This window comes from Panthera uncia, chromosome D4, assembly GCF_023721935.1.
Source record: "Panthera uncia isolate 11264 chromosome D4, Puncia_PCG_1.0, whole genome shotgun sequence".
NCBI lineage: Eukaryota > Metazoa > Chordata > Mammalia > Carnivora > Felidae > Panthera > Panthera uncia.
The window spans coordinates 37,072,174-37,136,404 of NC_064807.1; the positions used below are offsets into that span (position 1 = coordinate 37,072,174).

Sequence of the window (64,231 nt, forward strand, 5' to 3'; positions counted from 1 at the left end):
TTTTCTCTATCACATAGAAGGTGAATCAAGATTGCATGGTAAATCACTGCTTATTCAATCTATTTCATGCAAGTATAAACAAGAACACCAGAAACAGCTAAGACACTATTGCCAGACTATATTTCTAGTGCTCTTGAAAATTATTTCACATAGTATGCTAAACATATCAAATCCCATAGGAAATAGGAAATAACGAGACAACTGTCCAGATAGCTTAGTTTCAAATCTTGTCAAAATGCAAAAGAGTTAATAAATGATAGGCTTGGTTCTCAGAAGAGCACTACCTATACAGACATAGTCTGACCAGGTTCTATTTCCCGATGCCACAGGTAACCCTCTTGTTGAGGGATCACCAGGCTGGGGTCAAGTATAATCTGACGTACTCTCAGAGGATTTGCAAGGGCCTCGTTGGCCCACATCTCAAAAACATTATATTCTTCAATGAAATATTTCCAAAAAGATATGTAAAGTTTAAATTAATTAAAAGTGACAGAGAATAGATTGACAAGGCATGTTTGTTTCCTTGTTTTTATTGCTTTGATTATATATTTGTTTGTCTTATAGTAATTTAAATTCATAGGTTAATATTCTGAAAATACCTATATATATATATATATATATATATATATACACACACATGTTTTCTTTAAAGGTGTAGATAGATAGATAGATATAATCACACAATAAATTTTTATTTATTGCTCATTGTGGAATTAGAATTGTGCTGGGGACTGAAAGACATAGTGAGCAAGACCTAGTCCCTAACCCAGGGATGTTTTATTCTAGAATGAGAAATTGGCAAGTAGACAGACGACTAAGTGCTATAATGGATTTAATAAGGATAACTAGGGAATATTTTAAAAAATATTTACTTCAACTTAGTTTGGGAATGAGACTAGTCAGGATAGACTTTGTACCCTAAGTAATGCTGGAAAGACTTAACCGAGGGGAATAGAGACAAAGTTGACAGGGAGAGAGTTCTAGATGATATAAATTGTTCATAGTGTGTTCAGTACAGAGCACTGAGCAAACGTGGATGCTGAAAGTATTTCAATATGGCTGAAGTATAAATATTGAGAGGGTAATTTGGCTAAAGATAAAACTGAAGACCTAAGAAGGCCATGACTTGTTCTTGTCAAGTTTGAACTTCATCTTGAGAACAAAGTTGAACCATCTCAACAATGTTCAGTGATGGGCATTAATGTGTCTATTGTATAAAAAGGAATCTGACATTCAAAAATCAAATGTGATTCTCAAGGTAGTCTATCAGTCTGACTTCTGGCAGGAACGAGATGGCATACTCCAACAAAGTAACTGAGGAGAGTTGAATGAAGGTGCTATTTATAAAGGTGAGTTGAAGGTGTAGGGAAATCAAAAAAGTGCAGGTCTAAGTAGGAAGTGTTTACTATCTCTAGGCTGCAAGGGACATGGGGACAAAGAATTATCAGAACCCACAGAGAAAAGATACATGAAGAGTGTCATCTGACACTTGGTAAAGAGAAATCTCTTATCCACTGTGACCAGCAGGAAAGGAGCACGGGAAATGAAAACCTTGGATCCACTTTGCATTGCTTGAACCCAACTGGATGCCAGAGGATATGGGAACCCTTTGGTTCAGTCTTAAGACATAAAACATAGTGGAGAAAAGGAAGGAAGAGGACATAAAGAGATAAAGTACAAGCAGAGGGGCGCCTGGGTGGCGCAGTCAGTTAAGCATCCGACTTCAGCCAGGTCACGATCTTGCGGTCTGTGAGTTCGAGCCCCGCGTCAGGCTCTGGGCTGATGGCTCGGAGCCTGGAGCCTGTTTCCGATTCTGTGTCTCCCTCTCTCTCTGCCCCTCCCCCGTTCATGCTCTGTCTCTCTCTGTCCCAAAAATAAATAAAAAACGTTTAAAAAAAAATTAAAAAAAAAAAAAGTACAAGCAGAAAATCATTAACAGAGCTCAAACTTAAGCTTGGTCCTCTGTCTCCAATTCCATATATATTATATATATAATATATATAATAGTTAAATTATCAAGAGCAAAAGTTATCTTTACAGGCCACTGTTTCTTTTCCACTTTTCCATTTCTATATAATGAAGAAAATCCATGAACAAGATATTCAAAGACTGAAATTATTTACAAAAAATACTTGAAATTAATGGAAAATTAAGAACTATGCCATAGAATTTGGGTAGTAGCATGTGCCATTATGCTCCCACAAAGAATGCAGTAGTCTCGATGTTGTAAGTAATAATACGAAAGAATGAATTTATGTTCATTTTAAATGGAAATGACTATTAAAATGCCTTGAATTTCATGACAAAATTTCTAAGGTAAACGAAATATATGTCATTTCAAATTCACTTACTTTAATAGTAAACTAATTTACCAATGTAAAGGAACTTAAGGAATGAATAAAATTTGCTTTATTATCTCCCTTTAAAATACTAAAGTATGCTTTTCTACTTTCAATAAATTTAATTTTATCATTTTTACTAGGGCATAAACTAGCTTGTTAACACATTCACTTCACCCACCTTCCTTAGGCCTCACTTTCTTCCTTTGGAAAGTGAGGGAGTTAATTAAATGATCACTGAGATTCACTCCAACTCTGAAATCCTGTGATTCCTGCATAACAAAAACAGTCATTTAAGTTAAATATGCTCTACCAGTAATACAGAAGTAAAGAGTCCTGGGTTCTGGCTCCTCCCTTTAGATGTTATCAAAACTGAAAACACTAAGTCTCAGTCTATTTGCATGTAAAAAAGAGACAATAATAGATTAAACTCTTCATAGGATTATTGGGAGAATTAAATTGAAAAATGCATGTGAAGTGAGTCTAAAAGATAGTTAATATTTCTATTAAGAGAACTAACAAATACCACTGCTGCTCAAAGAATTTGAAAGATCGCAGTAAACATTCCGTACCCTACTTCTGTAGTCCCTTCATGATAACATTTTTTTTTTTAATCTCACTGAACGTTGCTTCTAGTCCCTCAGGGACTATGACTGTTGAAGGAATTACATGTGTTTTATGGTTTGATCAGAGCTATCATGTTCAGTAGAGCAAGAATGAAGAGTATAAACACACAAATGCTACTGAGGAAAAAATGGCAGACTGACAAGAGCCGCTGGCTTCCTGTCTAATCCCCCCATTCCAGTGAAGTCTTCAAAATGTGATGAAAGTTTACAAATGGGAAAAGTTAGCGCAAACCTGTTAAGAATCTCCAAGGAGGCAACATTTATTTGGATTTCATCCCAGGAGAGGCCTATCCAGAGTGGAAGAGTGGTGGGCAACACTCGGAAGCTTACCCTGAAAAAAATATTTTTGGCCGCGCTTTTTTCTTTTATGCACATTTTCTCTGTGAGGATCATCACCTGTCCCTTGCAACAGAAAAGGCTGAAAACACCTGTGGTAACCACGCTGTAATGACAGATGGGGGCGTAATCTTGGGTGACAATTCCTGCTGGGTGGTGAGTAAATAAGGGGTACAAGTATGTCTAATGGCCCTCAAGACTCCCTCCTCCACTTCTACTCATACAAACCCAGGTCTTAGTAAACTCTTAAAAATGGGCATTATCTAGGGCTAGCGTCCCTGAAGACCTAGCTTGTTGGAAAACAACCACCTCTGATTATACCGTCAGACACTCCACTCAGAAGGTCCATTCTCTCCCACTTTTCACCCTCCAGGCTCTGGCAAAGCTAAGACCTCAACTTAGCCCTTTGGGAGGACAATACTATGTCACTGATACCCATAGAGAATTATGAGCTCTCAGGGGAATATGAAAAGACTTCTGACACCTACAGAGTGCAATATTACAAAAGAATATAATCACCCTGGGAAAACATATACAAAATAAAGCCAAATTCTCCTTCCAAATGGAAGAATCACAATGACACTAAATGTTCTCAAAGGTAAGAGAGAATGATAACATGACTGATGCATAAGCGTTCCAAAGAAGACAGTTGGAAATTCAGGGAATCCAAATACATTCATTTTATAAAGCATTGAAAAAGAGTGTTTAATAATGGAATGAGCTGGAAGATGAGATAGAGAAATTTCCCAGAAAGTATCAGGAAAGGATAAAAATATTATAATGTCAAGTCAAGACACAGGTGGGTAGAAACAGAAGTGTCAAAATCTGTACGAAAGAGGAAAATAAACTAGGGGCGCCTGGGTGGCGCAGTCGGTTAAGCGTCCGACTTCAGCCAGGTCACGATCTCGCGGTCCGTGAGTTCGAGCCCCGCGTCAGGCTCTGGGCTGATGGCTCAGAGCCTGGAGCCTGTTTCCGATTCTGTGTCTCCCTCTCTCTCTGCCCCTCCCCCGTTCATGCTCTGTCTCTCTCTGTCCCAAAAAAAATAAATAAAAAACGTTGAAAAAAAATTAAAAAAAAAAAAAAAAGAAAGAGGAAAATAAACTAAAGAAGAGGAAGAAATATCTAAAAAAAGATATTAACTCAGAAACTCCCAAAATTAAGCAAAGTAGAGAAAGTAACATCTGAAAAGATGGGGAAAAAAAATACATATTTAAAAATTGCCAAGCAGAGGGCAAACCTTGCTCACTGGCTCAGTTGGTAAAGAGTATGATTCTTCATCTTCAGGTCATGAGTTCAAGCCCCTGTTGGTCATGGAGCCTACTTAAAACTTTTTAAAAAAATTTTAAAAAAAGCTTAAAAAATTTGTTTAAAATTGCCAAACAGGATATATAATATGAAACCTAAACAAAGATAGTGAGATTTCAAGAAATCCAAAATACAGAGAAACTTCCAAATATTTTGAGAGAAAGAAAAGGTAAAAGAATCAAATCCACACCATATTTCTCAACACAATACCTTCAAAAGATGAGCAATAAACTTACAACTGACTCATTCACAGAAACTAGAAGCCAAGCATAATGGAATTACATATGCAAAATGCTGGAAGAAAATGAAAATCTCTGATTTCATATCATAGGTAATGAAACGTAAAAATGAAGTCTAAAATAGGCATAGAATTGAATATAAGGCAATAAGACCAAAATATGTGAGAAGGAAACAAATTAAATTATTGCAGGGGTGCCTAGGTGGCTCAGTCTATTAAGTGTCCCACTTCAGCTCAGGTCACGATCTCGCTGTTTGTGAGTTGGAGCCCCGCATCGGGCTCTGTGCTGTCAGCTCAGAGCCTGTAGCCTGTTTCAGATTCTTTGTCTCCTTCTCTCTCTGCCCCTCTCCCACTCACACTCTGTCTCTCTCTCTCTTTCTTTCTCTCTCTCTCAAACATAAATAAACATTAAACAATTATTGTATAGTTTCTTGCATAGTTTGAAAAGTGGTTTTAAAAAATCAGAAAAGATACAGAAGACTTAATATTTGCCAACATAATTGACATTTATCAGATATTCCACAACAAAGTGCAGATTAAAAATTCTCTTCAAGTTCATGTGGAAATTTACTGGAAATCAAAATGTATCCAGGGTCATAAATCAGGCCTAAATGAATTTTATAAGACCGAAAGCATGCAGAGCATGTCTTATGACCACAAGGATAGGTGAAAATATTTGGATTTAGATTAATTGGAGAAAATGAAAAATACAACTTTAAAAAATGACAAAAAAATAGAAAATCTGAGTAGTACGATAGGTTTTTTAAAAAACTCAATTTATAATTAAAGCTCTTCCACAAGAAAAATCTAACCCTCAAGTTGCTTCACCAGTGAATTTTAATATATCCCAGCAACTTTCTTTTAAATTTTTTTTAACGTTTATTTATTTTTGAGACAGAGAGAGACAGAGCATGAATGGGGGGAGGGTCAGAGAGAGAAGGAGACACAGAATCGGAAGCAGGCTCCAGGCTCCGAGCTGTCAGCACAGAGCCCGACGCAGGGCTCGAACTTGTGAACCACAAGATCATGACCTGAGCCGAAGTCAGACATTTAACCGACTGAGCCACCCAGGCGCCCCCCAGCAACTTTCTTAAGACAGCAGAAAGAGAGGGGTCACTATGAAGCCCATTTTATGAGGCCACTATAATACTGGAAAAAAGACCCAACAAGGATATTAAAATAAAAGAAAATAATAGGTAACCCTCTCTTGTGAACATTTATGCAAAAATGCCAAACAAATATTAGCAGAAGGAATTCACTGGTATATAATAAGTAAATACATGATTAGTTTCTCTCATAAAAGCAAAGTTGATTTAGCTTTAGAAAACGAATCAGGGTAGTTCACATTAACAGAATAAATGTGAAAAACCATATGATAATCTTAAGAGATTTAAATAGATTCAATTTCCTTTTATGGTCTTAACAATCTCAGTCAGTAATTAAAAAGGATTCCCCTAATATGATGAAGGATACCTATTAAAAAATTTACAAGTAACATTTTAATTATTAGTTAAACAGGTGAATGTTTCCACCTGCATGCAAGAACAAGACAAAGATGCCTAGTGTCATCACTTGTAGTCAACACTGTATTGGAGGAGCTTATCAATGCACTAAGGCTGGAAGAATAAATAAAAGGTAAGGAGTTTGATAAAAGAACTAAAATTGACTTTGTACATGGATGACTTGACTGCATTCACAGAAAATATGAAGAGTCCACACACACACACACACACACACACACACACACAAACCCATTTAGAATTAATAAGCACATTTCATAGAGGGGGGCTGAATTCAATGTCAATCTATATAAAAAATAAATTGCATTTCTATATACTGAAGACAAAACATGAAAAAGGAATTTTAAAATGTCACTTAAAAGCCCATCATTACATATAAAATATTTATCAAGACAAATAATGAAAAAAAGACAAATAATGAAAGATACATAAGGTTATTAAATGAATAATCACAAACACAGAAAAATTGAAGACCTAAATAAGTGGAAGGTGTATAGCAAGTGATAAGTTCCATACAACGCTTGTATCAGTCTAAATTTGTACATTCTCTAATTAGGAAGATATATACAATGAAATATTACACAGCCATAAAAAAGAATGAGATCATGCCATTTGAGACAACATGAAGGGACCTAGAGTATATTATGCTAAATGAAATAAAACAGACTGAGAAAGACAAATACTGTATTATTTTACTCATAAGCAGAATCTAAAAAAAGAGAGAGAGAGAGAAGAAGGAGGAGCAGGAGGAGGAGAAGAAGAAGAAACAAAAAGCACAATCAGGTCTATAAAAACAGAGAACAAACTGATGGTTGTCAGAATGGAAGCAGGTGGGGTGCAGCCAAAATGGATGAAGGGGAGTGACAGACATAGGCTTCCAGTTATGGAATGAATGAGTCACCAGAATAAAAAGCATAACATAAGGAATATAATTCATGACATTTTAATGGCGATATATCAGAACAGAGTGTACATAGCTATACTTGTGGTGAACACAGTGTAATGTATAAACCAGTTGAATCACTAGGCTGTACACCTGAAACTAATGCAACATTGTATGTCGGCTCGACTCAAATAATAAATGAATAAATAAAAAGAAATAAATTTGTACATTCTCCTAGGAAAACAGTTTAGCAATAACTATTAACGCTGTATATGCACATAATCTGTAACTGATCAATTGCACTTTGTAGTATATACCCAAGAGAAATGTACAGTAATGTGCATCAAATATAATATGCAAAATGTTCATTCATAGTACTGTATTTGTAATAGCCTCAAACTGAAAACAATACACATGCCCATTTAATCTAATAAATTGTGGAATGTATTTGTATATAATTATTTATTAAATATAGAAATAACCAAGAATGCAACTTCTGCTACACAAAGCAACATGGATAAATCTCAAAGACGTTTGCTCAGTGAAAGGGTTCAGAATAATCTATCTGGAGAGGCATATTAACTGGACGGAGGCATGCATGAGCCTTCAAGGTCTGCTGGAAATGTTCTAGAGATGCCTCTAGGTAGTTACATAGGTGAGTTCCTATGCTTTCAATTCTTGACTATTCACTACATGAGAACAGAGACCAGATCTTAATATCCTATTGTCGTATCCTTGGTATCTAACTTGTTGCCTGACAATGTAGTATATAAACAACAATAAACATACAAGGTGATTGTGAGGAATAAATGTTATAACACTGCTTATGAATATATAACTTAGTACAGTTCAGGGAAATGGCACGTTTTTAAAAATACATACTATTTTCCTAGCCAACACCAGCTAATTGTAAGCTTAACATGCGGGATTTACAGCACACTTCTTCTTTCATTCTATAGCAGAATTCTCTGTGAGAAGTGCACTGCGGTAAGTATTTATAATCCCTTTTAATAATATGAATTCCTTGTAAAGTATAATTCAAAGGTATAACAGAATTGCTGTGTTAGTGGTCAAATAGCAAAAGCTTGAACAATGATGAGCTTTTCATTAAAGGTGAGCCAGATGATCGATTTTAATCATTGCAATGCAATAATATATGGGGTATAACTGTTGATTTTTCATCTTTCTAAAAAATAAATATGGTTAAACAACAATAGTTCAAATATATAATAGAAAATACTTCCAAAGAGTTTAGGAGTGGTGACAGTCAAATTGGATTAGATAATTCAATCCTTTCAAATGAATTTGTGAGTAAGAGACTGATGTTCTCAAGCCATTACTAAGATTCTATCTGTTTTCTATTATAATTACTTCTAGGCATAAACTATGGTCTCTTTGCATGGATCTAGGGCAAGGGAACATTACATCTACAAGAGATAGGACAATTAACATTAAAAGTAAAACCAAGGAATAGGGAGAGGCTCTTATATTTCCCAATCAGAAGTAAATGGCATGATTCCAATATGAGCCTTACGTTGTAATTCACAGGGACGGACACAAAATTACTAGCATTGATTTGTGATTAACCTGCTGCTCACATGAGCAACTCTGTGCAGTATGTTTCTCCGGTGAGTAGAATCAGGAATATATTCATTTTATGACAGGGGATAATTATTTTCCTTGGGAATGGCTGCAGACGTCAGCTAATCAAACATAAATTCAAATGGCTAATAAAAGAGTTGAGAGGTTTATATTTGTGCTATAGGAAAAAGAGCCATTCTCATGGGTTTAGCCATCTCTGAACATGACTCTGTGCTGCTGGGTCACTTTTTAACACCATACAATGACTGCTCTTTAAAAACAAAATTTTAAGTGGACTTTAAACAATATGTAGCACAGAGATCGTATGACAACCACAATAGCTTGCCTAGATTATCCACATAATTTCACGATAACTCTCCAGTTTACATTGAGAAAGTTGTCGTGTGTGTGTGTGTGTGTGTGTGTGTGTATCTTCCAAAGAAACTTATTTATATATGTTCTATAAGAATGTAGACATGATCCTCCTGTTTTGACATATTTCCACATATTTTCCTTCTATTGAGATTTTCTACAAGTACACATTTATTTATTTTACTAATAAACCAAAGATAAACTAAGCCAAAAACTAATCTAGGAAAGTTATTGCTACTGCCCAAAGAAAGGAAATAGTATGTGTTTCCACAAGACAACGAATTGCTACATTTTGAAAAAAGAATTTTCACATTACATAAATATATTGGAGTTTCCTCATTTGCAATGGTCAGCGTATCTTACCTGTAGTAGAACCTTATGAAGACAATAAATACCTTAAAAGAATTTTCAAAAGGTATATAGTCTCTCTAGCCAGCTACAATTCAAAGGCGGAAGGAGTAGGAACCTTCTTAGCAGATGGGATGGTGTAATGTGTCTGGGGCTGGGGATTTGCATGAATATGAATTACAAATAGCACAGATAATATGGTGTTCAAGAGCTGTTACAAATCTTGAATGTCAAAGTCATTTAGCTGACATTTGGAGGGACATAATTACCTTAAGAACATGAAAATGGGTTGGTCTAAATTGCATGGGCAGAGAATCACAGGACACACAATGCCACTGCTTTGGCAATAATTGTGACAAGTGGGCATGGCCATGGAAGCCAAGAATGGCACACATTAATGCAGTGACATTTTTTCAATGCATGCTGCCCTTTCAGAAATATGCATATGAGGACTAAATAACCTCTGACCCATTATAAAATAACAAGAGACAAAAAAAAAAAATCTACCATAAGCCCTATCCCTAGCAGTCCAAAGAAAATAGTTCATTCATATTTTATACACACAGCTTTACATATTTCAAACATTTAAACCGTATGTAACATTACTAGACTTCAAAGTTCCATCATTTGTGATAGGTTTACTTGTAAGTCACTAATGGCATCTGGATTATTTGCATTGAAAAGACTGACAGTGCCTGATTAAAGAATATGGTGCCGTTGAAAAAAATAATTTCCTATATTAACATAAATTATCAATCAAAAATTAAATATGTAGTTCTAAAGGAAAAGTGCTTTCCATCAGTTTCTCATTTATTCAAGCATATTTAAAAAAAAAAAATGTTTGAAGTGTGAGGCACTGGGAGATCCTAAGCAGGTGTACCAGACGTAGCACACCCAATAATGTCAGTTCATGGTTCCCCAGAGGAGGTAATTTACTACAGATGGAAGGGACCCACAAGAGAGTGGTTTACTCTCTAATTTTTGCCATGCGTGCTAGAACTCCAGTATCAACTACGATATCAGAGGAATCCGAGGACACTGCAAGAAAGTAATGCTTCATTAACATTTCATCAGAAAATTCACATATCATTTCTGAAGTACTGATTAAAATTCAACACTAGTGATGTAATGAACATTTTAGCATCTACCCACTAAAAAGATATTTGTGAACTCTAATTAATATTTCATTTTAGAAAGTGAATGAAACACTTGATTTCTTTAACAGATCAATATCCCAGGCTGTAATAATACTTGGAGCCCAGCAAGTAGACGTCAACTTCTGCTTCTGTTTACCTCCGTTCTGATGCCAACCCTGATGAACCCCAGCCTCATTGATCACCAATTCCTCTTATCTTCAGTGACACTCGTGGTCTATTCCACACCATTTAACACTTATTCACACCTGTATTGTTTGCTAATCTTGCATATACATCAGTATTTCCTCCTTTGTGGAGTTATATAAGTTATTGATGGAATAATTAATATTATATTAAGGATGTAATAGTTACTGATAGAATGTGTTGATAGGTTAGAAAAACACTGACTGCTTTGTGGTAATGAAAACGACAAAAGCCAAGCCCATTGAGTGCTACAGGCATGTGGGATAAAAAGACAAATAACTGGGGCGCCTGGGTGGCGCAGTCGGTTAAGCGTCCGACTTCAGCTAGGTCACGATCTCGCGGTCCGTGAGTTCGAGCCCCGCGTCGGGCTCTGGGCTGACGGCTCGGAGCCTGGAGCCTGTTTCCGATTCTGTGTCTCCCTCTCTCTCTGCCCCTCCCCCGTTCATGCTTTGTCTCTCTCTGTCCCAAAAATAAATAAAAAACAAAAAACAAAAAAAAAAGACAAATAACATGTAGTCCCTTTTGCAATGAAGGTCTCGGGCTTTGAAAAAGTTAAAAAGCAGATAGTTGGATACACAGAAGCCAGAGTGATTGACAGATTTGATGATAATTACTACAACAGAAAAATATTGTTATAGCAAGCATTGTGGAAGACCCAAGGAGATTCCTGCTCATGAAAGGAATGAAACCATTCCTGCTAAAGAAGCCTATTTGTTAATCATCAAATATTTCAAGATCAAATTTCAAGAATAATTCAAGATCCCACAAAATTAAGTTGACGTAACATTTGAAGGAATGATGTAAATAAAACCAATATTAGTTTAATATTTAATTTGAGTTGGCAAATTAAATTTATTATAATGACAAATAATAAATTCATTATAAGGTATTTATTCGTAAGGTATTCTGGCCTAAAGAAGTTGATTCTGAAATACAATCATCAGAATCAAAGCTGTTTCATTCAGTCAATGAACGAACACCGTGGTCATAGTTATTTTCCCCAAAAATCTTCACAAGCACAAATGTTAAATATTTTTATATTATTCTAATCCATTCATTCAACAAATGGTTATTCAGGGCATACTATGTTCAGGACACCATTCTAGACGCAGGTGATACAGCAGGGAACAGGCAGATGAGAATCTTGTTCTCAGGGATCTTGCAGTGGCTCGTATGATTTCACCATAATTAATTCTTGAATTCACCACTTTTGAACACCTAGTTATTATTTATCCTAGAATACAAAAGTGCAATGGAAGCCTTATTTAAATATGTCATCATATGCTTGATTATTACCTAATGATACAGTCCTTGAAATGTCATGTCATAAATAAGCATGTCCAGTTTATATTTTTGATACATAACACAAATTTCTTTAAAGAAGAATTTCACAAGTATCCACATGCCCACTTGCTGTGTATAAATGTGGACAGCATTACACACTCAAGGATATAAAGGACGTTTTTAAAAGTTGTTGCCAATTTAACTGTAAAAAAAAAAATCTAAAATTGTTAATCAATTTAATTGATTATAAGATTGCATACATTTTCTTAAATTCATTGGTAATATGTGTTTCTATTAATTTTTTTAATGTTTATTTATTTTGGGGAGACAGAGAGACAGAGTGGGAGAGGGGCAGAGAGAGAGGGAGACACAGAATCCAAAGCAGGCTCCAGGTTCTGAGCTGTCAGCACAGAGCCGAACGCAGGGCTCGAACCCATGAAGCGTGGGATCACGACCTGGACCTAAGTCGGACGCTCAACCGACTGAGACACCCAGATGTCCCATGTGTTTCTATTCTTTAAACGTCCTGTGCAAAACATTTATGATACCTTTAATAGATTTATAAGTGAATTTTGTAGTTTAGTTTGTAATTTTCATAAGTATTTTCCTTTTCATAAAAAGTCTGTGTGCTAGAAAATAGTTTCCTGCTTATGTCAATTATTTATCTCTTTTTTTACAGAGATTTATATTTTTACACTAACTACTTTAAACCATTTAATCTACTTATCGTACTGATACAATGTATAAGAGAAATATCTAACTTGATTTCCTTCCCTATAAGTTCCCACCAACAGAGCACCAGCATCATAAACTTATCTCTTTATTTCCAGTAGGTATATAAATTTTTCCTACTTCATGTCTCACTGTATTACATAGAACTTCTAAAACAATGTTCATAATAATAGTGATAGGAATCATGCTGGACACATCTTGATTTTAATAAAAATGACCACAGCCTTCTTTCCCCTTTTCACTGCAATATTAGCTGTTGACTTAAATATGCACCTTACATAAAGTTAAGGAAATATTATTTTGTTATTTGGACATCAAGATTTCATTCTTATCAGTAACAAGAACTAAATTTTCTTAAATGTCTTTTAAGCATTTACTAAACTCCATGATGTCTCTTACTTTTACTTATTAAAGAATCTATTGTTAATTTTCTTACAATTAACTTTCCATTTGTATTTCCAAATAAATTCTGGATTAAAATTTATTATCTTTTCACAAACTACTGGAATTTATTTACTGGTATTTTATTTTGAATTTTTGTACCTACATTCCTACCTGAGATCAGTCTATAATTTTGTTTTTATATGCTATCTTTGCAAGGTTTGGGGATGAATAGATTTTAGAGCTTCATGCAATACATTTGAAAGAATTCAATGTTTCTCTATGTCTAGTACAATTTAGAATCCTAATGATTTTCATTGGTCTTAAATCACTGTTTGAACTTAAGTACATCTTGCTATTTATAGATGAGAAATTTTATCAATAGTAGAAAGGTGTTTGAAAATATTTGGTGGATTAGTGAAAATCTACACAATCTGCTTCTAGGACAGAACACAACTGGGACTAGGAATATCCTAACTTTTCTTACACGTTTTTAATAATCGTAAAGGTTAAGTTTATCAGGGTGCCCAAATCTCTCATCAAATACTAAGAAGCACGTTTGGATTCCAACGAAACTCCCATGCTGAAAGAATTGCTGTTATTTAAAAATAGGTGCAATATTGTCTTGTATGGTGCGGAGCGTAGTCTCAGGTAAGCAACAACCATAAATACAGTTATGTAATTATATAACATTTTTGTTTACATTGAGTCAGAAGGTTTCTCTCTTTCTTCTTTGAAAAGGTATCTCGTTAATGCAGAACCAAACAGACACCAAATAAGACCTAGTAAATGCCCAGCACAGATTTTCTATCTGCCTTTCCATACCAACGTAATATTTGGTTTTTGTTTCATTTACTTACTCACTTATTTATTTACAGCCCTGTACTCAATAGTGTCACATTTCCAGTCTGAAGTTACATGGAATGGGTCTATTTTTCTTAAAAAGTAATAGTTTTATCATAACTAATGTGATCTGTTCATCTTTCGGTTGTTCCTTCACATTAATTATTCCCCAGAAGTTAATTGCTGTGAATGTATAATTAATGAACTAATATGAAGGCGAGGAGTTGGTTAAGTAGTTGGCAAAATGTCTTTAAAATCAATAATCTGTTTCTCCAACTATTTGCACTTATTTCAAGGTGCTACTTTCTTATTAATGCCTTTAAATCTCAGATAACTACACATGAAAAGGGCTGTGACTGGGTGCCTGACTGAGGCATGACAAACTTAATTAGAAAAGAGAAAATACGGTGCTGTTGGACTTGTGAGAACAGAACATTTTCACAGTTTAAACTGGCGAAGGACTTTCAGTCTTGTGAGGGAAACACAATATTTTATTCTTTCTCCTGCAGGTCATGGGTTACGCGCATATATGCATGCGTACATAACTGACGTCATTGGGCTCAATGAACAATGCCAAGTTATCAAAACATCCATGAGAACTTCATTTGTGCAATTCACTCAGATATTTCCTTTTGCATATATCCCCTTGGCATTTCCCTCAATTTTAAAAAAGTAGAATGGTTTTAATTTTCCTACTTTGGCATTTCTCCGATTTGACTTGGCCAATGCAATTAAGTCCTTTCATGTCTTTGGCACCTCAGCCATATTAAATGGCTTCCATGGATTCCATGATTCTGAGATCTGATCCCTATCTAACATGCCATAATTTGTAGATGATAAAAGATATTGGCATTGCAGTTCACATTAACGACCTGAAGGTAAATTCAGGTTTGTTTGTTTTTTTTTTTTTTTTATTTACTTGCATTTATTCATAGCTAATTTATTTAAATCATCTAATCCTTGAGTATCTTCAGATGGAAAATAATGACATTAATAAACTCAAGCTCATAAGATTGTGGGAAAAATTGAAAAGATACGTTTGCAAATGCTTTCATATTACCTATCATATGCTGTGTGCTCAGTGACTTATTATTATAATGATTCCTAGCCTTCCGTCACATTGCAGGGGATGCTTTTAATCAAGTACTACTATCTGAGAGGGCATTGTATCCTATAAAGTATCTTTTTTTTTGAAAACAGAAGCTACATATATATCATCTGTATCATTATTTTTTAGTTACATTTTATTCAACCGTCATAAAATTCCTTATGTACACAATTTCCATAATCATTTACCAACTCTGTATTTTACTCTCTACATCTTTATTGTGGGACTACTAGAATGTTACAGGCATAGTGTGGCTGATTTTGAGTAAGCCCTTTTGATAGTCTCATTTCATCATGCAAAACCTAAAATAATGAGTGCTGGATTAATGTTAAGTAGTTTTTCAGCAGCTGAATGATTATTCAATGAGTCATTACAACCAAGCAAAGTCCACATGGAAGAATAATTCTTTAACTATTAAAATTGTGTCAAAGTTTTGAAAAAAAAGAGAAAGTAGACATGGGAACTAAGTGTACAAGTGACATAGAACTGAATATAAATCTAGAAAATAATAACTTCAAAGGGATCTTATCAGGCCATAAAAACTGGCCAAATTAAACAAGAGAAATATAACAGGAACAATCAAACACCAAAAGCAGAATTGGAAGGTAAAAGAAATTTGAGCAAAGAGATTTCTCTTACCAACTACATATGTAAAGAATTGAGGTTTGGATGATAAGGCTGCTACAAGAACAACACAATCTTAGGATTTACTTTAATTAAAGACTAGGATACAGGGGCACTTGGGTGGCTCAGTCGGTTAAGCATCTGACTCTTGATTTTGGCTCAGGTCATGATCTCACGGTTCATGAGTCAAGCCTTACGTCCCGCTCTGCACTGACAGCATGGAGCCTGCTTGGGATTCTCTCTCTCTCTCTCTCTCTCTCTCTCTTTCTCTCTCTCTCTACCCCACCCCTGCTCAGTCTCTCTCCCTCTCCCTCTTTATCTTCCTCTCTCAAATTAAATAAATAATCTTTAAAAACAAATAAAAGCATTTTTAACTAGAAGAAATCTAATAATTTCAATCAATCAGTCAATCAATCAATACGAATAGGATACAAAAAATGGTGACAGAAGTCCCAAGTAATTCTATGGTGAGGTGAAATCCTGGATACAACCCTGGGTACCACAATTTAAACAGTACATTGACCTGAGGGAGAATGTTGGATAGATATCAAAAGAAACAAGCATAGTCTTGGAAATTGAATAGTTAAAAAAAAACTATGTATGTAGGTATATATAATCATGTAATAATCATGGAGAAGAAAGAATGCAGGGGTTAGGTGAGGGCAAGTGACAGCTATAATGCCATCTCAGTTCAAACTGGTCTCATCCTTTGTGATGCTGTACATGACCATGGAGCAGTTGTTACTAAGAGACTATTTCTATGGATGAACTCTAAACACTGTACCTAGGATAAGGGAGGAAAAGAATCCTGCTTCATTGCCTGTATCTGATTAGCTCAAGCACTGGTTGGATAACTAAAAAAACCCAGTTTTTTTTTAAGAATGCCTCCAGCATTGGGGCGCCTGGGTGGCTCAGTCGGTTAAGCGTCCGACTTTGGCTCAGGTCACGATCTCGCGGTCCGTGAGTTCGAGCCCCGCATCGGGCTCTGGGCTGACAGCTCAGAGCCTGCAGCCTGCTTCGGATTCTGTGTCTCCCTCTCTCTCTGCCCCTCCCCCGTTCATGCTTTGTCTCTCTCTGTCTCAAAAATAAATAAAGGTTAAAAAAATTAAAAAAAAAAAGAATGCCTCCAGCATATTTTTAAGAACATTGTCACATATTATGTTTTTGTCCCTTTGTGAAGCCCCATCAGAGAAATGTCTTCACTACTATTGACAGAAAAACTCTGATCCTTCATCGGAGGAACATTTCTTTATTGGACAATAAAAAGTCTGTAACTAATCATATCCCCGTTTTCCCTTCTATCGCTTGCAAATTCAGAATTCACTCAATCCCTCACTTATTTCCTCAATATCAATTTATTATAAATGCCCAGTACGGTTCAGAAACTGTTCTGTTGTAGGTACTGGAAATGCAGCAGTGAAAATGACAGGCAAGGAACATTCTCTTGCAACGTCCATTGTTTGTGGACATGGAAAGCAGAAAGATGAAACAAGTAAAGAGACATACGAGAAAAATAATTTCAGTAGAGAGAATGTTCTGAAGGAAATTAAATAAGTTGGCATGATGGAGAGAATCTGGCATTTTATTTATTTATTGTTTTATTTATTTATTTTGAGAGACAGAGAGAGAGAGCAGGGGAGGGGCAGAGAGGGGGAGAGAGAAAGAATCCCAAGCAGGCTCCACAGCGTGGGTGCAGAGCCCCATGAGAGGCTCCCATTCACCAACCAGGAGCTCATGACCTGAGACGAAATCAAGAGTTGGACGCTTAATGAACTGAGCCACCCAGACATCCTGAGAATCTGGCATTTTCGGTAAGAATCGATCCCTGATTAATTCAGGGCAACTGCCAAAGCCCTGGGATCAGATTGCCTGAACAAAGCAAACCGCAAGAATGAAAGCCCCAGGGAGGGCAACAATGTAAATAAACCCCCAGTGGATAAAGGGAGGCGAAGGAGGAGACTGCAGAAGTGGCTGGAATTAGTATGTAACCAGGTGAGTCAGAGACATGGGCAGGAAGAGGCAGTGCCCACATGGTAGGTAAAAAGACATAATTAGGATTTGATTCCATGTGTTAGGAGGAATCATTTAAGATTCTTAAACAGGGGATAGCATGATCTCTCTTTTTAAAAAAAAAAATTAATGTTTATTCATTTTGAGAGACAGAGACAGAATGCGAGTGGGTTGGGGCAGAGAGAGAGGGAGACACAGAGTCCGAAGCAGGCGCCAGGCTCTGAGCTGTCAGCACAGAGCTTGACGCGGGGCTCGAACTCACGAGCTGAGAGATCATGACCTGAGCCGAAGTTGGACGCTCAACTGACTGAGCCACCCAGGCGTCCCGTGTGATCTCTCTTTTGCCTTTAAAATAATCAATCACCCTATAATGCTGTCAACTTTTTAGAAATCTCTGAGACACAGGGGCGCCTGGGTGGCTCAGTCGGTTAAGTGTCCAACTTCCACTCAGGTCACAATCTCAATGTCTGTGAGTTCGAGCCCCGTGTCCGGCTCTGTGCTGACCACTCAGAGCCTGGAGCCTTCTTGGGATTCTGTGTCTCCCTCTCTCTGCCCCTCCCCCACTCGCACTCTGCCTCTCTCTCTCTCTCTCAAAAATAAATAAACATTAAAAAAAAAAGAAATTTCTGATATACACATATAAGCATATGCATTCTTAATTTCTCCATCTTGATCTTCTATTCTGATGTCTACTCTTTAGTCTTGTTAGTTTGTTGTTTAAATCATTTCTTTCTATATATATAATATATATACATATATACATTTATGTATCGATATGTTTATACACACACATACACACACACTAAATACATGTCACTGCTGGCAACCTCATTTTCTTAGCTCAGAATGATGACTCAAACTCGTGTGGCTTTCCGTTCATTGCCACACATTGGGTATGGGAAGAATTAGGATCCTGTGATCTAAGTCCTACCTCCCTGGACATACCATGCTACCCTGCCACCCTCATTGTTTCTCTGCCAGGGAGCATCCCACCCCCCACCTACCTCATTCCCTTACCTAATATAGCTTCTCCATAGGTCTCTTAAAGATACCTTCCCTTTCCTCTATTGACAGTAAATCAAATGCAATTGCTTTAATTGGCTATGACTTTCTGAAACACAGTCTGTTTCAGGTTATTCTTACTCTTCAGGCAAAGATTCCCAAAGCCTGGCTTACTCAAATTTGAATAAATAGAGAAATAAAGATCAAATAAAAACTATTACCTTGGTAGCATTATTGTATCTTTTACAAAGAATTTGTTTGAAAATATGGTTTTGTTCTAAAAATCAGGTGAAAATTGTGGCAGCAAGTCATGGACCAATCAGAAATACTGCCTTCTGGGGTGCCTGGGTGGCGCAGTCGGTTAAGCGTCCGACTTCAGCCAGGTCACGATCTCGCGGTCCGTGAGTTCGAGCCCCGCGTCAGGCTCTGGGCTGATGGCTCGGAGCCTGGAGCCTGTTTCCGATTCTGTGTCTCCCTCTCTCTCTGCCCCTCCCCCGTTCATGCTCTGTCTCTCTCTGTCCCAAAAATAAAAAATAAATAAATAAAAAACGTTGGAAAAAAAAAAAAAAAGAAATACTGCCTTCTGGATTTTATTCCTATCAAATTCATTTTTATTATAAACGTCATTTAGTTAAGAAAATATGTAAAATATTAAGTAAAAATATATATTGGCAAATTAGTGAAGAAAGTATAAAAAAATACAGACCGCTTTTAGGACCAAGGAGCAGAAGGAATAAATCTATTCACACGTAAAGTAGTGAATGGAAAATCCTGATGTTTCTGAGTTTTAGAGAAGATTCACTGTGAATTTGCAAGTTCTGCCTTCAGTCTCTGATTATATGACCATATAACCAGTATCTGTGGCTCTTTGAATATCCCAGGGGCCTTCTGTAAATGGATCAACCAGAGCATCCCATTCTAAATCAATTCTTTTTAACAATGATTAGGTGAAACTAAAAGTAATTTTCAAAATAGTTACTAGCAGTAAGAGAGATTCACTGATCGGTCGGACAGATATGAAGAACAGAGTCCTGTAGCACCTGGCTTTGACCCAGTGCTTGTTGGATGCTGAGAAGGTATGAAGGGTCCTGAGAGAGGACGTAAATGGGACTGGGCTCTGGGATGTATTTGCCCATCGATGGAGAAGTGTTTCAGTGCCTCGGCAACAACAACTCTACAGGTGCGTAGCAGCTGTTAGCCCCGTGTGTCACCTCACAAGTACCATGCTGTGAGCTAGGGAAGTTGGGTCAAGTAAATTCAAGGGTTCCTGCTTTCTGTAGTGAAAACAGAAAAATGAAATTAATTACCTATGTTCCCGAGGATATATGAAGGCTATAATTTTAAATTCGGTGTGAGCAGCATTTTAACAGTTTTATATTAAATGCCAGCTCTTCACAAAGACCTTCCTGATCTCCTCATTAAAAATGAAATAAGCTTTCCAAGCCTCCAGTTAGCTTCTCTCCCATCCTTGCATCTGTCTCCTTCATAATTCAGAGCACAACTTGCAATGTTTTTATTGTTTTTTTAAAATTTTGTTAATGTTTATTTTTGAGAGAGAGAGAGAGAGCTAGGGAGGGGCAGACACACACACACACACACACACACACACACACACACACACAGAATCCCAAACAGTCTCCAGGCTCTGATCTGTCAGCACAGAGCCTGACGCAGGACTCAAACTCATGAACTGGAAGATCATGACCTCAGAGGAAGTCGGACGCTCAACTGACTGAGCCACCCAAGCGCCCCTTAACTTGCAATGTTTTTAATTAATGCATCTCTTTGTTTAACTGTCAGAGCTTGGGACTTATTTTTTACTTGATCTGTGTGCGCACGTGCATGTGTGCATGCATGTGTGTGTGTGTGTGTGTGTGTGTGTGTGTGTGTGTATTTGCAAGGGTTCTTTTACTAGAATACAAGCTTCTTGAGACAAGGGCCACTTTTGCAGTGTAAAAATCGGCATTCCCTTTGTTTTCACAGCGCCTGGCACATAGATGGTCAATAATTTGTTGAATAAAATGATGATCCTAGATCATTAACCAAAATTAATCACTCCATACTCCATATTTCTTTTTCTTTGGTCATTCACATCCATTTATCAATTAATATTTTGTGCCACTTCGGAACGATTTGAGCTCCTGGGGAAGAGCAGGCACACCTGATTTCTTTGTGTGCCGTTCCATTACCCAGTGACAAGCCCATAGACAGTTTCTAAACGTTACCTGAACGGAGAACAGAAGACAGAGAAAGCTGCCTTTAGTACTTTCCTGAAACAAAGAAATGATTATTTGGCCGGCCACTGACATACTTAACTACTCGGAGACTGGATCTCAGTCTCCAAACGCTGGGCTTATTCCAGGATCATATGAGTTACAATGAAAAAAGAAGAAAGGAATGAAAACTATTTCAATGCCTGAAAGCACACTGACTGGAAAGTCGTATGAAAACTCCAGCAACAAGTACGGACACACCACAAACATTGCTGGCCAAGTTTAAGTACTTCTGTATTCCGAGACAAAGAAATAATACCATGACCTAATTCTTTTGTCTCTCCCAACATCTGGAAAGCTGGGGAATCGATCAGCCTAAGTAACTTACAAATTAAGCTTGAATCGGCTGCACCTCAGAGAACCAAAAAGGAAACTTGGCTTCCTCCTTTAAGGCTTTAGTGAGACACGTAGAAGGCTGATGTTACATTTTTTTTCGCAATTTGACAACAATGGAGCATCCACGACAATGAATGTGATGAATCGGTGACAGTCCTCCATGGAGGTGAATGGGGGCAGGGAGAGGGGTCCGGCGCTTTGCCCACTGCTGTGACCACATGCTGGTCCAGGTCAAGTGCTGTACTCACTGCTTTGCACTTCAGTTGAGGACAAATGAGAATAGCAGTTTTATTCATATCAAATTATCCACCTTCTTTGTTGGACAATAATGTGGAAGGGTAAACAGCAATACCTTTTCTGCCTTTTGCTTTAAAAAAAATCACTCTGTTCTTCATTGTATGTATGGCATTGTAGACGCAGTGTGTGCATTGAAGACTCTAAGTTAGGGTTGCCAGATTCAAAAAATAAAGTTATGGGATTTCTGGGTAAATTTTCATATCAACACACCACATTTTTTAGCATAAGTATGCCCCATGCAACATATTTACACTAAAAAATATATATATTATTTGAAATTCAAATTTATCTAAGAGCCCTGTGTTTCACCCAGCAAACTTACCCTAAGTTCAAATTCCAATTTCTCAACTGACAACCTTTTGACAGATATTTATGACCTCTCTGATCCTTACTTACCTGGAAAATTAGACTGAGCAAATTTACCTTGCCTGGTTTTTGAGATGCTTTGTTGGGACTCTGTTGTGTTTGTTGGCGGGGATCCCAGGGCAGAAGGAAACTTAAATATACCTTTCCCTGTAAAGGCATATAATTAGCCAAGATAAGGTGAAGCACGTATTGTGCAGTGTCCAGATCTCACTCTCTTCACACAAAAAGAGTTTATGCCTTCTGCCTGTGGTACCACGTTGGATTCCATGTAGGCTGTGTGGTCCTCACTGCCTGGATCTTATAGCCCTGCCATTTCAGCATGGAGCCTCCTTCCATAAGCACAAACAAGAAAGACGTAGGGATTGTGCCAGTAATTCAATGCCTCGGCCTGGAAGTGATATGCTTCACTTCCACACGCAATCTATAGACAAAACTCCTCACACAGGCCTACTTAGCTGTAAGGGAACCCCTTAATCTAATCCCCATGCCTGGGGAAAAAGGTAACAAGGGTGGGTGAGCACTACAAGCCTTCACCACAATATTTATCCCAGTATTGGTAGAAGATGGACAAGAGCAGTGGAAAGAATGCCCTGAGGCAGAGTCCCAAGTCCCTGAAGGGGAATGATAGAGACGGGAGCTGGAGACAAGGACAGTGATCAATAAACTACAAATCGAACCTCTAGATGCTCAATATTCTGATCTTGTGGCTTCCAAGACCTTAGGGATGACAGATCAGGAGCCACAGGTACAGATCCTGTTTCCTTCCACGTCTGCCCCAAGGTAACCCCTAAACTGATTATAAGTCATTCGCTTTAGGGGAACAGCACCCCCTGAAGGAGAGAAGCTGTCAGGAGGATTCCTGTGCAAAACTTGTAGGATCAAAAACTCCCCTCCCAAACTGTGGGAGGAGTTTCTCCAAAGGATTAGAAGCAGCCTGCTTTAGAGATGACCCCACTGGATGTCCCAGCTCCTCCCAACCCAAAGAGACACAATACTATCCAATCCCCGAACAATGAGGGCTACGTCCACCCTGCAGAACTTCCACCCTCTCCCACGCAGAGAGTGCTTTGGCTTTAATAAGTTGCTTTGCACTTGTTTCTTTCCTTCTGGCTAGCCTCATTCGAGTGCGAATGGCCTTGTAAATCTTCAGGAAGGAATCCAGGGACCACGACTTCTATTCAGGCAATGTAGACTCTCTCACTGGTAACAGTGTTGAAAGCAATAATAGAATCTGTAAGTTAGATGAACACTCAGTGATCTAAGCTCCTTGTCCAAGATGTCACCCGCGCTTCATCTAACCTTTGTTTGAGTGCCTCCAGTGACAAGCAGGCTCACGGCTCATTATTAAAGATTTTCTTCTTTGTTGCACTTATTGAACGAAAATCTGTTTCCTTATAATTCCTAAAATTGGCTCCACTCTGTGGATATCACTGGTAATGTTTGCATTCTATTACAAATAAAAACAGTTCTAGAAAATAAGGTACAAATTGAGAAGGCATCATGATTTTAAGAATGAAGAATAGGGGCACCTGGGTGGCTCAGTCGGTTGAGGGTCCACCTTTGGCTGAGGTCATGATCTCCAAGTTCCTGAGTTCGAACCCCCACATCAGGCTCTCTGCTGACAGCGCAGAGCCCGCTTAGGATCTTCTGTTCCCCTCTCTCTCTGCCCCTCCTCCACTCATGCCTCTCTCTCAAAAATAAATAAACATTAAAAAAAATAATAAGGGGCTCCTGGCTGGCTCAGTCAGTTGAGGGTCCGACTTCATCTCAGGTCATGATCTCAAAGCTGGTGAATTTGAGCCCCTCATGGGCTCACTGCTGTCAGTGTGGAGCCTGCTTCATTCAGATCTCTGTCTTCCACCCCCCACCCCTCCCCCGCACACTCTCTCTCTCTCAAAAATAAATATTATTTTTTTATTTAAAAAAAATTTTTTTTAATGTTTATTTATTTTTGAGACAGAGAGAGAGAGACAAAGCATGAACGGGGGAGGGTCAGAGAGAGAGGGAGACACAGAATCTGAAGCAGGCTCCAGGCTCCGAGCTGTCAGCACGGAGCCCGACGCGGGGCTCGAACTCACGGACCATGAGATCATGACCTGAGCCGAAGTCGGACGCTTAACCGACTGAGCCACCCAGGAGCCCCATTATTTTTTTAATTGGAAAAAAAAAATTAAAAATAAACAAGTAACTGAAAAAATAATAGCTTTAAAGGCTAAAAATGCTTCAGAAAAAATCACAGTGTATAATCAGTTAAGTAGAGTTTTCTTTTTAATTTTTAGAAGTTAACCTTCCCGAGGTGATAGAGGAACAGAGGTGGGGGCGGGGAGGTGGATATTTAATGCCTTTCCTTTTGCTGTTTGTTCAGGTTGCTGTGTGTGTGTCCCGCTTTTATTTCGAAAAAATAATTTTTATGTAGAAAATTTCTTTTTTTTGATTTTTTTAATGTTTTAATGTGTATTTATTTATTTTGAGAGAGAGAGCGCAGGGAGGAGCAGAGAGAGAGAGAGAGAATCCCAAGCTTGGTGGCTCCTAACCGTGACATCATGACCTGAGCCCATATCAAGAATCCCTGAGGCTTAGCCGACTGAGCCACCCAGGTGTCCCAATGTGGAAAATTTCTAGCCGGGGGAAAAAAAAAAAAAAATCTTACTAGTTTTGACCAATTTTAGGCTAAATTTGTTAATCTATTAGCCAGATGAAAGTATTTAGTTTACCACATTATGTTTCAAAAATAATAGTAAACTGCAATGACAGCTGTGTCTAATGTTTTAAGGACCCTTTTTTTCAAATGCAGGGATTAAGATAATGATCAGAATATTTAATATATACTTCCATGAATAGAGAATATAAATTATTTTGTAACTAGACTACTATGCTTCATTTATTCAAAAGAAAACTTTTGTTTGCTTCCATTTGATCTTTCCTACTGATTAGTATCTGGGCTTAATTTTCCTTCTCATCAAGTTCCTGTTTTTCTCGTTTAAACCTTTCATGCAAGTTGGAGGAAAATCATTGAGCACTTCAGAAAGAATACAGAGCTCTATTTTTATTGACCTACTTCTCATTTTGCATAAGATAATAATCTACTGGTAGAGCTCATTTCAAAATACAGGAAAACATTTAATAATGATCACTGACAGGAGACTCAAATAGCACTCGGATCACCATCCCACCGGTAGGCAAGGAGTTTGATATTAAATGGCTACAGTTTTATAAGCTTTTATAGTCTTATAAGCTCATAAATAAAAAACACGTCCTATCAACCAGTTTCTTAGTCCCTTAGACTGCTTTTTATAATTCCCTCTGTGCCTCCTTCATCCCCGTATCCTGTCACAATTGTCCTGTTTATTTCAAACTATATAATAACACAAATACAATCAGCTGTAATGTTATGGAAATATTGCTGGAAATGGGACTAAGAAAACACGTTCAATCCCAGATTGCTTATTTACTGGCATCCAAACCGAAGCAAATCATTTTAGTTTTATGAACTTCTATGGGTAAGAATATGTAGTTTATAGAGTTACATGAGGATCAAATGTAAAATGGGTTATAAATTTGTACCCAGGATTGCAAAGTACTGTTTGAATATGAGTTTCTCATCCCGACTGATGTCCACAGAAACGAAAGGGCTAATAATGAATGGTTAAGCTAGACATATCTTTACTAACATCCCAGACCAAGAGTTAAATTATGGGGGAACCTAGGTGGCTCAGTCAGTTGAGTGACGAACTCTTGATTTCGGTTCAGCTCATCTCTCAGTTGGTGGGATCAAGACCGGCTGCCAGTGCGGAGCCTGCTTGGGATCCTTTCTCTCCCTTCTCTCTCTGCCCCTCCCCTGCCTGTGCTCTCTCTCTCTCTCTCTCTCTCTCTCTCTCTCTCTCTCAAAATAAATAAACTTAAAAAAAGAATTAAATGATGGAATAACAAAAGGCAAATATAAAAATGGAAATTAATGATCCCTTGTAAGATCTAGAATATGAAATAAGCAGTGTTAATAGGTCATTTCCAGATAAAGACTAAAGGCCTTTCCCTATACAGTCTCTATAAGCACTTTTCTTAGAATCAACTTAGAAATTTTTTAAATTTTTAAAAATTTGAGAAGTCATCATTGGCATCAACAAAACATTCTTGTAAATCTCAAGAATTTCTAGATATTGGAAACCATACATGTGAATAAACAGGCGTGATATTTACAGTAAGCAATCTACCACAATCCGCCTCACTTTCTCTGTGGGACCCATAAGAACACCAACACGTTTGGGTTTTTTCTTCTACTTTTCTCGATTGTGCGCATTTCTGCCTGAGGATTACGATTGCCTACCCACTCCTTCACACCGAACATTCCAGGAGAACAACCAAGTGCAGAAATTCTTTTGAGTTGGCGATAGCAATCATAACTCTGCCGTGACTCTAATTGGTAAGGACAGCGTGGTAGAGCACTCCCCACACAGAGGCTTTAACTGATAAAACTCACTCAGTTTTAGACACAAGTCATTTTAACCGCCTGCTTAATCCAAATTTAAGTGATGTTTCTCAACCATACAAAGTCCGCGGGGTGGCAAGAATTGACAATGCGTTCTCCAGGGTACAACGTGTGTCTCAGCCCCATCACTGTACAGAGGACCCTCACCATCTTGACTCAGTCCTCCAAAGTCACCCTGCAGAACCTTAAACACCCTTCCCCTGAAGCCCTCTAGTCTGTCCCCAGTACTCCAGCGTGGCCAACTTTTTCATTCCCTCCCCTTGTGGTGTTAACTTCTGAGGTCCAGCCTCTGTGGTGGATTATCAGAGGGAGTATGGAAGGGAAAGAGGGTATTTTTCATTCTGGAGACGTAGAAAGGGCAGGGGAGTCTCCACCATTGTCTGACATGACATAAGGGAAGCTGCAGGCAAAGTACAAGCTAGCACACCCCCCACCCCAAGATGGGATATGTACGACATTCCTCACGTACTCCTGGCCTGATAGAGTCTTCATCAGTTTACCGATATCTTAGTAAATTATGAGAAAAAAGCAATCATATCAATTAGTCTAATGTCTAGAAACCTATAGACTCAGTTTCCTGGAGCCCCAACATCACCTTCCCCTCCATAGTGATATGGGGAACAAAGACAAATAACAGGTAAAATTAAATTTCTTTATAACCTGAATCCCATTGACAGATACTTGAGGCAAATATAGAGTGTAACATTTGTCCAGGGACCCCCTACTATCCCAATGTTAATGCCTTACTGGAGGAAAAAAGCCTTAGCTTGACAATAGCAAGGCCTCAGGTATCTTAGGAGTCCTCTTTAGTATATCAAAGTCCTTCTGGAGGCCACCCTTTTGACTTTACCGCCCCCCACAACTCCATAGTATATAACCAGTCACTCTTCACAACCCCAGTGCAGCTCTTTCTACCCCCCTGGGTCCTGTCCCCGTGCTTTAATAAAATTTTGCACCAAAGATGCCTCAAGAATTCTTTCTTGGCTGTCAGCTCTGAATCCCCACCATTTCAAAACCTCACCATCAAAATTATCTAAAAATTGAAGGAATATCTTTAATGTGAGTATTAAGCAAATATTAGCTGTCTCTTTCAAATTTTTTATAGTAAAAAACAAAATAACAGAAACCTGTCTTCTTATCTAAATTTGATTTACATCATTAAAGTCCCCTCAGACCATGTAAGTTTCAGGGTAAGAAAAGTGTGTGTGTGTGTGTGTGTGTGTGTGTGTGTGTGTGTAGAAAGGGAGAAAAGGAGGAGTGATAACCCTTCAAAACATATCGAAACCACTTATAAGAAGCAATAATCACACATGCACACAAATCCCTCGATGTTGACAATGCTTTTCATGTATCTCTCTGAATCCCCTAATTTTAACTTTTTACATGTTTCATTTTCCCATCCTATAAATAGGAAAAGTATAATGTTAATTCAATGAAAAAATTTATTTCAAATGCAGATAAGCTAGTTTGATCCTCCTCACTTCATTACTGTATATGGATTTCATCCTATTTCCTTAGTAAATTGGACACTGATTATGATAAACCTTTCCACAGCTCACTTCTGCCTCTGCATATTTCAAAGTTGAAGTTTAATTTTTAAGGGTATGACTTTAAAAAAAATAATTTAACCTCTTACAGGATTTCAAAGACTTTTTTTCAAAAGAGGGTTGTCTTTTGGCCAACAGGCAGTAAACAGCCCGTCCCTAAAGGCAGTGAACTCCCACTCCAAATTCTTCCTTGTTACCTACTCATGAGTAAACTACTTTCACTTTATCAGTAAAGTCTGAGCTGCTCCCTCTCTGTTTGAATGTTTGTCTGACAGTTCCCAAAGCTGATAGTTTTTTCTAGCCTCAGAATTATCTGATGTCCTTTAGCAGAAGGGATGTTTCTACAAAAGTCCCGTAATAAATAAATAAATAAATAACCAATTGTCCTTCAAATGGGCAATAGGGAGGAAGAGTTGAATCCAAAACTTTGGATGTCTCCTTTGGGTAGCAGAATTTAATTTCTGGTAGCACTGACTTTATTGCATTTTATTGAAGATACTTCTAAAAATCAATGCCCTAGTCTGGTCAGTGTTCCCAAGAGAACAACCACCACCTTTTGCATATCTTTTAATGCTTGTCACTGCATTATTTGTGAATGGGGACCAGGAGTATTCTGAAGTAGGAAAGTGATTTTTGCCACCACTGAGAAGTCTCATCCATCTCCGGGCTTCCTAGTTTGGTAGGGGTAACTAAGAGATGATAATTGATTTCTCACAGTAGATAATGTCCCTGGTTTCTCTAACCCATGTAATCCACCACCCCCCCAATTTTACAGACTGGACCAGCATTTGAATTTCCATTTTTTAGTCAACATCCATTTGTCCAATGGGTCACTGAGTTCCTCACTTCTCCCTGGGCTGCTTCTTCAGTGGGGACGGTTATCACAGAGCCATTAATGTAGCGTGCTACCAGACGATGTTACAAGTATGTGATATCCATTCTATTTAAGTAACAGCAATATAAGCAGAGAATATTATCTTGGCACGACAGCAGCACTACAATCCCCAGGCATCAGTACTGTTTTCTTCAGACTCTGCCCAGAAAAAGAATGCCAGCCATGCATCAATCCATAATGATCTTACTGTTTGCCAAATTTCCACTTCTCATGAGTAATTATCAGGTATTTCAGCAAATGTATTTTGGGGACCGTAATTCTCTCAGCTAGATGTAAGCTCATTGATGAAGAGGGCCAGTCCCTACTTTTCTTTTATGGTTGAGACATTGGCTGGTATATGAAGAATTTTACCCATGAGATAAATCCACCTATTTAGAAATTCTGTCAGACAACTTCTAATGAGTAGCATGAGCATAAGTCAAAGAAAAAAAATGATCAAACATTTCAAAAATATGAATCAGCAGCTTAATAAATATGTATTTATAATTGTTATGCTGGCTATTTTGGAGCCTTAAAAATACTTCATGGCTGGTCAGTGTAATGGAGACCACTAGCTATGGGTATTTCCTCTTTTTCATTGGCATATAGCTTGACTATATTCCCCAACCTTCTTTGTGCTACTGGGCCACTGACTAATGACTAATTTCTAACAGGATTTTGCAGGAAGCGGTGAGGCTTCTTTCAGGTCTTGCCCATAAAAAACATCTCCCATATAATAGTCCATATTCCTTCCCTTTTCACTATATTGATGCCAATATCCATGGTGATCTTTGAAGCCATTGTGTTGAAGACAGAAGACTCACACCTGGAAGGAATAGAAGTTCTCTCACTTAAAGGGGAACCGCTGGGATTAGGACCATCCATTTCACACTTCGCATGAGGAGGAAACTATGATAGACTACTGAGTGTCTGAAATTTGTCTGTAACTGTAACTGGAATTAGAAAAAATATATTGCACAAGTAATCACATTGAAAGAAGAGAAAGAAGAAATGTCACCTCTAGCCTCACCCTCATCCACGGTGCCAGATTTGTATATCACAGATGTTACGGTGCTCTGTTATGTAAGATATATCTCGGAAAAAGCCTCAATGTCCATTTTACATGTGCATCAAATTACATGCAGAGACTCATTTCCAGAGCAGTCACTTCCACTAATTATATATGTATACATATATTTATATCCTGTATATTATATTATATATAGATATTATGTAACAGACATCTATATGTGAAACTATTACAAATAGCACGCTGTGTGTGTATACATACATATATATCTCTCAAAATTATAACATACATATACATTAGATTTTTGAAGTAGTGAGCAAGAAAAAAATGGTTCAGTGTTCATTATGTATACACTGACATCTTTTTCACTATGTGCCTTCTTAAATATTTCTTTCACTAGTAAAATGTATCACTATCCCTTTGCCTTCTATTATGAATAATATAATAGAAGTTAGAGCAGAAACAAGTGTCAACAATGTTGATTTAGATTATATAAGCTTGATATTTTGCTCTTTCCCACATAATTTCAAAATATGGTTAAAAAGTAATAAATGAGCCAATGTGTGCTCTCGCTCGCTTGCTCTAGCGTACGTGCATGCTCTCTCTCTACATATATATGTGTGTGTGTGTGTGTTCTTACACAACATTACATAGATGTACAGTTAATTAACTACTTTATAAGCACTTGACGTATCATGACTAGACTGCCCATCATTTTCAAAGCCTCAGCCTTGGTTCAGCCCCTTGCACACAGTAGACGTTGAATAAGAGGAAGGTGACTATTTTGACCACAGAAGAAATAGGTTTAGAAATGTCAAGACCACAGAGACTGTATATTTTACCAATGTTGTCGTGCAGACATAATCTTTGGAAACGAGCATTCTAATCGTAACTACAGAACAAACGCGCTACGTAATTTGATTCCAGACATAAGTACATCTGCTTGCTTTGACTTTGATGCCTCACATGTGTATTTAGAAATTTTTCTGCAGGGAAATCTTATAATATCATTGGCTGAAACAAGAAGAATGTAAATCATCAGTAAAAAGAAATTCTTTAATTGCTTTAAAACTTTTTTTTTTTTTTTTACTGTTTATTTATTTTTGAGAGAGAGAGAGAGATAATGGGAGAGGGGCAGAAAGAGAGGGAGACACAGAATCCGAAGCAGGCTCCAGGCTCTGAGCTGTGAGCACACAGCCCGATGCGGGGCTCGAACTCACCAACTGTGAGATCGTGACCTGAGCCGAAGGCGGACGTTTAACCGACTGAGTCACCCAGGCGCCCCTAATTGCTTTAAAATTAACTTAGCCAGAAAGAATTTCACTAGACAGAAATCAAATTATTGCTAACTGTCCCATACCAGTATTTGCAATGTCGTGTAAAGATCTGAAAACTCTAATAAGAAATTAATGGCAAGTCTCGTCAGAGACTTCAACTTCAACCTGAGACCTCAACTTCAAATATTCTGCCCTAAAACAGAAACGTGAAACTCTGCTTAGTGACACAAAAACACAGGCCTAACATTCTTCCCCGTTGCTTTCACTGAATTTAAGCTTCTCCATGAGGTAAAAGCACATGACTGGTTCAACAGACGACTTTGAGTTGCCTTAATGCCTTTGGAATTCTAGCCATTAATCTAAGCTTAGTACAAGTAAGCACATAATTTAATAACATGTGAACCAATTGGACAATGAATATGTTCAGTGTCATTTGCCACAAATGATCACTAAAGACATTAATATTCATTAATAAGTCTTCTGACAAAATTAAGATGCTCCTGAAACTTTTTTTTTCTCCTCAATTTGACCTTAATTCCTGGTCCTTATCATTTAGATTTCTGGTAACTCCTTTTATAAATGATGTTGATAAGTCTTGAAAGGACAAAATAGGAAGTAGGGATCGGTTCCTTTTCCCCAAGAGGTGATTTTCACATCCGGTTTGAATGTATCTCACACACCAACGGTGATTCCTGACAAGTCTTCTTATGCTGCCAACATGTGTCTATTGCATATGTGTTTTAAAATTCATTTCTGAACTATGCTGTGAATAACTTTGCCGGATTATGGCATGCTAACCAGTCCACAGTGTTCAGTGAAAGAGGAAAGGCGTGAGTACATTTTTCTTTTTACACTTTGCACCAGCCTCCCACATTAGAACACACGAGAAAGCTAAGAAATGATGCCAGCGTATGTGGTACAATATACTACTTGTCATCTACTTCCAGGTTTTTACAAATAGTAGACACTGCCATTTCAGCTTTTCGCCTCTCTTCAGTGTTTAAAATCCTTGCTCCACAGGACTCCTCGTAGAACTGATTGGATATTTAGTAATAATAAAGACACGGCATACAATGCATTCTAGGCTACGAAGTTAGTTATGAATATGGTTTTAATTTCAGTATTTTTCATCTACTTTAAGATTTCTTTTATTCATTTACTTATTACACTACTATTTTTTTTTTTTAATTTTTAACTTTTATTTATTTTTGAGACAGAGAGAGACAGGGCATGAACGGCAGGTAGGGGCAGAGAAAGGTAGACACAGAATCGGAAACAGGCTCCAGGCTCTGAGCTGTCAGCACAGAGCCCGACCGAGGGCCCGAACTCACAGACCGCGAGATCATGACCTGAGCCGAAGTCGGATGCTCAGCAGACTGAGCCACCCAGGTGCCCCATACTACTATTGATTGACAGTCTGCATTCTGCTGGCTATTTTTATTTGAGTTTTTCACCCCAACAATATCTCTTTATTACATATGACTTACAGATGAGGGACTGAGACTCAGAGAAATGAAGGCACTTGTCTACCAAGGCGAAGCTGGTATATTTTATGACTCAAAATACAGCACTTTTTCCATTCTCCGGTTTTCTTTTTTTAGAATGTGAGCAGTACTTGCAAAGCACAGTCTTGGAAACAAACTAAGTTGAGTTCAAAACCTGAAACTGAAAATTACATGAATTTTAAAGAATTTTTAATCTCCATAAACTTCTGTGTCTTCATCTGCAACACAGGCATAAAAGTAATATTTTAATAATATTTTTGAAGAAGGGTATATAGTGTATGTATAACATTTAGGAAATTATAGATGTTCATTAATAGTAACTAATAAAAATACTGGAGGTAGGTTGTATTTTTTCTTTTAGTGGGAATACTGATGAATCTTTAGACTGGGAGTAAATAAGTCAGATATCCAGCCCAACTTCACTGAAAACAAACAAACAAAAATGGCTAGGGATGCCTGGCCTGGCTGGCTTAGTCGATTGAGTGTCCCACTCCTGATTTCGGCTCAGGTCATGATCCCAGAGTCCTGGGATCGAGCCCCATATCTGACTCCGATTCTCTCTCTCTCCCTCTCACCCTATCCCCTACTTGTACACTCTCTCTCTAAAATAATTTTTTTTAATGCTTATATATTTTAGAGAGACAGAGAGACAGAGAGAGAGACAGAGCATGAGTGGGGGAGGGGCAGAGAGAGAGGGAGACACAGTATCGGAAACAGGCTCCAGGCTCTGAGCTGTCAGCACAGAGCTCGACACGGGGCTGGAACTCACGGACAGCGAGATCGTGACCTGAGCTGAAGTCGGACGCCTAACTGACTGAGCCACCCAGGCGCCCCAAAAAAAAAAAAAAAGAAAAAAAAAATTAATGGCTATGTGATTGTCTAATGATTTCTCAGGTCAGTATTGAAAAAGAAAGACAAAAACTTGCCTTATGATGAGTGAGAGAAACAATAAGTGAAAAATTAATATGGAACAAAAATTATAGTCAGTGTTTAGTACTTTAAAGACTAAATCTTAAAAAGGAAGTAATAAATGATGGGGTTAGGAGCTGACAGGTGGGATCATCAGGCAAGGCCACTCTGAAGAAATAACATTGGAATAGAAACCTGAATGAAGTGAAATAGAAAGTTGCACAAAGACTTGGGGACAAGGCCAATGGGGTAATAAGTTGGCCATTGAACAAAGGAGTAACGAGAAGGATGCTAGCACGTTGTAAGAGATAGGAGGGGCCTGATCATATAGGCTCCTGTAAGCATTTGGATTTTATTCTATGTGTATTTGGAAGACATTGAAGGGTTTTGTTGAGAGCAGTGGTGATCGGGTATCAGTAGTAAAAGTTCTTTCACACTGCTAAGTGGAGAATAAAATCTTCCGTGGAGAATACATTCCTGTGTGGTTAAGCATGGAAGGTGAAGAGATAAATGAGGTCATGGCCACAGGGCAGGTGTGAGCTAAGGAAGGCTTCAAATTAGACCCTGTCGGTCCAACTGATGAGCGCAGTCTCTGTGAAACAAAGAAGAAAAAACAATGACTTTGGCGTGTTGGTTTTTTCCTAAGCAATGGGATGAACAGTGATTCCGTTTACTGAGATGTGAAAGACAGAGGAACACATTTTATAAATGTCTGATGAATCTCCTAGGCGTCTAAATGGACTTAGCGAGTAGGCAGTTAGATATAGAAGTCAGGACCTCTGGGGAGACAGTGTTATTAGAGCTACTGACTTGAGATTCTCTAGCCCATAGATGAATCCCACGTGGTAGGATGAGATCACCCTTAGCAGTGATCTCCAGGGTGGGATTCTCACAATCTCCTAAGGGGTCCAGAAAGAAAATATCAGAACATCATTTTACATTTATTCTTATATTTAATTAGTATTAGGTGATTTGATACAGATGCCCCCACATTGTGCCTATCAGTCAGTTATGTATCACACTGCACTCAGGGTACCCTGAGGTAACTGTAAAAATTATATAACAAAGAGGTGTAATGGGCAAAGCCTCATTTTTTTTTTCTTTCACTCTAATATAACACACTGTGGTATATACTTATATCTGCACACATGAATATATATATATGAATATGGATGAATAACTTATGATATATGAATATGGATGAATAATTTAAAACTGTGTTTTAAATAGTTTTTTAAAATACATATTTTATTTTGTAATAATTTTAGATATACAGAAAAGTTACACAGATGTTAACATCCATGCCTTTAGTACCTTTGTCAAAATGAAGGAACCCACCAATGTTACATTACTACTACCTTTATTCCAGAGAGAAAAATGGTAATCTACTTTGATCCAGTAAGAGGTCGGACTAAAAAAAGCAAAACAACCAAAAAGACTATCTAAATATCATTTTATATGCGTTATTTTTCACAATTAAATTTGCCCTGAATGGATATGAAACCTTGAGATAACGATTAATGATTGTGTGAAGCCATTAACACTATGGCAACATTTTAAAATTTAAAATTAGTGTGCCATTGGCACAAGGAAAGAAGAAGCCATTCAGCGGTCATCTTCTAAACAACAGAAGTAGTAGTGAGCCTGTGATGCTTGGCCACGTAGATGACACTACCCCAGTGGAGGTAAAGGAACTGTAGTACCCAACTCTCAACACCAGCGGGCGCCATGAAAGCCAATGCCATGTAACTCGGGGAAGTTGTATCTGATGGCTTTTCTACTTCAGTTATTCCCTATAGAAATTATAAGAATGGCAACATCTGTTTTCAAGACCAAACACAACTCAAAGCTACCATCAGATACAAGTACTAGTCTAGCCCTTGTATCACTAAGGAAATGTAAGTAATCTCATTCATCTTCTAAAGATGTAAGTCAAAGGAAAAAAAAAAAAAAAAAAGAACACCTAAATCTCTACAACGCAAACAAAAGCTCTCTAGTTTCTCTGACTTGTGTTCCAAATTAGTGCCTCTGACCTTTTCTTAAAACTTTAAGCATCACAAGGAAATCAGTGGGAAGGGAATCATGTGCTAACAAAGTACTTAAAGGGCAGAAAAACGCACTGAAGTGAAAGGGGATTAGTAAAGGGTGGGGAAGAGGACCAGCCCCTCCCAGTTTGGGTGAGCAGATTTGGGATTAGTTATCAAGCAGAAACTCACATGCAATTAACAGCTCTGACATCAGGGGACGAGCAAATATAAACCACTCAGCTCTGAGAGGGGTTCATCAGAGAACCCGCTCAGGAGTTTAAGGTACTGGAGGGAAGCTCTATGGGGAGCAGGTGGATGCCCGCCAAAACTCCATTAGGATGGGAGATTTTAAGTCACGGAAATTAACTACCAGGAAATCTGCTTCCAATCCTTTCAGCTTCATGGCTAAATGTAATTAATGGCCATGACCTGCTAACGAATGCTTTGGATAAGAGACATCTACGATAAGTATTTTTTTTCATAAATAGAAATTTAAAATAAAGAAAACTAAATGCTAGGGCAGGGGATTTAATTATGTAGTTATTATCCATGTCAAGTTTTTCCAGGTAAATTACTATTTTTACCTTTTGCGAGAAATGTCATTTCACAGATATGAAAAGCATTTTGTGGGCGGCTGGGGAGGGCTCCTGCCTGTTTATAACAGCACAAAAAGAAAACTTGCACTAATGCCATTTTGCTTTCTCCTTTTCAGCCTGATTTTTATGTGTTTCAGTCTCTACACAAAGGGCTGCAAACCAGAGATCTGTTCTCCACTCTTGCTTCCAGCAGAATGAAAGCCCATAAATTCCTCTCTCTGGGATACATCGTCTTGCCCCTGCTGTGTTCTCAACAGACCTGGGCTCAATTCCCAAGACAGTGTGCCACCGTTGAGGCTCTGAGAAATGGTGTGTGTTGCCCAGACCTGTCCCCACTGTCTGGGCCTGGGACTGACCGCTGTGGCTCCTTGTCAGGGCGGGGCAGGTGTGAGGCAGTGACTGCAGACTCACGACCCCACAGCCCCCATTACCCGCATGATGGCAGAGATGATCGGGAGGCTTGGCCCACGAGGTTCTTCAACAGGACATGCCGATGCAATGGCAATTTCTCAGGACACAACTGTGGGACTTGCCGTCCTGGATGGAAAGGAGCTGCTTGTGACCAGAGAGTTCTCATAGGTAAGTGGGGATCTGCATGTATATACAGTTCTTCATGAGACTCTATGCATTTAATAGGAACCTAAATCATTTGAGCTGGAAGCACATCTGAAAATCATACAACTCACTCTTCCCTCTTCACACTTGAGGAAACTGAGGCTCAGAGAGGCTAATAAGTGTATTTAAAGAGTTGAGGTTAAGGCTCAGATCCTCTGACCGACAAGACCTCCTTCCAAAACATTTATGGAGCAACTGCTCCATGCAGGGAACCATGGTAGGTGTTCGTGACTAGACCCTTCAGTGACTTCTCAAGGTAGTGATGTTAATTGTAGTAAGCGAGGTTCAGAAAGGTCAAATCCTTACAGCTGGTACTTGAAAAACCTGGAATTTGCCGGTGAGGTCAGTCTAGCTCTAAACCATGATCTACTTCTACTACACTTGCTAACCGACAAAGAAATTTCCCCTTGTGATGATCAAGTTCAGCCATTTCAGGTGACGAGCCTGGCCTTCACTCTACTAAATGGCAATACATAATAAAGCTTTAAATAGTAAATCCAGCGATACATAGTTGTTTTCCACGTGCCAAACATTGGGCCAAGGGTCTAACAGAATGTTTATTGAGTCTTTTTTATGAGCCACGCTCTGATATAATTGCTTTTTATGTGTGTATTCTTTAACCTTTACAACTCTATAAAGCAGGTATTATTTTTATATACACCCTTTCAGATGAGAAGGTGAGACTTAGAAACACGTGTACAGAGTCACAGAGTAAGTCCCTGGTATTAACCACTATGCCATGTTTTTCACGAGGCTTATGATTTTGAAAAGATAGAAAGTTCCAGAAAAATACACCAATGATGAGCAGAAATAAATACGAGATCACAGAATCATAAAGTCCACAGTCATAATAACGAAAACTAATGAAAACCCTAGAGTAAGTTGGCGGGCAGGGGAGGGGCGGGGGCAGAAAATAGGCCTAAAGAAGAGATTCCGGTGAGGGGAATTTTAAAGGAGTATAAACTTATTTAAGCATATATGCAAATTATCATTAATGGGTACATGGGATGCAGTGCTACGATGACGCCCACGTGGCACATTTTCACGTTTGAATGTTGTATCCTTGAAGTCAGGAGAAATCTTCTGGACTTGAGTGCAGAAGAAAAGAACCGCTTTGTCCAGGCCCTGCATCTGGCCAAGCGGACAATGCACCCTCAGTTTGTCATCGCCACCAGGAGATCAGAAGAAATATTGGGGCCAGATGGCAACACGCCACAATTTGAGAACATTTCCATTTACAACTACTTTGTTTGGACACACTACTATTCGGTCAAAAAGACTTTCCTTGGGCCGGGACAGGAAAGCTTTGGTGAAGTGGATTTCTCTCATGAGGGACCGGCTTTTCTCACATGGCACAGGTACCACCTTCTGCAGTTGGAGAGAGACATGCAGGTATGTGTGACACGTTGCACTTTTCAGGTCCCCAACAGACAAGGTGGATCGTTTGGAAGCCGTTTTCATCCACTACGTTCTGAGCGATCGAAACACGTGATGGCAAAGCAATTTCATGATATTGATCTGTCTTTGACATTCTAAATTTCTCCCTATTAGTAAATTACTTACTCATTAATTAGTCTTCATCTTTTGTGAAGGGAAAAGAAAGTAATATCAATGGTGAGGGAGCCAGTTGAGACATCTCTAGGTGTGATGTAAAGTGATGGACATATGCTGCAGCATAATTGAAAAAATGATCTTCATATAGCTTGCAACAAAAGAATCTCAGTTGATGGGCCGGCCTTCCCAAATGTAAATCGATACCCCCTCCTCCTGGTTTGGATAAAAAAAAAAAAAGTGTGCATACAGTTCTCAGTCTACCAAGTCCCAAATATACACCTTGTTATGCCAGCAAATGATTCTGAGTTTATGGCACAAAGTATAAATTATGAAAAACAATATCCTTTATATTGTCATGTGTTGATTGAACTCTGTTTTGTTTCCATGCCTCCTACCTCAGAAACCTACTAAAAGTATCACACCATTCAGGTCTCATTTTTACTTAAAAGGCATCAACTTTTGGGGCATATAGTAGACCTCAGCCCAAACATAAGTATTTCCTGCTTATCTTTTAAGCGGAGAACCTCAAACCACATTAAAGTATGTTAACATAGATACTTTTTTATCATTTATTTTACCAATTGCTTTTCTTGAGAAGAGTAATTTTAAAATGAAATTTGAGGGGCGCCTGGATGGCTCAGTTGGTTAAGTGTCTGCCTCTTGGTTTTGGCTTAGGTCATGATCTCAGCGTTCATGAGTTCAAGCCCCACATCAGGCTCTGTGCTGTCAGCACAGAGATTGCTTGAGATTCTCTCTCTCTCTCACCTCCCCCCCCCACACACACACTTGCTCACTCTCTCTCTCACACAAAATAAATAAATAAACATAAAAAAATAAAATGAAATTTTAAATTATTAGATCTCAACTAAGAAATCCACAAAATGAACGTGTTTTCTAGGTAAATGGATTCCTTCCCTCAAATTAAAATATAAAAGTTAATCTAAAAATATCTGAGGGTAAAAAAGGTGTTTAGATTCATTTATTGATTTGCAGTATGCTTGTGTCCAGCACTATCACAAGAAAATAAATGGTGAGGCGAGAGAGAATTAATGCACTAAAATACAGAATAAAACATTGGTATAAAAGTAGTCCATCCATATTCAGTTTGAGAGTGATTAAGTTAATTCATCTGATACTCTGAACTTCATATTTTATAGCTCTTATTACAAGTAAGACATTTAGTAGATTACGAGTAGATAAATCTGTCATTTGTAATCAACTCCAGATCTCCATGCCTCCAAGTCATTTTCTCATGGGCACACCAAAATGAAAGGGCAGGTGGAAAGTATCTAAAAGCTTCGATTTTGCCTGTGTAAACTTCAACCTCTATGCCTTATATTTTTAAAACCCAACAGCACAAGGGATCCAACGAATTACAGTCTAAATGTAATGCACTGTTGAAATGCCACATGAATATTCTCCAACTCCCAAATGTCAATTCTGAACCACAAACTGACTCTTAATGATCCCTTGGAAGCTGTCACTAATTTTTGTGAACCAGAACAATGGCTTCTAAACAAGGACTCTAAACCCCTGGAGATCAATAAAGGAGGATGCTTTGGAAAGCTTTTGGTCCTCTAAAATACCCTGGGGACCAGGAAATGCTTCCTAAAGGGTTTAAAGTGAAAAAGCAGAAATGTACTAAATGCTTAGGAGGTGAGGCACAATGATGGCAATCTCTACACTTAAATCTCACTCCCTAAATATAACTCCCCAACGGTCTAAAGGAATGAGAACAAATACAATAAAAATATGTTTTAAGGAACTCAATAAAATAAGCATGTGATCTTGAGTCCATTACTTTTTCTTTTAAGGTTTTTGTTTGTTTGTTTTGTATTATTTTGTTTTTTGAGAGAGAGAGAGATCTCCACGTTGTCACCGCAGAGCTGAAGTGGGGCTTGATCTTACAAACCGTGAAATCATGGCCTGAGCCAAGATCAAGAGTAGGACACTTAAACCACTGAGCCACCTAGGCATCCCCTGAGTCCAGTACTTTTAAAATTGTTGAGATCAGCTCTGAAAGGAAACTATGTCCCTGGTCTAAAGAACTGTGTGCACAAAGAAATACTCTGCTTCATTTCACATTTCCCGTTGGTATTAGTTTTTAAGCAGAAACCCAAGTCTTAAGCGGGGGTCTTTAAGTAAAACGCCTTCAGTATCCAGGCAGATACAGTGATGTGAAAGAGATTGTCTGTGTAGCCTGTGAAAAGTCGAATCCATATAGCTCATATTTGGAAAACCTGGAATTCACATAGGCTTCTTCCACTACCCTTGTTAACCCACAAATAAATTTTAAAAACCAGAATCTAAATGCCTGAAGTCATTCATGTTAAACGGAAAGAAAGAAAGAAAGAAAGAAAGAAAGAAAGAAAGAAAGAAAACAAAAAGCACTGCTCTACATAATATATTTAAAGACTGGATCTGGCTCCAGACCAAGACTCCATGGTGCTTGAATTAGAGATATGAAAATTAGAGATATGAAAACAGGAGGTAAAATGTCAAGGAGCGAAAGCTATTATTGATATATATTTTTTTGGTATCACCCATAGAACTTGAATTACCTACCTGGAAAAAAAAAAAAAAAGGAAGACTTCTTTCCCCAAAAATAGCATTTGTAGAAACTTCTGTATGATGAGTTGAGTTTCATTCTCTTTAGTGCCTCAATGACTCTTCATAGTATGTGATAAGCTTTGTTAAGTAAGATATTTAATTCCTCTGGCTACTCAGACACCACTGATACACTAACTGGTTCTAATTACCAAAAGAGAGTTGATAGAAACAGACAGCCAGGGAGAAAACCAAGCAAAGGGGGAGAATTTTAAACAAAAGCAGAGAACGCTAACAGAGTTTCTTTGATCTAGGAAATGTTGCAGGATCCTTCATTCTCCCTTCCTTACTGGAATTTTGCAACCGGGAAGAACACCTGTGACATTTGCACCGATGACCTCATGGGATCGAGAAGCAACTTTGACCCCACTCTTATAAGCCTGAACTCTGTCTTTTCTCAATGGCGAGTGGTCTGCGAATCCTTGGAGGATTATGATACCCTGGGAACACTTTGTAATAGTAAGTTCCAAACCCATCTAGGATTCAGAATTCCCTATTACCTAAAGAGATTAAATGTGCTGTCTGAAAGCCCTCGTTCTACTAAGGACTTCAGAATAAAATATTTTATTAGAGAGAATTGATGTACAGATGTTCATTGAACGCTACTCAAGGCACTCTATAAGGTTCCCGGGGGGAACAGAAAGTGTCTATACATTTTTACACTGCTTTTCTTGAGAAATTTGGCCAGTGCCTTGCTCACCCTCTTACTTTGGAAACGTATGGTTATATAAGATTAATCCTCTTAGCACATACAGCACTCCTGAGTAGTCATGTGTCTTGAGTTGAAATTTCAGAGCAAATTGTTTCCCTAGGAAATCTGAAATATGCCGAAAGAGTTGGAAGTGACCTGAGAGTAAAGTTCTAGTCAGAGGGTCAAAAGCAAAAGGTGATATGCAGGGTATCTTTAAGAAAAGGAAGATACCTTATACAAGATGTCTTCCAGCTAACTGCTTTGAACCTCTGTCAAAGCGAACACAAAAAGGGAATGCTAAACCAGCTGTCCCGGCGTCCTTTCTCCAGTGATGTATAGGCCACTGCTGCCTTAGATCAAGGTTCTGTGATAAGTGGATCTGTTCCTGAGTGTGTTGTTCTCTTCCTTGGATCACATTATTACTCTCTCTGTGGCACCAACACAGGTCTTAATTACTAGTCACCTACCCCATCTACTTTTCTTCTTCAGGCATGTTTGGTTATTTTAAACTTGTTCTTCAATGTAAAAACTGGATTCATGGGAATTTACTTTGTTAACGTCTTCAAAATATATTTATTCCCATATATTCTTTTCAGCTGAAAATATGAAATTCCTCTACCAACCTTAAAAAAAAAGAGTATCTTTCAAAAAGAATATTCTAAATAGAACAATTCAGTGGATTTTTTTCAGCATTATAAGATTTTTTAGCTGCATATAGGAAAAAGAGAAGTGATAGTGTATGGATTTTTTTTTTGGTTGAAGTTTAAAAATTAGAATAAATTTTGTATTTGTTTAGCAAGCTGAATGAGTGATCCCACCTTGAAATGACGTTGAGAATCAATATATCTTTAGATACGAAAACATCAGTCCCTTTCTGAGCAGGCTATTGTATTTTGTCCTAGGAATTTTTTCCAGACCTTTTCTAACGATACTGGTGATTGGATGCCAAAATATAGCACAGTTTAAGTGGGTAAATAAAATTATGGCAGAGGAGAGAAGATTCTATTTTCATCACTTGTTCTTGTCAAGAGGTCTCATAACCAAGACACGTAGTTTCATGAAAAATTGAAGATTGTGTATTTTAGGGAAACAAATTTGAGGAATACTTCTTTTCTTAGTTCGTGATATAAACACCAAGAATTTTATTTATTAGGCCAGTGAAAGATGAAACTAACAGTTTATTGAACACATACTACGTGCCTGATATGGTACCAAATGCTTTCATATATCTTATTTAATTCTCCTAATTCTGTTCTTGGATGAAATTATCCATTCCTGTGGTTTCATTGATCATCTTTTACTGGACAGCCTTGCACGTACATTTTTAGAACAAACCTTCCTTACATATCCCAATCCTGTATTTTCATGTGTTTGTTGCAACGATGCCTCTCCAGCGTCCCATTAAAGCGCCAAACTTGGTACATTGCAAGAATGAGTTATTGACACCTAAGACTCTTCTAGACACTAAAATATCATCTTGGATTCATCATATGAAGAATGTTGTTCCTTCTACACAGTATTTCTTAAATCTATTTTCTCCTTCATACACTCAGAACTTTTCATTCATTCCTGCATGGAAACTCCACAGGACTCCAATCCATATGAGGTTAAATCAGGTGCATTGGCAGAGGCTGTCCATGTGCAAACAAATCTAAAAAGACCCAGGTTAAATTTAACTCGTTTAAACTAGTTTCTTTACTATCAGAATTTTCCACTGTGAAACTCCATGAGGGCAGATTAGGGTGTGATGTTTTCAAAACCCATGTAATCTATCGTGTTTTTCTTGGAATGTGTTGATAGCTCCTGAACAATAATCCTTAAAACACAAGCTTGGATTGATAGTTTTAGCCGGTGGGGTCTGAAAGTTTTAATAATAATGCATACCTAAAACAGTGTGCTATCTCCTTCCCAATCTCAAGAGTGGCATATTTTTATTTTTATATTATATAAAGTTGCTATGCTAATTCAACAGATACTAATCGTTATGTTAATTAAACATTACAACATAGTAAGCTTTATGAATGAGGTAAAATGAATACAAATTGAGATTGTAATATCACCTCTCCCACCCTAGTGGATTATTCTGCATATCCTCTTAGGACACACACATGCTTCTCTTGAGATCATTGGAACAGACAATGCAAAATATTCCTAACCAATCTCCTCCTTTCCCACCTACCTAAGAGTTCTCTTCATTTCCTATTGAATTAAACATAATTTCTCCACAATATGAATCTGGTCTAGTTTTACATTGTTCCCACCGTCCCTTACCCTCTTGCATTGCCCTGTACTCCAGGCAAGTTTTCCCCAACCAGCCCTCTTTACAGCCCAAACGATCTTTCCATATATCAACATACACCAGACAACTATTTAGCATCTACTATTTGCCAGGCCCTGTACCAAGATTAAGGGATGTACTGGTGAGCGAGAATAGAAACAGTTCTTGTTCTGAGGGAGCTTATCTCATAGATAGGAGAAAGCATATCATTGTTCTTATTACCTCTGTCAAAAATGTTCCACTTGTAACATTTCCCCTATTTACCCTGAAAATTCTTCTCAGAGAATCAGGGCTCTTTGCAATCTCTTTCTCTCTCCTCTCTCTCTCTCTCTCTTTAACATTTATTTGTTTTTGAGAGACAGAGACAGAACACAAGTGGCGGGGGGGGGGGCACTAAGAGAGAGGGAGACACAGAATCAGAAGCAGGTTCCAGGCTCTGAGCTGTCAGCACAGAGCCCAATGCAGAGCTTGAACCCATGAACCATGAGATGATGACCTAAACCGAAGTCAGTTGCTTAACCAATTGAGCCACCAAGGCGCTCCTGCAAATCTCTTTTCTTTAATGACATCTTTCTGAAACCACACACTTGGAAAGGATTGATATTCTTTCTCAATCTCTGTCTTTCTGTCTCTCCCCTTCACCTTTCCACTCTCCCTCTTTCTCTTTCTCTCCTTCCCCCCCTTCCTTCTTCCTTCTCTCCCTCCCTCCCTCAAGGCACCCATTCTATTATCCCTAGTGTCACAGCCCTTTGCTTGCCTGTTTGTCTTAGTGCCTTTTAACACGTGCCTTTTAACAAGTTTATTTCTCACATTAATTGCTGAAAAATATGTATCGATTGAAATATAGACCAGTTCCCAAAGAAATTGTAGATTGTTTTTCTTTATTTCTCTGAAGGCTTGAAACAAACAGTAATTGAATATAAAATTTCACACATGTGTGAAATATAGATTTAGTGTGGGATTTAGGTTTATGAGACTATTTTGGCAAAATTCAATTTTCCATGGACTTTTGATGTTAATATATTTTCAGTAATGAGGTATACGTTGATTAAACAAATAACAGGACCTCTATCTGTTATTGTGATCATTTTTTTCTTCTAATGATTTTATGTATCACACATCTAACTCTGCTCACAGATATATCACAATGATAAGAATGTGATAACTTAAATATTCTCACTGTAATGACCCTAAGTCTGCCTTTTTAAAATGTTCTCTTCTACCAGGGAGAACCTATCTTTCAGTGATCATGCTCTACATAAAAATGGAAGAGCAAAGAGATCTGTAAATATTCTGTAAGTGTTCCTGTACCCTGTATTTTTTTCCAGGCACTGAGAGGGGACCAATTAGGAGAAATCCAGCTGGAAATGTGGCGAGGCCAATGGTACAACGTCTTCCTGAACCACAGGATGTCGCCCAGTGCTTGGAAGTTGGTTTATTTGACACCCCTCCTTTTTATTCCAATTCTACAAACAGTTTCCGAAATACAGTAGAAGGTAAGTAAAAGAAGTCAGTGCTTTGATTTTATGTAGTTGTCACAGTAAACTGAACTATTCACATTCAGATCTCCTTGAAAAATCTTTGGAAGCCATATTGATCTTATGAATTTATGTGAATGTTGCCTCCTATTATGATGTAGTCACAATTCCCTGCTCAAAAAAGAACTTCTTAAAGAAAAGTGTCAGGCCATGAAACTCTTTTAAATTATCATAGTAGAATCCTTGGGAAATTAGTCTTCAATCTCTAAAATACCTGAAAAGTATTAACTCAAATCTGTGAGGTGGCTAATCATTATAACTCTATCAAATTCTGGTAGAGGCAAATAATTTTCAAGACTTTGAGAGCCTAAATTTTTTTCTTAAAAAATAACAATAAAGTTTCTAAACAATTAGTTGACATCCAATAATGCCTGGCTGGGGCATATATTTCATTTAGGTTTGTATTATCCTATGAATGTTTTTAAAGGACTATAAAAATTCAAACTACCATCTAATGATATTTAATGTGATTCTCCTTATTTCATTCAAAGTATTTTAAAGGTGAGGAAACTAAAGACCAAAGAAGTGAATTTCCCAAGATAGTTTGTAACAGAACACAATTTCAAATCAAAATTTTTTAAGTCCATTGTCTTTATACAATACATTTTAATATCTCTAAATCACCACCGATACATATTTAAAGTTTTAAAACAACAGAATCACATTTAACGTATTATAAACTTCTTCTTGTCACAATGTACATTAAATATAGCATTAAACATGTTAGGCTCCTCCCCCTGAGGAAAAAAAAAATAGGAATAGATCTCTCTGTCTCCATGATCTGAGATACTTGACATAGAAATCTAATCATTATTTTCCTTTCTCTCCCCTATTATCATCAAAACTGGATGCCATTCTATTCTGTCTTTATGTTAATATTAATAACTAAATATGAATGCACTGATTTGGAGATTATTCAATAGATAATCACTATGTTTTGACTAAACTGGTGTATATAAACTAAGGCCATAAGCATTATATCCTTTTTTTTAATTTACTTTGTAAAATTCAAGTTAGTTAACACATAGTGCAGTATTGGCTTCAGTAGGACCCAGTGATTCATCACTTCCATATAACACCCAGTGCTCACCCCAACAAGTGCCCTCCTTAATGCCCATCACCAGTTTGGCACAGCCCCCCCGCCACCTCCCCTCCAGCAACCCTCAGTTTGTTCTCTGAATTTAAGAGTCTCTTATGATTTGCCTCCCTCTCTGTTTTTATCTTATTTTTCCTTCCCTTCCCCTATGTTCTTCTGTTGTGTTTCTTATTAAATTCCACATATGAGTGAAGTCATATGATATTTGTCTTTCTCTGACTGATTTATTTCATTCAGCATAATACACTCTAGTTCCATCTGCGTTGTTGCAAATAGCAAGATTTCATTCTTTTTGATCACTGTGTAATATTCCAGTGTGTGTGTGTGTGTGTGTGTGCGCACATACACACACACACACATATATATATATATACCACATCTTCTTTATACATTCATCAGTCAATGGACGTTTGGGCTCTTTCCATAATCTGGCTATTGGCCATAAGCACTAATTTCTACAAGAATATGTAGGTTGCATCTTAATGATGCAACCTTAATGATGACCAAAGGACAAATTATACTGATTTCCTGACAGAAGGTCTGAAAGGACCAGTGCCCACCAGCATGCTGTGTATGTTGCAGTCTTTAAACATTTCATAAATAAAAATAATAATAATGGAATAAATATATGCAAAATGACTAAATAAATGAGTGAGTGTAATTGTACAAATGGGTTAATATATTTTATCATCTTTGAAAAACAAAACAAACAAAAAAAAAAAAAAAAAAAAAAAAAAAAACCACAGCTCCACACCCAGTGTGGAGCCCAGTGCAGGGCTTAAACTCACGATCCTGAGATCAAGACCTGAGCTGAGATCAAGAGTCAGACACTCAGCTGATTGACCCAGGCACCCTTGGGTTAATGTGTTTTAAATTCTAATTTTATTTAATAATATGTAACATTTCCCTGTTCTTCCACCTCTGATTCTTAAAGCCAACCAGGTACACTTATAACTCCATCCTGCATCACAGACCCTCCGTTTTTGTGATCTATCTTTACCTTCTGCCTAATATATATACCTAATAAATATCATATGGAAATATATATGGAAAATATATACAATATATAATATGGGAGACATACAGTATAAGAAATACATAATACATGAAATGTAGGAAATATACATATTATATATGTATATATGTAGGAATATCATATACATCATATAGAATATGGGAAATAGAGAGAGAGAGGATACATAGGAAATTATTAAATATTATATAAATGTTTTGACAATAGGCTTTCCAGATGTTTAAAACTAGTACAGACATGATAAGCAGGCTCTGGGAAATTGTGACTTTTCCACAAACATAAGATAACTTTCCCGAAATAAACATGGTGACAGTGAAAAGGAATGAGGTAGGAAACTGAAGTAATATCTGGCAATTTAAGGTCCAGGACAATCAGAGTGATGTCCTCCCAACTGTGTTAGTTTTTAGGAGAAGGAGATTTCCACTCTCTTTATTTCCACTGAACCAATGTTTGCCTTGTCAAAATAGAGTGCTCTATATATTTTGGCTGGCATCTTTGCAGGTCATTATTTTTAACCTTGAGGCTACATTTAGAATGTCGTGCCACTGGCTTAAAGCTAACCTAGCTCTGGGTATAGCAAGAAATGTCACCAACCATAGGTACGGAGAAGCAAGGCTATTATATTAGGGCAAAAATTGGCCTGACAAACTGCGGAGAAACTGTTTCCCGATATAATCGCTGCTGTTGATTTGAAAAGCAAGATATTGGCAATGGTTTTCATTCTTCTCACCCCTCTTTTTATATCTAGGTTACAGCGATCCCACAGGAAAGTATGACCCTGCTATTCGAAGCCTTCACAATTTGGCTCATCTATTCCTGAATGGAACAGGGGGACAAACCCATTTATCTCCAAATGATCCTATTTTTGTCCTCCTGCACACTTTCACTGACGCAGTCTTTGATGAATGGCTGAGGAGATATAATGCTGGTGAGACATTCTCCTATGCTTTTTTGCGGGCTCAGCAAGGAGACCGTTCAGGTGGTATAGTTATCACTATAGACTACGCACTTAACACATGTGAACTACACTTCAAAATAAGGAGAAAAGAGCTGTGATATCTAGCTGTTTCCACATGTCCCAAACGACTTTGAAAATGCAGATAAAAAGTTATAAAAATAGTTACGAGACAATATTATATTATTATCCGAGTAAGCACGTAATCCCTTCTCATTTTTTAGTTTGAAAAGATGACTGTCATGTTTCCCAAATTTTTCTTCCTTGTAGCTTCCAGTGAACATTTGCATGTCTTTTTTTGTCTTTTTTTTTTTTTTTTTTTTTTTTTGGAGCATTCTCGTGAATAAAAAAAATTTCACTGATCTCTTCTTCGATAGCTAAAAGACAGAAAAAAATTATGCTCATAATCCAGTTTTGATTTTTATTACTGCTGGCCTCTTACAAATGGAAATTCTCTTCAACTTGAAAAGTTAATGTTGGTTTTTATAGAGAGCACAGCATAGAAAATCTTTTTCAACTTCATTTTAATGGGTTTTTAAAAATATTATTTAGAAGGCCACTTTCTCTTCACTTCTACTCGGCTGAGAGGCTCAAGTCACTTTGCAAACAATGAAGTACTTCTATTTGTTAAAGCATCATACATGTTCATACTTCAAAAGTTTGTAAATTTTGGCTTCTGTGCCTTTACTTTATCCCGCACATAAACATAATATTGGGTATAAACTATCTATTGACTTATCTACCCAATTCAGCCAGTCTCTTATTTCTTGGTGTGTATGTACAGGAGAAGCCTCTAATCCAACCTGATTATGACCATTCACAGATATGTTGGTCAAATCATATGTTCCATCAGAAAATCATTCAAGAAACAAATAACTCACATATAACTATTCACTCATCCATCTGCTATGAATTCACTAATTGGAGTTCACTTATTTCATATGTATTCACAAGCATACCTACAGTCATAATGAATTATCTACAATTTACAATGTCTGTTTCTTTAACAAGAAACAAGAAATTAACAACCCTTGAGATGCAACCTGAGTCCAGTATGCGTCTAGATTTTCATAATGACTACCTTATGTTTACAATCCTATTGCTCACTTCTAATTCTTTACCAATATCTCAGGCATTCTCCTTTAGCAAACCTTTCTTAGACATTCATACATTTAATATAAAACAACATCCCTCTCCTTTAGAAATCATAATTATCATTTTGCATATGGTTAGCTATATTACTTCTTATGACAATAGCAAGTAAAGTGGAGTTCATAGGTTTAGGAATGAACAAAAACTTGTTAAACACGCACTTCTCAGAACTAGACAACAATGCACAAGCTGTAGTTATTCAGCCATTCACAAGGCCATGGCTGTTAGTAAGTTGTTCTTACTTAGGACTGACTTAAGAAGTAAAAGGAGGTGGAGAATCTTGGGTAATCTGGAGCTTTCTTTCAACTATGCAAACAAGTATTCCTTTGCCTTACATACCCTGATTGAAAAGATCATTATTTGACATCTATAACAAGTTGTTGATGGTCATCGATGAATCAGATAAATACCTTTGTTATTTTCTCCCCACTTCCTTTGCTTGTACTATATAAATTGCATAATAGCTCTCAGTTACTTGGATAGTAGTAGAGGGAAAAGTACCATGAGCAAAAAGTAGGGAGCCTAAAGCATATTTTTGACAAAATGTGGCCATAAAATTATAAGACAAGTTAATGTAAACACTTAAAAATTGCAGGAACACTGGGGCGCCTGGGTGGCTCAGTCGGTTAAACGTCCGACTTCGGCTCAGGTCACGATCTCGCGGTCCGTGAGTTCGAGCCCCGCGTCGGGCTCTGGGCTGATGGCTCAGAGCCTGGAGCCTGCTTCCGATTCTGTGTCTCCCTCTCTCTGCCCCTCCCCCGTTCATGCTCTGTCTCTCTCTGTCTCAAAAATAAATAAAACGTTAAAAAAAATTAAAAAAAAATTGCAGGAACACTGAACACTAATGATTAACCTTCTGCTTAAATATTCCATGTCCCTGCAAACGTCCCGTGGAAAAACAATGTCATAGAACGACTACATAGGAAGAAAATAAAAAGATTAGAAAAATGTCTAAAATGATGCATACAGCAGAAGTCTTTGTTGCAAATAAGTCTATGAGTGGAGGATGGAATTAGTTTTCAAAATGTATTGAAAGGTTTTATAATAAGGAAGTATCTTCAAAAATCATAGGATTATAAAATTATTAGGGTCAGAATGGAATAAGAATTGCATTTTACAGCTGAAGGAATGAGAGTCATCGCATATAATGTGATGTCTCATTAGACATGAGGTGGTATAATATAGAGCACGCAAACTTTATTCAATATGATGTTAAGTTTTATTCACTAACATTTTGTATCCATGTGCACATTTAATTCAATTTTCTATTTTTCCCAAATGCGAATCATGTGAATGAAGTTTTATATATAGCACTAAATATAGTGAGCTTTTCAGAAGAAGCAGTGTATACATTTCGCAGACCAGACCCTACTTATCCTGCCCTGAGAGAAATGAACTAATTACGCACACACTCAAAGCCTTTCACAAACAGTATCTGATTCCATATCTTTGTTCTTATGAATAATGCTGCAATGAACATGGGTGCAAATATCTCTTCGAGATACTGATTTCATGTCTTTTAGAGATACACCCAGAAGTGGGATTGCTGGATCATATGGTAGTTCTATTTTTAATTTTTTGAGGAACATCCATATTGCTTCCATACTGGCTGCACCAATTCCCACCAACAGGGCACAACAGCTCTCTTCTCTCCACGCTTTTCCCAACGCTTGTAATCTCTTTTCTTTTTGACCACAGCCATCCTTACAAGTGTGAGGTAATCTCTCAGGATGGTTCCAATTGGCATTTCCTAATTAGTGATATTGAATACCTTTTCACGGACCAGGTGGCCATTTGTAAATCATCATGTCATATACCTTAAATACATACAATTTTTTGTCAATTGTACCTCAGTAAAGCTGGAAAATAATACTATTTGAGTGCCTACTATTTCCTACATAGTATTTTAGGTACCAGAAATACCGTAGTGTACAAAACACACAAAAATATTTTCCCTCCTGGAACTCCCCTAGTTGTTAGTTGAAATGGCAGTAAAAATAAGTAAATAAATATAAAGTATGTTAGATGGGAGAAAGTGTTTGCAAGCTAAGAAAATCAGGAAAGGGGATGGTGAGTACTACATAAATACATGGAGGAAAAATCATCCTGGGATGAACAAAGGAACCCACTGTGGCCAGAGCAGAGCAGAGAGTGGGGAGAAAATGGTGGGAAATAACAAGGTCAGAGAGGTGACAGGGGGAAGATCCTGAAGGCTGTTGGCTATAACTCTGAGATGGGAAGGGTCTTGCATAGGGAAGTTTCATGACGATTCTACTGTTCTTGTTTGCTATTTTCACAATTATTCCTCCATTCAGTTGAATCGATGTAACTTTATCACCACGCTGATGCTGAATGGGGTTGAGGCTGTTCGAGTCAGGATGTAGTGGAAAGGTGAAATAGAAAGTTACAAAAAAAAGTTTATCTACATTGTTAACTTTAACAAATAATTAACGAGAATACACCAAAACGTGGGTTCCTTGGGCCAGGCGTTCTGTCTGTTCTGTGCAGTGCTGTAGCCTCCATGCCGAGACCAGTGTCTTACGTTAGTAAGAGCTCAACAGATTTGAAGCAATAAATATTAAATTAGCATGAATACATAGTAAATCTAAAGTCGCAAAAATATAAACACTACATGCCATGCTATGATCAGTTGTTTTACAAAGTAGACGTTAAAATACTTTTCTGTGCTTCCCAGGATCACAGGGACTGTCCAGGTGATATATTTCTTGCAAACAGAAAATGTAATACTCCGCTAACTTTCTCACATATTCCAGCTCCTCTACATAGTTGTCCACTCGTGTCCAGCCCAAGCCCGATTCCAACTCTGGTTTTGTGATATCCCACCTCATTTAGTTGTATCAACATAAATGTAGAACATCAATAATAAAAAAGAACAATCTTGGGGCACCTAGGTGGCTCGGTCGGTAAAGCATCTGACTTCAGCTCAGGTCATGATCTCACGGTTCGTGGGTTTGAGCCCCATGTGGGGCTCTGTGCTGACAGCTCAGAGCCTGGAGCCTGCTTCGGATGATGTGTCTCCCTCTCTCTCTCTCACCCTCCCTGCTCATGCTCTGTCTCTGTCAAAAATGAATAAACATTTTTAAAAAATTAAAAAAAAAACAATCTTCTGCCACAAAGAACCTATCACTCTTTTTATCCCTGATGACAGAAACTCACTAATAATATAAATGCCTGTAACTTGTATTTAAGTTGAAAGAGGAGAAGTGGCAGGAAGGAAATAATATCCCAGGAACTTGATTTAAAAATTTAAGTGTTTTTTCTAACAGAGTAAAATATAGGGGATAAGTTCATATTTATATCTCGGGAAGTAAACAGAAAAAAATGAAGAATACTAAACAGACATATTCATATTCAAGGACAAACCTCCATTAGACATGGCACCTCTCAAATTTATAGATGAAGCTTCAGCAAACTATACGTCCATCTTTTTTTAGCCTTGAAAGAGAAGTTTAGTGAATTTTTTTCAAATAAGTTTCTGTAATTTAAAAGTAAAACAACTAATGATCAACATAGATGATAAAATACTAAAACTTCCCTGTTTTTAAACGTTCTTGATCTATTGGATGTTATGTTAGTGCTGTGTTCAAAACATTTGAACTCTGTTTTATGCAATTTTCCCTGTTCTGCTATATACAGTAAAACTATTTTTATGTCTTTATCCAGTAAAAAATTAAAAAAAAACATTTTTATGTTATCCTAGAATATTTTAGGTCACCTTCAGGACATAATAATCTATTAATACTAACTTTATTATGTTATTAACAAGATGTCTTTGGCATATTTTAGATGTATCCACATTTCCATTGGAAAATGCCCCAATTGGACATAATAGACAATACAATATGGTGCCATTCTGGCCTCCAGTTACCAACATAGAAATGTTTGTCACTGCTCCAGACAATCTGGGATATACTTATGAAGTTCAATGGCCAAGTGAGTATTGAAAATGTATCTTTTCTGTGGAAATTACCAAAACTACATTTGCTACCTTTTAAGGTAATCACAGTATTCTGAGGCCTATATTTTCCACTTAGATTTAGAAGGTTTTATTTGGATTTTTATTTTGGGATAAAGAGATTGAATGTAACATTTGTTGAGAGCCCACTCTGATCTGGAATTAAGCTGATTCTATAGCATACTATCTCATTTAATCCATACAACCCTCTGAGCTAAGTGTTGTAATCCTCATTTTACAAATAAGGAAGATGAGGCTAGCTATGATTAACTGAGAAAGGGTAATTGTCACAGGTCATATTTCTAGTAGGCAGAGATAATGAGTTTTGAACTTAAGTTCATGTAATACAGCCCAATTTTTCTACTACATAATGGTGCCTTCGTATCTTTATTCTAAAAAGAAAAAATGGAGTGAGATACTCTGTGCTGCTTTTTCTGAGATTTTGAAATTCAAACATTCTTATTTTCTTTTCAATCCCTTCCCAACAAAGGCAGCAGGGTATAGTGAAGAGCACAGCATGTGGGTTTTGAAAGACTTGGGCCCCTAAACCAACTCTGGCACCTACTGGCCAAGTGACCTTGGACAAGTGGCTCAAACTCTATGGCATCATTTTCTCACCTTTAGAACAGAAATAATAATAGCTATCCCAATAGGGTCCACTTAGTAGGAGAAATTTGGTAAGTGCCTTCAACATGACAGGTGCTATCATCAGCAATGTGGACAATAAAAAAGTTCTATATGGGGGCACCTGGGTGGCTTAGTTGTTTAAGCGTCTAACTCTTGATTTCAGCTCAGGTCATGATCTCAGGAACTGAGAGATTGAGCCCTGCAATTCTCTCTCTCTCTCTCTCTCTCTCTCTCTCTCTCTCTCTCAAAATAAATAAATGAATAAACTTAAAAAAATTATATATGAAGATTTCGGTAAAAAGCCTGCCACAATGCCTAAGTTTAGGGTAGCTGATTTTTGGTGGCAACTATTTTACTGTTTATTTTTTGTTCTCCTTTTGTTTTTCACAGGTCGGAATTTTAGCATTTCTGAACTTGTTACTATAGGAGTAGTTGCTGCTTTATCACTGGTTGCGGTCATTTTTGCGGGTGCTTCTTGTATGATTCGTGCCAGAAGCAACATGGATGAAGCACATCAGCCTCTTCTCACTGATCAATATCAACACTATGCTGAAGAATATGAAAAAATGCACAATCCTAATCAGTCTATGGTCTAATGACAAACGACCAATTCTCTGATACATTAGCATCACAAGAACACCTGGTTGAAACATAATAGGTGAAATTACTGTATGTTCTTTTCCTCCATTACTCTCTTTCTTATGCACACCCATGTTGGAATTAGAGCTCTACATATTATTTGCTAGAGCACAGAAGAGTCACAGTCTTTTTAATACGTTCTTTTTTTCAACTCTATTTCAAATTGTAGGTTGTATGTTAACAAACTAGAATTTAAATAAAACTTGAAACATTAAAAAAATAAAAAATAAAATAAAACAAAACAAAACAAAATAAAATAAAATAAAATAAAATAAATAAAATGGTAGGTTGCAGGCATACACCCCTGTCCCCTAACCCTAATTCCCAACCCTAACCCTAACCCTCTGGAGAGGTCTCTGAACTGCAAAATACCAGACACATATACTAACCCTAACCCTGAATCTGAGAAAGTGGCCTCCTGAACACATGATAAGAAACGCTGAGAAACAGCCTAGTTACCCTGGAGAAGACTCCAAACATTTAAGAACTGGTGGGATTTCTGGAAATGGGTGTTGAAGGTAGAGATTTAAAAAAAGAATAAAGGAAAATAAAATGGTAGTTTGCACCAACTCTATGATATTTAAGCAGAGAATGTGAAGATTTGGGCGTGTTTTAAAGATCAACTATATGACAATGCAAATAAGCTGTTGTGCTTTGTTTATGTATAAAGAAAAATCATAATAGTAAATCTCTGATTGAAATACATCAGTAGGCATCTCTACAATGTGAAAATGCAAACACATTTCCGTTCACTGACATCGAACAACAGATATATAGGAAGCCACATTTATTAATTAAAATCAATTATGTGGATTACAAATGGGATCCCAATTAAGTTTTTCAAACTAGGATTCCCCTTGGGCATCAAAGTTTAGTTTAGTTTAAGGTTTAGTCTGAGGTTCAACGTCGCAAAAAAATCCTGATCTTTGTCACACTCTATAGAGGTAAAGACTTCACTTTGTTTAAAAAACAGTTGATCCTCTATTTGCCACCATGTTCTACCTGTCAATGGACTGGAAGCCAACAACCCATTCATACATTTCACGTCCCCATTCCTCTTCCAATATCTTAGTGACCCAAAGCAAGACATAAAGTGAAGAATACGCAATACTGTGCTCTACAAACACCATTCAATTCATTGTGTTTCAAGTAGCCTTCTCGTTTCACTTATCGGTCTTTCATATGTTTTCAAAATAAAATAATAATAATATTATTTCATCAGTTGTGTGAGGCTTTCATGATGCAGTTGTGTGAGGTTGTCATTAATTTTTATTCTGCCTATCTTCTAACCTAAAATATTTTTACTGTTTTTGATCTTGGGTTACTGAAATATTCTCAATGAAGAACTTGAAAGGCTGGTCACTGGGAACAAACATTTTTGGCAAAATCGGTGAAAAGAAATATGAACAATAGTAATTATACACTATAGAAAGTGGGGAGTCTGATATTCCTAACTCAAAAAACAAGATTAAAGTTATGTACACAATTGGTTATGGGTTTCCCTATATTAAGCAATCTTAAGGCTATGAACACAAGAAAAACAGACGAAATGTGTTAGTAAAAGAGAATGCATATAATAATAGTATCTTTTTAACTTTAAAATACCATTCCTGAATTGATTTTTGACTACATTTTATTAAAATATTATATACTCATTGCTTTTCAGATATATTATTATATAATGTAAGATTTATTTAAACATTTAATAAAGTTTATGGCAGACATTAATAAGTCTGCCACATCATATTTTTGGAGATTTACTAAGTACTCGTTGCATAAATGTTTATTTCTTTACTGATATTTATTTATTTATTTTTATTTCAGATAGTGTATAAGTGGGGCAGAGGGAGAGAGAAACACAGAGAGAGAGATTCTTGAGCAGGCTGCACGCTCAGCATGGAGCCCAATACTGGGTTTGACCCTATGACCCCGGGATCATGATCTGAGCTGAAATCAAGAGTAGGACGCTCAACCAATTGAGCCACCCAGTTGCCCCTTGTAAACATTTATTAAGCACACCTAGATTTCAGACATACTCCAAAACTGTGGAATTGGGGAAGGGAAGGGAAGGAATAGAAAACTGAGATGGTCATTTTTGACTTGGCCTTCAAAGAACGCTAATGGATTTACCAAACACAAGAGTAGAGAAGGGCACTCCATACAGAAATGACAGCAGGGACAAAGTAGCAGAAGTTTAAGTGACATGGAACATTCAAAAACATAAAGTAGGTCAGTGTGGTTAGAGCATAGAGCAATATGGATGCTACATCACCTTTTCATGGAGAGGAGTAGAAAGATAAATCAGGAATAAAATCAGAGTGTCCTATATGCAATCCTAAGAAATCTGGAGTTCATTCTACAGGTAAGAGGGAGCAGGAAAGACAATAAAGTATGTTTTACAAAGATAATAATGATGATGTTTGTAAATAATGTCTATTAAGAATAATTTGGAATGGTTAAAACAGAAGCTAAGAGACTAGTTAATATCAAATAGTTCATGGGACAGAGAAGGAAAAAACTTAATTATAAGAGAACCCATTATATTATAAATGTATCTTTCATTATTTCTCCCTAAACATGTTGCTTTATTTTTCTTGTACTCAAGGACTTCTGTTTAGTTTGTGTGTGTGTGTGTGTGTACATATATATATATATACATATATATATATGTGTGTGTGTGTGTATGTGTGTGTATACATATATATACACATACATATATATGCATATATATGTATACAATAAATATATGCATATTTTATATACATATTTATGTATATGTATATATGTATATATATTTTAGCTTAGTATATATATATGTATATGTATATATATGTGTGTGTGTGTATATATGTGTGTGTGTGTGTGTGTGTGTGTGTATCTTGATCAGGTGACCACTACTCTTCCTGTAATATATCATATTATTCACTTCAAATAATAGTCATTTGCAATCTTGGATATTTTCTACTGTTCTCAGTCCTTCATTTCCCTTATAAAACGTAGTCAATGAAGTTATTATGCACTTACTGGAAAGCATATTTCACACCACTTAAACAGATTCTGTCTTGGTGTATAGACCCCCATTATATGCCAGTGCCACCAACTGAGCTAAGCATTATAGTCTCAACAGAGTAAGAATGCCCAATTGAACATTCCTTTACAATCAAAAATGTAAAGCTATTGTTTTTGTGCCCCTCTGAAGTTACATACTGTCTTCATTCCCAGAAGCAAATTTCAGACACAGTGCCTACTGATAGCTACGTGTAATCTTTAAAATTGGATGCAGGGGAAAAGATTTGGACTTTTAAAATATCTGTTTCGGGGCGCCTGGGTGGCGCAGTCGGTTAAGCGTCCGACTTCAGCCAGGTCACGATCTCGCGGTCCGTGAGTTCGAGCCCCGCGTCGGGCTCTGGGCTGATGGCTCGGAGCCTGGAGCCTGTTTCCGATTCTGTGTCTCCCTCTCTCTCTGCCCCTCCCCCGTTCATGCTCTGTCTCTCTCTGTCCCAAAAATAAATAAAAAAAAAAAAACGTTGAATAAAATATCTGTTTCAAGACTAGGTTGTAAGACAGTTGTGCTAAGCTCAGCCTATGAGTACACAGCTATGTTATGTATTTTGTCCTTAGCCTAGTCAAAATTTTTATTAACCAACCAACCGACGGAACATCATGTTGGGCTGAGAGAGCTAATATGAAATAGAAAAAGAACAACAACAACAAATAAATATATTAACAAACCAGGAACAGGACCTGATATAAAAGAGATACAATTTTAAAAGGAAAAGTGCAAAATCCGGTACTTCTAAAGCACAAGTGCAAAATTAAAGGATGAAGGAAGACAGGAACTGTCAGGATTCTTTACAAAATAACCAGGAGCTTTTAGTGTATTTCAAATTCAATAGAAACCAGTAGGGCAATGAGACCAAAATAGGGACAAAATGCTATGCTATGAAAGTGGGGGAAAGTACTGTGCAGATATTGATATATTGAACTTCATTAATACAGAGACAGAAATCTGTAGTGTTAAGAATCACATCTGGAGTATTTATTGAACTTTAGAGCAACTGTTTAAGGGAAACATTGACACACTGTTGCTTATTCATCTTCCATGTGATACAATGATACAATTACAGGCCTAAGAGAGAAACTTTGAAGTCACACTTAAATTCTACCATCTATCTCAATCTTCATATCCAATTAATTACTAGTTTTGTTAATACAGTCAATATGCATTGACCACTGTATCCTGAGCACTAAACCCATGATCTACAGTAGTGGTTCTCAATTGGAAGGCTATTTACCCCCAGGAGTTCTTTGGGGCTGGGATTGCTACTGGTATCTATTGGGTCAACCCAGGGGTGCTGCAAAACATCATACATTGCCAACACGTTGAAAAATTAACCAATCCCAATGTCAACAGTACTGAGGTCAAGAACATGTGATCTAGAACTACAAGGATAAACAAGTTTCACAGTGTCCCTGACTTCGTAGAGCTTAGTGCCTAATGGGAAAGAAGGACAAAACCGATATACTTTGTTAGGAATACATTATTTCCTCACAAAATAAATTTAAAAGGTACAGAGTTCAAGGTAGTTAAGCACAATGGTACTTTCAAGGACTCAAGCTCTTTCTATCTTTTTCCCATTACATTTAGTATGTGGTCTCCATCATTTTATTTATACTGTTGGGGCTGCAATATGGATGCTACATCACCAGGCTTTGTATCTACACCACAAGGAAATTTTCCATTTGTTCAAAAGTGGATATCCACCCAAGAATTCTGCCTATATCTCATTAGAAGTTTATTACATGGAAAGGGAGTCTAGAAAATTAACGGTCTTTTTGTTTTTAAAGTTTATTTATTTATTTTGAGAGAGAGAGAATGGATGTGTGAAGGAGAGGAGAGAGAGAGAGAGAGGGAGAGAAAACCCCAAGCAGGCTCTGCATTGTCAGTGCAGGGTTCCAACTCATGAACCTTGAGATTATAACCTGAGCCAAAATCAAGAGTTGGACACTCAACCAACTGAGCCATCTAGGAACTCCTTTTTTGGGGGGGGGTGGGGGGGTTGTTTGTTTTTGTTGTTGTTTGTTAGCTGGTTACTATCCTAAATAAAGTCAGAATTCTAATAGTAAGGGATAAGAGAGAATATATTTGGGATTGTGGCAACTTGGAGTATTGCCACAACAAAAAACAAAAAATCAAGACAATAATTACAGCAGTATGAAAGAAACACACAGTGTGTTTTCCTTATAAAAACAAAACAAAACAAAAAACAAACAAACAAACAAAAACCTCTGGTGGAAGCTATTTAATTTAAACAAATGAATTGGAAGATTAGCTGAATAAGTGAAGTCGAGCTAAATGATAGGACAAGAACACTGCTGGAAAAGTTAACCAAACAGGGCTAAGATAAAAGCCATGTCCTCATTATCCACAGTGGAATGTCAAAACATGTTCCTCTAATATTTTTTAAAAATTAGAAATAGAAACTTTAATATACTATTTAGAAATATGGAGGCAAAAACAGAAGCAGCAACTTAAGATGCAAATGATTATATCCAGGAAGTGTGAGTTGCGTGGGGCATGGATTGGGGCAGCAGAGCACCTTTGTGGTTCTTTGTGAATCTTGACTTTTTGAAAGGAGGTTTTTAATTTGTTCATTTTTGTTTTTTAAGAGAGAGAGAGCATGCGAGTGGGACAGAAGGGCAGAGGGAGAGAGGGAATAAAATTTAAGCAGTTTCTACACTCAGCACGGAGCCCGACACAGGGCTCGACCCCACCACCCTAGGATAATGAAATCAAGAGTTGGTCGCTTGACTGACTGAACCACCCAGGTGCTCAGTGAAGGGCAAAAAGAAGAGAGTGATTCTTCTGGAAATCTCAGTAAAGAATGACTGAGTCAAAATTGACATCATTCAGCAAAAGTTTATTCTTCAAGTTTTTTTCCTCTACGAAATAGGAAATTTTAGAACTTTAACTTTGGGGAGAGGGTAAGAAAGGACAATGAATCAAATCTGTCATAGTCTTCAAATAGAAACTGTTCGCAAAATGAGTAAGACCCTTATTAATCAATTGGATTAAATAAATTACACATGAAAATACACTCTTGTGGTCTTGGTGTGTAGGCTTCAAAATACAGGTTTCTGACATGTCCTAAAATATATTTCTGCAATGTGCTTTCCTTTTGGTCTTCAGATTTAGCCAGACATTTATCAATATAGCTGCTAAAAATTGAATAGAACATTACCACAAGATGGCAGCTTTGAACGTATTTGAAAATGTTGATTATGAACATCAAAATGCCTCCAACTGAAATGAACAGTGAGACATCTGCCATTCCTCTTCTGGTTTAAAAAATGTTCATGTGATCTTTGAAAGCAGAATAAATGCAATTTTTTTCATTTTGTTGGAAAAAATGGCTTGCGAGGTTAGTAGTTTGCACACGGCTGAAAGTCTCAACCAAATACTAATGACCAAAATGTGTCTTCTTATTGACTGGAATTCTCCTGTATACATTATCCTCCTTCATCATGATCACTTATCATTAGGCCCTTCCAGGCCACAAAATGAAGAGTGAGTGGCATATCACCCAAATGGTTTCGCATACAATCGATTAGTATGCCAGCACCAAAGACACTGATCATTTGTGACAAGGGTGAAAGGGCTAGTCAGCTATGGGAATCAGCTCCATTCAGCCACTGAGACTACAAATAATGAAAATCATGGTTAACTCTGTAAATGTACACCTAATGTTTAAAAAAAATGGTCTAATAGAAGGCTACAAAAAATATTACAACTCATTTTTAACTTACTCTGAAAAAATTCCCATTTATGGAACAGTTACAAGAATACAATAAACTCCCACATACACTGCACCTAAATTTACCGATTGTCAATATTCTGCATGTTTTCCTTGTCACTTTATTTCCATATATACCTATATGTTGTATATTTTTTTTTCTTTTTTCTGAACAAATTGAAAGTAGCAGTTATCAGGACCCCTTGTCCTGTATTTCCATGTATCTCTTAAGAATAATGGCATTCTCTTAAATAACCGCAACACAGCTGTCAAATTCAGGAAAATTAACATGATACAATACAATTTTCTAATATATAGTCCCTATTAAGTTGGCCTGATAGTTCCAATAGAGTCCTCTACAGTGATTTTTTTTAAAAAACATAACTGCTTCAACTTTTTCAAGAAGAAATAAAAATAGCATGACATAAAAATATCAAAAACATAAGAAAGAAAAACATATCACTCGAGTTGGATAAAGCCAATAAAATCCAAAGAGGTGGGTAAAAGAGAAAGATGAGGACTTTCTATGGAATTCTCTTGAAGAAGGAGAAGGAGAAGAAGGAGAAGAAGAGGTAGTCAACATCTGTATGTGATGGGCAACATGAGAGAACCAACCGAGTTTGCACCCAAACAGTCCTGGGTTGGTTTCATGTCTCTTTATTAGCAATATGTCATTGAACAAGTTCAATTGCTTCTAGAAGCCTCAGTTGTCTTCTCGGTAAAAGAAGAGCAGTTCTTACAAAACAGGGATTTTTTTAGAACACTAAAAGCGCAGTGCATGGCAAGTACATCTCCTGATGCCTGGAAAGTAGTATGTGCTTAATAAATTTTCACTTCCCTCCCTAGAATCATGAAAACTTCACTTTTTCCAACAACTTCCATAAAAAAAGGCCTGGGCAAAAAAAAAAAGAATTTACACCCGAAACTTAAATCTCGTGATTCACGATGCCATGCTGCACACTGGTTTCCAAATGAACGCTCTCATCCCACTGCCATCGAGGGGCATGTCACAGCTAATTATCTGTCATCGCGCCCTGTTGCATAGGCGGTACCTTGCCTGCTGCTGCTGGGACCTCCGTGCTGTCTGTTGATTCATTTGCATTGCCTCCTGAGTGTCTCTGCTGTGTATGGATCACACAGAATGAAGCCCAGGGGCCAACTGGCAGGCCCATCTGAATTGTGGAACATATCTGAGGCCCCTCCTCATTACTTAGTGAGTAATGTGGGGGATGTTCGCCGGTTCACACACCCTGGCAATGTAAACGGTCATCTGCTGCCTCATCTGCTTTCCTGCGTCTGGGGTGCAGGACCAGATCGGCTGAGGAACTTTGCTAGCACTTATGCAAATAGCTATGGGAGCTCCTGGGTTTGGCAACATTTCCTTTCAGAAGCCTCATTTGTGGCGGCACCGTCTGCCTCTTTTGTGCCTTCACAGCTTTGTGAGGCAACCTCAAAATAGATCTTTCCCTTACTCTTGTTGTATTTATGTCCCTTTGCCATGGAAAAACTGAAACTCTTCTCAGTACATTTAATACACCCTGTTCAGTGGAAACTCCAAAAGAACATCTATTTAAGACAGAATCAGACTACACATACCAAACTAAGGGGAAATGCATTTCCTTAACTGACTCCCCCATTGAGTTTTAAAATACATAAATAAATCCTTAAAGCATGTGTAGACACAAAATCCTAAACTGTTAGGCATACATGTATAATACTACAATTTTGTTCTATTACAAACTTTATGCTTCTAACTATGCTGCATAATAGATACTTAAAAAGTAAAACTAACTTGATTCGAATTTTTAAAATTATCTTCAAATTACTAACTTCCCAAAGCACTGTGGAATCTGCAATAGTGCGTTACTAAGTAACAAGAATGCGGTTTAATTTTGGTATAAATTTTTATTCCATTAATAAATAGATCAGGTTTCTTCATTTTGCCCCTCTCTTCTCGCTGTCTTATACTGTACTTTATGATATGAGATGCTTCTACAGAAACTAAACTCAAAGTTTTCTTAGAAAAGAAGGAAAAACATAAGTCATTAAACATAAGCCCCAAGGGTGGGAAATTTACCTACAAGGGACTGTGAAAAACACTGCCAGTGTTGCTTAAGACTGACTTCCTCTAGGTGTCAGTATAGTCCCAGAACTTGCAAACTTTAGTGCTAATGAAAAAAGAGCACAGTAAAATAAATATGTTTATGCCAGTCTATACTATTTATACATTTGAAAGATTTTTCTTTTGAAAACTGAGCTAAAATTGCAACCGTGAATGTTC

General features: G+C 37.4%; 1 protein-coding gene across 1 annotated transcript; it reads left to right on the top strand.

Annotated features, from left to right (window-relative positions):
* The first annotated feature begins 36,589 nt into the window (after window positions 1-36,589).
* TYRP1 (tyrosinase related protein 1) lies at window positions 36,590-55,293 on the top strand. The gene is made up of 7 exons (XM_049616936.1): window positions 36,590-36,974; window positions 38,080-38,402; window positions 41,426-41,630; window positions 45,469-45,636; window positions 48,556-48,735; window positions 53,722-53,868; window positions 54,908-55,293. The coding sequence occupies exons 1-7, from the start codon at window positions 36,590-36,592 to the stop codon at window positions 55,111-55,113; spliced, it is 1,614 nt and encodes a 537-aa protein (XP_049472893.1). The 3' UTR covers window positions 55,114-55,293.
* The last annotated feature ends 8,938 nt before the right edge of the window (window positions 55,294-64,231 follow it).

What these genes read in the sequence shown, in the direction of transcription:
- TYRP1 (XM_049616936.1), top strand. Translation starts at nt 36,590, where the DNA reads ATGAAAGCCCATAAATTCCTCTCTCTGGGATACATCGTCTTGCCCCTG. An exon ending in TGACCAGAGAGTTCTCATAG is followed by an intron (nt 36,975 to 38,079) that starts GTAAGTGGGGAT and finishes GTATCCTTGAAG; the next exon opens with TCAGGAGAAATCTTCTGGAC. An exon ending in GCTGAGGAGATATAATGCTG is followed by an intron (nt 48,736 to 53,721) that starts GTGAGACATTCT and finishes GGCATATTTTAG; the next exon opens with ATGTATCCACATTTCCATTG.